The sequence below is a fragment of the Nyctereutes procyonoides genome, unplaced genomic scaffold (assembly GCF_905146905.1).
Source record: "Nyctereutes procyonoides isolate TBG_1078 unplaced genomic scaffold, NYPRO_anot_genome, whole genome shotgun sequence".
Taxonomy (NCBI): domain Eukaryota; kingdom Metazoa; phylum Chordata; class Mammalia; order Carnivora; family Canidae; genus Nyctereutes; species Nyctereutes procyonoides.
Genome location: NW_026575133.1, coordinates 390,403 through 462,491, shown reverse-complemented (window position 1 = coordinate 462,491; position 72,089 = coordinate 390,403). Strand labels below are relative to the sequence as shown.

Sequence of the window (72,089 nt, the reverse complement as noted above, 5' to 3'; positions counted from 1 at the left end):
ACCCCTCCCTTTGGCTCCTTGGCTCTCTAGGAAGCTCGCCCCCAGACGCTGGAACTGCCTGCCAGTGTTGATGGCCATTCCTGCTGAGACGTGGGACAAAGATGGGAGGTTGTGCCAGGAATACTTTCAGAGGAAATGAAGCCTTTTCCTTTTCCTTTGTGTGTGTGTGTGTGTGTGTGTGTGTGTGTGTGAGGTATAATTTACCTACAGTGATATGCACCAATCTTAATGGTTACTATTCAATGGGTTTTGACAGATAAGGTGAAATTTTGGTGACTCAAAACTTCCAAATTTTGAGTCTTAGAAGAATGAACAGCAGGCTAAAGGTCAGGAGTGCCTAGGCACAAAAGCATAGAGAGCTAAAAAGAGCATTAAGGCCCTTGTGGCAGTTGTTTGCCCCAAGAACAACATGCCCTTTGCGTGTGACCAGTAGATAAGTGTGAAGGATAGTCCACACATTTGCATCTCAGAGATAGAAAACTAGTTTATAATGTGGAGTTTGGTTGCGGTTTGCATATAAAACCTAAATTCCTTTTTTTTTTTTTTTAAACCTAAATCCCTGATAGCAATACCTCTCTGTCTTTTGCTGTCTCTTTGGAATTCTTTAATTACTTCCGTTTCATCTTTACTTATGCATAGTACTATTCCACATCCAAACAGCCTCAGGCTTGCTGCTTACCTGTCACTAGTCCAAGCTACCCTGTTAACCCTTACATATCCAGTCAGCTGGCTTTTCAGCCAATTTCGGAGAATGTAGAGACGTTTATTCTTGAGGATGTGGATATGTACATCAGCTGCATTTGGGATTGCTGTTTATAGGCTATGGATAAGGACACTATTCAAGAGTTATGAGAAGGGACAAACCATCTATAGTGTAAACACATCAGTGCCCAAAAGGAGAAGACATCCCAAATACAGTGAGAGCTGAGCAATCAATTGACTGTGGTTCAATGACTCAATACCTGAGTGCTCTCTATCTACCTAACATGCTCCCCTTCCTTCCCATCTTTACTTAAACGACATCTTTTCTCCTTGAGACCTTTTCTGGCTATGCTGACTCCACTGTAGCCCTCACCCATACACAGATTTCCGATGGACATTTTTCTGGTTAGCTTTCTTCTTAGCATCCATCACATTCTACCAGAGTACTTAAAAAAAAAAAAAAAGATTTGTTTATTTGTTCATAAGAGACAGAGAGAGAGAGAGAGGCAGAGACTTAGGTAGAGGGAGAATCAGGGTCTCCGTAGGGAACCCAATGCAGGACTCTATCCAGGATTCCAGGATCACGCCCTGAGCCAAAGGCAGACACTCAACCACTGAGCCACCCAGGCGGCCCTCTACCAGAGTACATATTTATTTTATTTATTGTTTGTCTTTGTCACTAAAATGCAAGCTCCAAGAAGGCAGATGTCTTTGTTTACTGTTGTTTCTGCAGTTTCTAGATCATAGCAGGCACTTACAAACACTTGAATGAATGAATTATGCTAGGTTTTGCTCTGAACTAGAGGCACATTATCTATGATGGACATAGACCCATAACTCAGCATTAGAAGGAAGTGAATGGAAAATGAATTAATGAAGCCAGAAGGTTCAAAATCAAAATAGAAGCCCAAATAGCCTGTTTTAAGCTAATCAACCATCTTATAAATTTGACAACCTTAACCAAATTCCCGAACATCTCTTTAAAAGGCACAGATAATGTACCTGCCTCCTTTTTAAAAGCAAGGCATAATTATAAATACTTAGACTTCAGCAGGGTAAAGGATTTACAGGCTCTATTTGTCTATTTTTAGAAAAACTGTGCTCTTTGCAGATCTGAATAAATGAACTTTTGTGACATTTAAAATATAAGAAAATTACACCCAGAGCTGCAGATAACACAAATTTTGACTATTATAATCTTACATATTGGGAAGTGGTGTGCAGACTTCATTAATATGTGAGAGCTTTTAATATTCTTCTGCCTGTTTTTCTATCCTTGATTGAACTCTGAGTTCTTGGTGATTAATTGAATTTGATTCTTCTCCACCTACATTTTGACAAATACTCCATTGCCTATGCAGCTTGTGGCAAGTTTTATTTAGTGTTAAAATAAGTTTTTATTCATTAAAAAGAGTCAGTTAAGTCTGTTTTTTCTTTTCTGAGATAAAATAAAAATTAAGTCAAACACACCCATCTGCCTAAAGTTTTTTTCATGCTAAAGGTTTTTAAATGTAATGTTCATGAGTAATTATTACCTTTCAATGCTTGGATTTATGTCGGATATAGACTGATTTGCTGATTTTCCCTTAAATGTCAAATCAGAAAACCCTGTGTTACAACTTGAGAAAGATTCTGCAAGTTCTCAACTTCTGTCTTTTTCTTCATTGACATTGTCAGTGACTTTTCAAATGTAGTTCAGAATCTGCAAAGTAGTCCACATGGATTCTGAGGAACAGTGCAAGTTATGGGGCCCTGTGGCATTGATGCGTCTATCATTATAGCATTTATACTTATGTTTCTGGTATGGATTAACAAATATTCATGATGTTTAATGAAAAAAATGTCAATTCACTTGTTCATTCAATACCTATTTTATTGAGTACTTACTAAATGCTAGGAATAATGTTAGGCAGGGGATTGTAGCTGTGAACTAAACAGAGATAGACTCAGTCCCCATGGAATTTACACTCTAGTGAGGGCAAAGATAACAAACAAGAATATAAGTAGAGGAGTAACATAATTTTAAATATGAGTAGTACTCCAAATAAAATAAAGTGGAGTGACATGATGGGGTAGCAGGGAGGGAGTGATTTTTAGAATGGGTGCTTAGGGATGACCTCTCTGAGGAGGTGACATGTTAGCTAAGACTTGAATGACAAGAACAAAATGAGTCTAGAAAGATATGCTGAGAAGATAAACTATAGCTCTTAGCATCCCATGGCTGGCAAACTACTGTCAGTTATCTAATCTGATTTTTATTCTTCCCCAGCATGCATCTGCTGCTCTAGCCAAGTGTGTACAGAGAATGACAACCCTCACCTCACCCCTCCAAGAGGTGACATATTCTTCATCAGCCTCAAATCACTTTTCACAAACCCCAAATATATAGATGCCTCTTACCCATGAATCCCATTGTTCTTCACATGATAAAATAGATATGGGGAGAGGCAAGTTTTGTGGCATTGTTTGATATCTGAGGAAAACCACTCCTTCATCCCACCCACCATCCTGTGGGGAAGAGAGTACAGTTTTGTGTGAGGAGGACTTTGCCAAAGATATAAAATGGGAGCTTTTGGACCTCAGTGCCCAGTCAATTGGGGCACCAGTCTGTGAACTCCTGGTGGATGATCATTTGATGCATTGTGTAGACCCATGTGAGATCTGATCAAACCCCATAGGAATATTCCTCTGCTTATTTCCAGGGGGCCTCTGGCAGCAGAAACTTGAAACCGTGTGTTATATCACCAAGTCTTCCAAAAAGAGAAAAAAAGAAAGAAATATGCTTAAAATAGTTAAAAGCTGCTTAAAACTGGGAGAGAAACACACACACACACAATTGGCTAATGGGGGATGCCTGGGTTGCTCAGTGGTTAAGCATCTGCCTTTGGCTCAGGTTGTGGTCCTGGGGCCCTGGGATTGAGTCCCACATCAGGCTTGCCCTAGACAGCCTACTTCTCCCTCTGCCTATGTCTCTGCCTCTCTCTATGTCTTTCATGAATAAATAAATAAAATCTTAAAAAAAAAGAAAAGAATTGGCTGATGGTATAATGTGGTATTTTCTGCCTTCTAGCATCTTCTTATTACAATGTAGGAATGGGACAGAATTCTCTGACACGGATGGTACACACCACGCTAGGGGACCTGGGGCTAGAGGAAAGAGGCCCTAGCAATAGTGAGAATAGTATTTTTCTGCTGCAAAATTTCAAGGGAGCCTCTTGGAAAGCTGGAGTTCCTCATCTTTGTCAGATGTTAGGAAAATGCATAATGTTTGGTACCATCTCTCTGATTTTATAGAGGAGGAATAGAGGCTCAGAGGAAAATGATACTTGGGAGATCACGGGCCAAGGAGAATAGAAAGGAGAAAGAGAGGATGGAGTGGCCATGAAAATGTACCATCTCCATCTTCTACTATGAAGAGCAAAATTCCCTAGCTGGCCACAACCTCTGCCCCTCTAGATCTACTGCCACATTGTGTGGAGATCTGCTGCCCAAGGCTGCTTCCTCCAATGACTGAGCATGGCAGAGGGACTAACTAAGGTGAGCCTGTTCTATCAAGAGGACCCTGATTTTGGCTTGAGGATACCACATCAGCTTGCCAGAGACTCCTCCTTCCCAATCTTCGTTCTTTTCCAGTTTTTAAAATGAAGTAATCTATCTTCTCATTATTGAGTTACAAGAGTTCTTTTTATATTCTGTATATAATTCATAGGTCATATATATAACCTAAGACATATATATATATATATATAATGTATATATATTTTATCCCATTATATGGCTTGTCTATTTCTTTTTCAGTGGTGTGTTTGAAAGAGCACAAGTTAAAATTGTGATGAAGCCCAATTTATCAGTTTCCTTTTATATGTTTTGCTTTTCATGCCCAATCTAAGAAATCTTTGCCTACCCCAGTGTCACAAGCATTTTCTACTATATTTTCTTCTACAAGGTTTATATTTTTAAATATTATGCTTAGGTTTATAATTCAACTTAAATGTTTATGCATGATGTAAAGTAATAGTTGAGGTTCATTTTTTAATATGGATTTTCAGTTGTTCTAGCACCATTTCTTGAAAAGTCAGTTCTTGGGCAGCCTGGGTGGCTCAGTGGTTTAGTGCTGCCTGCAGCCCAGGGTGTGATCCTGGAGACCTGGGATCGGGTCCCAGGTCAGGCTCCCTGCATGAAGCCTGCTTCTCCCTCTGCCTCTCTCTCTCTCTCTCTCTCTGTCTCTCATTAATAAATAAAACCTTAAAAAAAAAAAAAGAAAGAAAAGTCAGTTCTTTCCCCATTGAATTACCTTGATACCTTTATAAAAAATCAATTGACTATATAATATGTGGGTATATTTTAGGACCTTCTACTCTTTTCCACTAATCTATATGTCAAGCCTTGTGCCAGTACCACTGCACAAGGGCTTGCTTTCTTTCTTTCTTTCTTTCTTTCTTTCTTTCTTTCTTTCTTTCTTTCTTTTGTAGTTTCCTCCCCAGTTTTATTAGGAAATAATTGACATATATCACAGCATAAGGTTCAGGCATACAGTATGATGCTTTGATTTACATATATCATGAAATGGTTACCACAGTAGGTTAGTTAACATTCATCATCTCATATAGATACAATAAAAAGAAACAAAAAAATTTCTTCCTGTGACAAGAATTCTTAGGATCTACTCTCTCTTTTTTATTATTATTATTATTTTTTTTTATTTATGATAGTCACACACACAGAGAGAGAGAGAGGCAGAGACACAGGCAGAGGGATAAGCAGTCTCCATGCACCGGGAGCCCGATGTGGGATTCGATCCCGGCTCTCCAGGATGGCGCCCTGGGCCAAAGGCAGGCGCCAAACCACTGTGCCACCCAGGGATCCCAGGATCTACTCTCTTAACTACTTCCCTACACATCATCTAGTAGTGTTGACTATGGCCATTGTATTTTACATGACATCTCTAGTACTTATTTATCTTATGACTGGAAGTTTGTATCTTTTGACAAGATTCCTCCAAAGCTACCTTTCCCCACCCATACCTCTGGTAACCATGAATCTTATTTTTTTTCTATAAGTTTGGTGTTTTTTAATTTTTCAATTTTTTATTTTTTAAAGATTTATTTATTTATTTATTCAGAGAGAGAGAGAGAGAGAGAGAGAGAGAGAGAGGCAGAGACACAGGCAGAGGGACAAGCAGGCTCCATGCAGAAAGCCCGACGTGGGACTCGATCCTGGGTCTCCAGGATCACACCCCGGGCTGCAGGCGGCGCTAAACCGCTGTGCCACGGGGGCTGCCCAGTTTGGTGTTTTTTTAGATTCCACAAATAAATGAAAACATGCAGTATTTATCTCTGTCTGACTTGGGGTCATGTTAAGTCTGTCCATGTTGTCATAATGATTAAATTTCCTCTGGAAATTTACACATACATATGCACATAGGTACCACATACATACCACAACTTTATCCACTCATCTATCAGTAGACACTTATGTTTTTTTCATATCTTGGCTATTGTGAATAATGCTATTAACGTGGGGGTGCAGATATCTTTTCAAGTTAGTGCTTTTTGTTTCCTTTGGATATATTCCTAGAAGTAAAATTGCTGGATCATATCATATATATATATATTTGTTTCTAGGACCTCCATGCTGTTTTCCTATACTGGCTGCAGCAATGTATATTCCCACCAACAGTGCACAAGGGCTTCCTTTTCTTTACATCTATGCTAGCATGTATTATCTCCTTTCTTTTTGATGATGGCCAGGCATGAGGTGATATACATCATTGAATGACACTCTCTTTTGATTATAGCTCATTTTGTAGTAAGTCTTAAAATCAAATATTGTAAGTTCTCCAAATTTGTTCTTTTCTTTCAAAATTGTTTTGGCTCTTCTAGGTTTTTGCATTTCTGTATGAATTTTAGAAACAGCTTATCAATTCCTACAGTAAAGTTTATTGGGATTTTGATTGGGATTGAGTCTATAGTTCAATTTGGGGAGAACTGGTATCTTAGCAATACTGTGTCTTGTGAAATAATAGAAAAAATATATATTTCTGTCCCCGATTCCTGGCACAGAGGTCCTAAAACAGTTGTAATTTCCTGAATGTTAAGAGCACAAGTAGCATCTTCTGTTCTAATATTTAGTCTTTGATCTTGGTTCCTAACAAAGAGCCCCTAAATCCCTTGGAATTCCCTGGATGATACGATTTTTTTTTTTTTGTGAGGTGACTCTTGGTGGGTTCCTAGATGGCTTCAGGATGCATGATGGTCACCAGAAGGATGTAGCCACAATTAGAAGCTTTGAACTTTCAGCCCCACCTCCTATTCTTTGAGAAAGCGAGAGGATCTACAGATTGAGTTAATGATCAATCATGCGTACACAATACAACCTCCATAAAAATCCCAGGAGTATAGGGTTTGGAGAGCTTCTGAGTTGGCGAACACATGCACGTACTGGGAGGGTGGTATACTCCAACTCCACAGAGACAGAACCTCCTACATTTGGACACTTCCAGACTTTGCCCCATGTATCTCTTTGCCTGGATGTTCATCTATGTCTTTTATCATATCTTTTATTATATAATAAATCTAGTAAGTGTTTCCTTTACTTTTGTGACCTGTTCCAGCAAGTTACCAGACCTGAGGAGGGAGTCACAGGAACCCTGATATATAGCAGGTTGTTTGTTGGTCAGAGGTATAAGAGACAACCTAGGACTTAAAATAGGCACCTGAAGTGGGGACAGCCTTATGGTACTGAGCCCTTTATTTGTGGGATCTAATGCTAACTCCAGGTAGACAGTGCAGAATTGAGTTGAACTGTAGGATACCTAGCTGTATTGGAGAGTTTGGTGAGTGTAGGAACAGATCCACACTTCTATTCAACACTGTCAGAAGAGTTGTGTGAGAAGAAAGGAGAAACAAGGAGTTTTTCCTAGCCAGTCTATAGTTCAGTCTGGGGAGAACTGATGTCTTAATATTCAGTCTTCCAATACATGAACATGGTATATCTCTCCATTTTGGATTGTAGATTTAAATACAAGTTTTATTCCAGTGTTTCATGTGTCTTCTTTCATGGGTATCCTTAATTTTCTCTGTCTTCCATTTCAACCACTTTCTCTCTGAATCTTTTTATTTCTTTATTTCATTTTCATTTTCTTTTATATTTTCCTGCCATTCCTCAGTACTCTTTATTAAAACTTCATTTGAGTATATTCTCCACTGGGGACTCATAATGTAGCTTTCATTCCTAAGATGATTTTGCCTTTTCTTTCCTGACTTCGATATATCTACCTATCTATCCATCTACCTACCTACCTACCTACCTACCTACCTACCATTTTGTCCATTTCTGATCTTGGATTTGAATTTCTGATTTAAGGAGATTTTTCATATTTTCAAATGCTTGTTTGAGGATATCCCACTTGGAATTTTGTGTTTTGCGATTGCTCTTGTTTTTCAGTAAAAACTGTCTTCAACTGAGATGTTTTTATCCTAATTTCTTCTCTTTTGAGTAGCTTCATGTGGATTTATGATACTTCATTTCATACTTCATTCAGAGCAATTTGCCCTGAATGATCAGGGCAAGATCACCCTCTTCTGTCAATGTAGTGAAGTACAGTTCCTTTAAGAGCTGGCTGGTTTTGTTTTTAAGTTTGAGGTGGATAATTCTTTTGTGTTCCTTTCATTATTTACCTATTCCAGTTTGATAATATCCTATTATGATTCTATTGATATTACCTTATTGTATTTCTTTGAAGATTTCAGACAGATTCATTTCAAACTTCTTTTCATCTGTCATCTCAGGATATAAATTTCTCTTTTATAACTACTTTTCATTGTGCTAAATGTATTTCTAAACTTTTCATTGAAATCTCATACTGTGTGGGAATTTTCTCCTCTACTTCCCTTGTCTGTGTGGTAATTTCTTAACTGCCTTAGCCTTGGTCTCCATGGATTGACCAAACACAATCCATGTCATATATTTACAGTTTAGCTCAGAACTCCCCATTTCTGTAGCAACAATTCTCCAGAATTCACATGGTACAGACCGGGAGGGGACTCTGCTATGGACACTGGCCCTGAGCAAGTAGTGTGTTTCTGCCATAATTCTAGATGTGTGGGTGGAGCTATGTCACCCACTGTTCTTGGGTGGGAAGCCCAGCACAGGTTCTTCTTACAGAAGGTGCATTCTGGTTTACCTAGGAGGTATTTAACTCCACTTTTGCTTGCCTGGCTCCAGTCCTACCTTTGGTTCCCGTGACTTAACATTTTGCTTATTGTTTAAGTTTGTCTCTCTGTTTTGAGCCACTGAGATTTTGCTCTTGTGTTTTGAGAGTAGTGTTTAAATATATATCTTAATATATTATCTCTCATTCTTATAGATTTGAGGTGCAAGAAATAGGATTGAGTATATTTATTTTGAGAACCTTTTCTAGAGGTTTTTATGCCTCTTAAAAAGTGAGAATGAGGGGCACGTGGGTGGCTCAGCAGTTGGGCATTTGGCTCAGGTCATGATCCTGGGGTCCTGGGATTGAGCCTCATGGGCTCTCTGTTCAGCAAGGAACCTGCTTCTCCCTCTCCTTCTGCTATCCCTCCCCCTGCTTGTTCTTGCTCCTTCTCAATCTCTCTCTCTGTCAAATAAATAAATAAAATCTTAAAAAAAAAAAAAAAGAATGCCTTGGCCACATAACATGATGTTTTGATTACAAAAGATGGTTCTGATGGCTACAAACCAGAGGAAACTTTGTGGTGTGGGATTGTTGGTTGTGATCAGATCACTTTTCAGTAGCACCAGTTGAAGATAAAGAGCAAGAAGGCAGGACTAGGAAGGGATGGCAGATGGCAAGAATCTCCAGTTTGCAGGCAACTGGCCAGGATCCAGGCTCTGATGAACATCTAGGAGATTGCGGTAGGGGCCAGTTGGCAGGAGGCATAATGGGGAGCTAACATTTATTGAAGGGTTGCTGAGTTTGGGCCAGGCAGTGTTTAGACCCTGAAAATTGAGATGAGCAAGACATAGTTCTTACCTTCATGAAACTTAAGAGTCTAGGGCAGTGTTGTGCCCAAGATCGCGAATCCGAGAAAGCACCAAGGAGCCGACACCGATGCAAACACACGAGGGTTTATTTACAAGCTCGAGCTTGGGTCCAAGTATACACAACACAGCAGAGCAGGGACTTGGACCCCGAGGTGGGTTTCAGCTTAGTTTTAAGGGCTGGTCTATATGGGGGTTTCAAGCGCATTGAGCTCTGTTCTTATTCTAATAGGGGCTTCCTGCCCTTAGCTTGGGCTGTTTTTATTCTAATGTGAGGCTTTCTAGGATGTTAAGCTGTAAGCTGTTTTCTTCCTGTAACTGAAGTAAGGTAAAGTTCAGCTCTTATTCACTGGGGCCTGGGATGGCTGTACTTGTGCTAACGCTGAACTTAAAGTGGAATCGCCTTAATTTTCTCAGCCTCCACATTTCCCCCTCTCAGAGGAACCTAAGGAAGGACCCAATCATGGGTTCAGGTTCCTCTCAGAGTGAGCCAGGGGGAATGATTAAACCAGGATTCGAACCAACCTTGTTGCTGTTCTCGCTCCCATTTACATTCCAGTGAAGAAGCAACATCCTAGTTTAAGGCAGCACATACCTCCCCCCTTTGTTGTAAGAAGACTAAGTCTGATCCCCTTTTATTTTGAAGGACAACCTCAGACGAGGGAGTCTTGGAGGTGGGAAATAAGTGAGAACGGTGCACTCTTAGCTTTAGGGGATTGTCCTTGTCTGGTTGGCTTTTCCATTCTGGAACAAAGTCCTTGAAAACGGCGTGTGGGTCAGCTGGCCGGAGGGGGTGTAGTGGACCAGGGAGTAATCCCATTGACCTTGAGAGTGGCAGGAGTGGCAGGATCACGATGTAAGGTCCCTTCCAGCGAGGTTCAAGTGTCTGGTGTTGGTATCTCCGCATGTACACTCAGTCACCTGGCCGATATCGATGGGGATCCGGGGGTGGCCCAGTCTCATAGAGGGCCCTCAGCTAAGGTCACACCTGCTCATGGGTTCGTTGTAACATTTGGAGGGAGAAATGAAGTTAGTGATCATCAAACTCAGCAAGCACCTCAGTTTTTTTAAAAATTTTTTTATTTATTTATGATAGTCACACAGAGAGAGAGAGAGAGAGGCAGAGACATAGGCAGAGGGAGAAGCAGGCTCCATGCACCGGAGCCTGAAGTGGGATTCGATCCCGGGTCTCCAGGATTGTGCCCTGGGCCAAAGGCAGGTGCCAAACCGCTGTACCACCCAGGGATCCCTCAGGTTTTAAATTGGAGATAACAGGTGGAGGAAGACCGAACATGATCTCATAGGGAGTCAGTCCCATCTTATATGGGGAGTTCCTCACCCTATATAGGGCGAAGGGGAGGAGAGTCACCCAGTCCCCTCCAGTCTCCAGGGCTAATTTAGTTTAGGTCTCCTTTAATGTTCTGTTCGTCCTCTCTACCTGTCCTGAGCTCTGGGGCCTATATGCACAATGTAATTTCCAGTCTGCCCCAAGTGCTAGCGCCACTCCCCGTGTTACCTTAGAGACGAATCCTGGGCCGTTGTCTGATCCAATTTCACCAGGAAAACCATACCTCGGTAAGATGTCTTCCAGCAGTTTCTTGGTCACGGTCTGTGCTGTTTCATGTTTGGTGGGAAATGCCTCTGTCCATCCTGAAAAAGTATCTACAAACACTAGTCAATACCTGTATCCGTATTTTCCAGGTTTTACCTTGGTGAAGTCCACTTCCCAGTAGGCTCCTGGGCGGTCCCCTCGGAGCCGGGTGCCCGGGTTAGATCCATGGGCGGAGGCATTAGTTAACTGGCACGTGTGGCAGCTCGCCACCATCTGCTCAATCTTTGCTCGAGAGTCTTTAATAGTGATCTTTGCATGTCTATGAGGTCTCCCATCTTCCTTGTGCCCACGTGAGTACTCCGCTGCATTCTGGATAGGCCTCGCCGTCCTAGTTCCTCTGGCAGGCTGATGCTGGAGTCCGCGGCCCTCCACCAGCCACGCAAGCGCTGGGTCACAGACAAGCGTTTGATCCAGTGTAAGTCAGCATCAGTATAGTTGGGGGTGTCGGGCAGGGTCGGTGCCCCCGGATCGGGTCTCTGTTTCCATGGTTACAGCTGCCCCTCTCCCCCGCGTATCCGATTCCTTTTCAGAGGAAACTGCTGCAGTCCGTGTACCAGGTGGTGTCCGCATTCTGCAGTGGCTGGTCCTGGAGATCTCTGATTCCGTGCCCCTGTGCCAAAATTTCTTCACAGTCATGCAGAGGGGGGTCCCAGTCTGGGTTAGGGAGATGAGAGGCATGGGGTATTGACAGACCCTGGCAGGGTCTTCCCCCGACTTTAGTTCTATGTATATGGCTGGTCGGTGCCGGGCCAGCCCGATTCCCCCAGTTTCTGCCCACACTTGGGGAAATTCCCGCAGCCGACAGTCAATGTCAGTCATTGGGGCTGAGGGCATTTGGTGGAGACAATATTCATCTTCTAAACTCAGGACAAGCACCTGAATCAGGTGCCCCTCTTTGTTTAGGATTTTTGCCCCTTCGGGGTGTAAGCGAATTTGTGCCCCACCTTGGTGAGCAAATCCCTACCTAACAACAGGTATTCTAATAGGGGCACTCAGGGATGACCATGCAGGAGTGGGATACCCGGCCCATGCCGAGATCCACAGTTCTTCGGGTAGTCCAGGAGTACTGTTTGGTGCCCGTGGCCCCTTGCATAATGTCTTGCTTGCCAATTTCCCTTGGGGTTGTAATAAAACTGAATGTTGTGCCCCAGTGTCCACTAGGAATTCAACAGTTTGCCCCTCCACTTTAAGAGTTACCCTGGGCTCGGGGAGGGGTGCCGAACCCCGACTCCCCTAATCGTCCAGGTCCTCCATTTTCAAGATCTTGGCAGGGGCCTTAGATCTTTTGTTAGGGCAGCTTTTCGCCCAGTGGCCCTCCTCTTTGCAATAAGCACATTGGTTTTTGTTCAGCTTAGGGTGCTCCCGACGGGGACCAGGGTCATCCTACTTACCTGTCCCTGAAGCCAGCTTCTTGAGGTGCCTCCGTCTTTCCTGTGGGTCATCCATGGTGTGGCCAGCAGGATCTTGGCCAGGTTTTGGGTCTGCCGGTCACTTAGTTTGGTTTGTTGTTCTTCCGGACTTTCTCTATTATTATAGACTCGTTCTGCTACTATCACTAAGTCCTGCAAACTCTTCTCTCCCAGTCTCTCTACTCTTTGCAATTTTTTTTTTTTAATGTCTGGAGAGGCCTGGTTAACAAAAGCCATGATAATTGTGGCCTTTGTTTCTGGGACTTCTGGGTTCACAGGGGTGTACTGCCTAAAAGCCTCTATGACTCTCTCTAAGAAGGCTGCCGGACTCTTGTCCTTACCCTGCCTCACATCATAGACCTTGGCCGGATTGGGAGGCTTGCGCGCGGCAGCCTGGAGACCTGCCCCTAGAGTCCGGCAGTGGACCCGGGGTCTCTCCTTACCTTCAGCTGAGATGTGCGCTTTGAGGGGTAAAAAGGGTTTTAGCCAAGGAGGGGAATTCTCAATCATGTCCTGCCAGGCCAGGATGTAGGGCACCTGGTCAGGGTGACCATCCGGTTCATTCCTGAAGATCACGGCTTTAACCTGTAAGATAATAGGTAGGTGGAAATTTCCTTCTCGGGGCCATCCCACGTCAAAGGTTGGCCATTCTGATACGCAATAAATTTGAAATTTCCGTCTCCTTATGTAAACAGTTATGGAGTTAACAAAGACACAGTAACACAGACAAATGCACAGTTAACAAGGACATAGTAGCACAAACGTTCCAATGCGACTGCAGAGACAAAACAGAAAGTAGCCCGCAGGGCTGGCAGTCGGCCCTCCTTACAGACGAGGACCCCGTCCTCCTTACAGACCAGGACCCTGTCCTCCTTACAGACCAGGACCCCGCCCTCCTTATAGGTGAGGACCCCGCCCTCCTTACAGACGAGGACCCCGCCCTCCTTACAGACCAGGACCCCGCCCTCCTTATAGGTGAGGACCCCGCCCTCCTTACAGACGAGGACCCTGTCCTCCTTACAGACCAGGACCCCGCCCTCCTTACAGACCAGGACCCCGTCCTCCTTACAGACGAGGACCCCGCCCTCCTTACAGACGAGGACCCCGTCCTCCTTATAGGTGAGGACCCCGCCCTCCTTACAGACCAGGACCCCGTCCTCCTTACAGACCAGGACCCCGCCCTCCTTACAGACGAGGACCCCGTCCTCCTTACAGACCAGGACCCTGTCCTCCTTACAGACCAGGACCCCGCCCTCCTTATAGGTGAGGACCCCGCCCTCCTTACAGACGAGGACCCTGTCCTCCTTACAGACGAGGACCCCGTCCTCCAGGCGGGGGCAAGGGACGTCTCCTCAAGACCCCCGGTCGACGGCCGCGGGCGCATCCGCCTAAGCCAATGCCGACCCAATACAGATTGGAATTCCTACAGGTACAGGACAGTTTAGAGCTCTCAGAAAATATGTGCGCAAAAGGTGGAAGAAGTTGAGTGCACTCACCAAGCGTGAAACCCTCCGGTTGGGGTCCTGGGGTTTCTCGGATCCCGGATGAGCCCCCAAATGTTGTGCCCAAGATCGCGAATCCGAGAAACCACCAAGGAGCCGACCCCGATGCAAACACACGAGGGTTTAATCAGAAGCTCGAGCTTGGGTCCAAGTACACCCGACACAGCGGAGCAGGGACTTGGACCCCAGGTGGGTTTCAGCTTAGTTTTAAGGGCTGGTCTAGGGGAGCCCCAGAAGGGGTGGAGGAATTTCTCAAGTTCTGTTTACATTCTGATATGGGGGTTTCAAGCGCATTGAGCTCTGTTCTCATTCTAATAGGGGCTTCCTGCCCTTGGCCTGGGCTGTTTTTATTCTAATGTGAGGCTTTCTAGGATGTTAAGCTGTAAGCTGTTTTCTTCCTGTAACTGAAGTAAAGTTCTGCTCTTATTCACAGGGGCCTGGGATGGCTGTACTTGTGCTAACGCTGAACTTAAAGTGGAATGGCCCTAATTTTCTCGGGCTCCACACTTGAAACAGGCAGAATGACATTCCTTGAGGGACTCAGCTGTCTCAGTGTTAATACTTTGCTAAGAGCAACAGGTAATCTTAGCCAGACCTCCAGGATCCTATAAGTCTACTTCAACATATAAAAAAAATTCCTTTAGGGGCACCTGGGTGGCTCAGCAGGTTAAGCGTCTGCCTTCGGCTTGGGTCATGATCCCACGATCCTGGGATCAAACCGTGCATGGGGCTCCCTGTTAAGTGGAGAGCCTGCTTCTCCTTCTTCCTCTGCCCCATCTTCTGCTTGTGTACACTCTCTCTTGCTGAAGTAAATATAAAGTAAAAATATAAAGTAAAAATAAAGTAAAAATAAAAATTCCTTTAAAAATTTCCCTTATCTCTAAACCTTCCAAGATACGTGTTGGCAATCATTCCCTAAGCATATGGCCCAACAATATACATTTGAAGGGTCTCATATCTAAGGTTTTATTAAACCCAACAATAGCTAGCCCCCTCAAGGCCCTGGAAACCTTGCTTCCAAAATTTCTTAGAGACTTACCCTATCCCTAAACCCCTCCCAACTTGAAAGTATATAATTGGCCACTCCTCATGACCCCAGTGCAGCTCTTTCTGCCCAGGGGTCCTGTCCCCATGCTTAATAAAATCACCTTTTTTGCACCAAAGATGTCTCAAGAATTCTTTCATGGCCTTTGGCTTTGAATCCTAACATCTTTCCTATATCAGCTGCAAGAAAGATTAGTGAGGTCAGTGTGAAGGCTCTAGATGAGGCTGAAGGTGTCGTCACACACAGGTAGCACCCAGGAAAAGACAGTCTGAACCAGACAGGTTTGGTTTGATTGTGTGTGACTTTGTTCTGATTTGTTTGTTTGAAGACATTGGCTAGAGAATAGTTAGAGAATGTTCTATGATGGTGAGGAGAGAGAGGAGCAAGCAGGAATGGAAGGTCGGTCAGTAATTAGAAAGAAACTAGCATTTGGTGTTCAGATCTTCCCTCCCTCCCTCCCTTCCTTCTTTTTCTCCTTCCTTGCCTCTATCCTTTATTTTTTATTTTTTAAAAAAGATTTTATGTATTTATTTGAGAGAGAGGAACAGAGATAGTGAGAGAGAGAGACAGCACAAGTGGGGAAAAGAGGGAGAAGCAGACTCCCTGCTGAGTAAGGAACCTGATGCCAGGCTAGATCTGAGGACCCTGAGATCATGACCTGAGCTGAAGGCAGATGCTTAACCGAATGAGCTACCCAGTTGCCCTATCATTTCTTTTTTTAAATATAGAGGGGATGAGAGAACAAGAAGATATTTAGTGAGTGCCACCTCATGAGAGTTGCCATGAAACACAAACCTACTAAAATATTATTTGCTGTTTATCTGATAGTCACAATTAACCTGCATCCTGTATTTGTATTTGCTAAATGTAGGCATCCTGTACTTACCCAGCCTTGGCTTTTCCACTTCAGCCTCAGTTGGGGAATCTCTGGGAAGACAGCTGCCACCAGAGGCAGCCGGGTGCTAAACTGACTCTAGATGACAGCAGTCTTAGGGCTTCTGGGTAACTCTGAGGGTGCCTTCCTTTCTCCTCCAACACACCCCATCCCCACCCCCAACTCAACTGCAACTTTCCACTGCTCTCTCCTAATCTTGCTTTGTTAAAATAGCTAAACTCTGGAAACATTTAAAACCCTTTCTAAATGTAAAAAGAATCTGTAATGTGATCTATATCCTGCCTTCCTAGTTCATTGCAGCCACAAATTCTTTCTTCCTTTAGAAACCTGAATTTGGGCAGCCCCGGTGGTGCAGAGGTTTAGCACCGCTCTCAGCTGGGGGTGTGATCCTGGAGACCCGGGACCACGTCGGGCTCCCTGCATGGAGCCTGCTTCTCCCTCTGCCTGTGTCTCTGCCTCTCTCTCTCTCTCTCTCTCTGTCATGAATAAATGAAATCTTTAAAAAAAAAAATAAAAACCTGAATTTGGCTTTAAAGCTCTTGTCACTCACCCTGTTGACCTGGGTGTCCCCTCCTCTCCCTGCCTTCTCTCCTGCCCTCTAACTACACAGGCTCTTTGCTCCCTCATCTCCCCACCTCCTCCTGATGCTGCTCGTCACCATGGTTACGTGGGAACCTGTTTCTGTGGTGCCCTCTTCCATAGCTTGCTTCTGAGGTAATTTCCCCAGTGAATTCCAGCTCCTCTCAGCTATCTCTGCCCTCATCTTCCTCCAATGAAGAAAAAAAAAATTGGGGAGAGAGAGAGAGAGGGAGGAAAGAGAGAGAGAGAAGAGAGAAAATCCCAGCTGCTCAGATATAAAAATTCTATCTGCAGCTGAGAGATTTTCTCTAGGTAATGTTACCCCTTCTTTTTGTTTTCCCTGTTTAAGGAGGAAAAGCCACTTTTGTCCTGTCGTACTGTGGTGTCACCTAAATCCATATGTAATGTAACATTTAATTAATTGCTTTTTGGTCTTGGGGCTATAACAACACCCAGCAACTGTTTTCTTCTATAACTGCCTTCAATTCTGGAAGTTAAAAGTGTCCTTTCAGGACAGAAAAAGGAACTGCACTGAACCAAGATCACTGGCTCTGTCACGTGGGGGAGGCATCAATGTAAAAGCATCATCTGGGTCGGGCTGGGTCATGCCAGAGGTTCTGGAGGACAGTCTTCAGCTGGGTAATGAGATGGCAAAGCTAAAGGTCCCTAGAAAAAGGAACTTTCCAAGAGGGATGGAGTGGAAATATCTCCAACAGTTTTCAAGCCACAGAAATGATTCTGAAAAGCTTTAGGTGCAGCAACATGGAAGCAAATATCAGAAAGTGTTTTGATAAGTCTTTGGCTTTTAATTTGCTTGGCTTTTGGTATGCTGAGATTCTGTGAGTTGGGTATTTTTCCATGTTCCTCATGCACTGCAGGATAACCTACTCAAATTATGCAAATGATCATTCAAAGGAAGAGGCAGAATTATGTTAGTGTCTATAATTCTATTGTAACTATGATTCATAGGGTCCACTCTCAGAGAAGACTTGCACCAAATGAACAGTTGAGCAACTTTTTTTTTTTTAATGTCATTAAAGGCTGTAACTCACAGAAACACTTAGAATTCCTGTGTCTTCGGTCACCCACTCCCCTTCCACAGCTGCTGCTGGCCCTCTTGCTTCTAAAACACAGATTTGGACATCCTCTTTCAGCCTGATCTGTGAGTTTCTTTGTGTTATTCTCCTCCCAATTTTGCTTCATGAGAGTCTCTAAAACAGGACCCTGCTGGGAGGACCATGGGAAAGGAAGAAACCAAACAGAAAAAGGCAGAACCCTCTTTAGCTTATAGGGCCAGGGGAAGGACTGGAAATATGTTAACATCAACGTTTTTGTCTGGTTAGACTTTAGACTTACATTTTTGATAACAAAGCTAGCCATAATTTCTTTAAAGCATCTGAGCATCTGCCCAGACAGCTGTCTTAATAGCTATGATTCTTATTGGTACATCTTACTTGATCCTACTTCTACACATGAGGTCGAAGGAGTCTTGCTAGTTTTCAAAAGCGTTAAAATTCAGCTATACTCCGTCATCTCTGGCTTAACCAAAGAAGAATGAGAGGCAATGAAGTAGGCCCTCGCTTTGTGTGTATTGCCCATACTTACCATCCTCTGAATGAGAACATTGACTTTCTAGAAAAGAAGATGGAGGGCAGGACATCTATAGGGAAAATGAGAGTTAAGTGTTTATATTATCTCTCTGGTGTGTGTGTGTGTGTGTGTGTGTGTTTAATATTTTATTTATTTATTCATAAGAGACACAGAAAATGAGGCAGAGACATAGACAGAGGGAGAAGCAGGCTCATGCAGGGAGCTGATGAGATCGGACCCCGGGATCAAACGCCCTGAGCCAAAGGCAGATGCTCAACTGCTGAGCCAGCCAGGTGCCCCAGTATCCCTCTGTGTTGTGGAGGCAGTGGATATTGGTGGCACAAGCAATGTAATGGTAAATCTGTTGGGGCACACAGGGAAGGATGCACTGATTCAGGCTGAATTTAATGAATCGTTTATATCTTGATTGAGTTATTAGGAGTTTATGTCCTAGTATTCAGCTTTGCATGATCCAAATTGCTATTCTGACTGTTCCTCTTGGGATGACTAGGCTTTGGAAGATTAATCTCCCAGGAGGCAGGACAGTGGATAGATTTCATGGAAGAATGTTATCACTGGGAAGGAAATCTCTTTCCCCAAAACCCCTCCCCACTTTAGCTGTACCTTTTCTGGCACTACCCTTTGTGGTCCTGGTCTCCTGCAGCACAGATGTCCACAGCAAGTTGCCACAGGGTCACTGGAGTCACTTGCAGGAGTAGTCTGGCTCTGCTGCCCTCTGCTGGCCACAGGGGGCATATTCCGCCTGTTAACCATTGGGTCATTGTCTCTCCCCCAAAAGGCTGCGATTATTACCCTCTAATTCTTCTTCCTTTGCAATCCCTCTTATTATTAAGGAGGGTGGCATGGAGCCAGGTTTCAGCTTCCATGTAGAGTTTATCTATCTAACATCCCCGGGTGAATGATTCTGGCACCCATCAAAATGGATAATGGGTTATTTCTGGGAAGGGCCCTGAAATATGTCCAGGAAATATCTGAGCTCATCAACTATGCCCTGACTCATTTAATATGTTATCAAATGATATCTCTTGACCTTGTCCCCATATATTATGATAGTTTCTAGTTGGGAGCCTCTAAAGAGAAAGCCACTTTCTATAGCATAATAATAATTGCTATTGTTATACTTCCTCTACTATAGTATCCTTGAAGCAGTAGCTAAGTGTTGCAGATATCTCAAATCTTAGCATCAGGTTGACCCTTTAAAATGAAAGTAAAGGGGAGAAGTTTTGGAAAGATGCTAATGGGGGTGAAATTGGGTATCCTGAAGATAAGGGACACTAAGTTTAGATAGCCCAATGTGCCGGGTTATCAGGGACCAATAACACATGCCAAATTTTATTGTATGCTGTAGACCGCCTTAGAATCTTGGGCTAGCCCCTCTGGCCCTTCCTGGCACACCAATGCAGTCTGGCAGTGCTATGCTTGGGCTATATTTCTGGGAGAATATACCCACCATGTAACCTTTCTTCTTTGTCATGGAAGAGCCTTTTAGCAGATGTGTGTGTATAAAAGTGGTCAGCACTTTGCCCCTACACTAGTGTAAATATTGTAAATATGACCATCTGGCTCATGTCATTGATAACTATAGGGCATATTGGCCTCATATTAGGAGGGCAAGACAGGACGGGATGAGAACTGGCTGATATACTATATGTTGGCAAATTGAACTCCAATAAAAAAAAAAAAAGGAGGGCAAGACAGTAAACTCTTCATCAAACAGAGACATCTCCAAGGACTGAGGCCCTTTTAATCTTTCCATTTTGAGAGAAACTTCCCTTTAAAAAAGTTATCCAAGTATTAAATGAAAATAGGTTTTAAGGGTTGGGAGTGCAGAGCAGATGGAATTGATTCAATCCAATTCCAAGCTGGGCTATGGAGCAGGTAAATGAGCTAGCTAAAAGAAAAGGCAATAAGGCCCTGAGTGCAGGCAACATCGATGATGCGTTATAGAGCTCCTCTGAGGCCATTAGGTCAGATCCCCAGAACCACTTGCTTTATGGTAATCGCTCAGCAGCCTATGCCAAGAGAAGTGACCAGAAGGCTTATGAGGATGGTTGTAACACCATTAACTTAAAGCCTGACTGGGGCAAGTTCTATTCCCTAAAAGCAACAGCTTTTGAGTCTTTTTTTTTTTTTAATAATGAGGTTTTTTTTTTTTAAGATTTTTATTTATTCATGAAAGACACACAGAGAGAGAGACAGACAGAGAGGCAGAGACACAGGCAGAGGGAGAAGCAGGCTCCATGCACCGGGAGCCCGACGTGAGATTCGATCCCGGGTCTCCAGGATCACACCCTGGGTTGCAGGCGGCGCTAAACCACTGTGCCACTGGGGCTGCCCCAGCTCTTGAGTTCTTAACCCAATCTGAAGAAGCCAAGTGAACCTATGAAGAGGGTTTAAAACATGCAGCAAATAATCCTTAGATCAAAGAAGGCTTACAGAAAATGGAGGCCCTGGTTGTGCAGAGAGGAAACCCATGGATTATTTCAACATGCTCAATCTGTACCAGAAGTTGGAGAGTGATCCCAGAACAAGGATGCTGTTCACTAATCCTACCTACCAGCAGCTGATAGAGCAACTATGAAGCAAGCCATCTGACCTGGGTACAAAACTAAGATCCAGGGATTGTGACTATTCTCAGTGCCCTCCTGGGAGTGGATCTGGGCAGTATGGATGAGGAAGAGGGAGTTGCAACAGCTCTACTGCTACTTCCTCCCAAAAAGGATACCAAGCCAGAGCCAGTGGAAGAAGATCTTCCATAGGATAAGAAGCAGGCACTGAAAGAGAAAGAACTGGGGAATGAGGCCTACAAGACAAAAGACTTTGATATAGCCTTGAAGCACTATGACAGAGCCAAGGACCTGGATCCTACCAACACGACCTACGTGACCAGTAAGGCAGCTGTGTACTTTGAGGAGGTTGACTGCAGTAAATGCTGGGAGCTTTGTAAGGCCATCGAGGTGGGGTCAGAAAATTGAGAAGACTATTTCCAAAGCTTATGCTTGAATTGGCAACTCCTATTTCAAAGAAGAAAAGTACAAGGATGCCATCCATTTCTATAACAAGTCTTTGGCAGAGCACAGAACCCAAGATGTGCTCAAGAAATACCAACAGGTGGAAAAAATCATCAAGGACAGGGAGCAGCTGACTTACATATAAACCCTGACCTGGCATTGGACTAGAAGAACAAAGGCAATGAATGTTTTCAGAAAGGGGACTCTCCCTAGGCCATGAAGCATTAATACAGAAGCCATCAAACAGAACTCAAGAGATGCCAACATGTACAGCAATGGAGCTGCCTGCTATACCAAACTCCAGCACCAGCGGAAACTGTGAGGACTGTGAGGAATGTATCCAGCTGGCGCCAACCTTCATCAAGGGTTACACACAGCAAGCAGCTGCACTAGAGGAGATGAAGCACTACATTAAAGCCATGGATGTCTACCTGAAGGCATTAGATCTGGACTCCAATTGTAAGGTGGCAGCAGATGGTTACCAATGCTATATGATGGCCTAATACAACCAATGTAACAGCCTGGGGGGGGCAGCAGATAATGAGTGACATGGTCATACAGCTTATCCTGAAACAGATGCAGAAGGACCCCTATGCACTCAGTGAGCACCTGAAGAATCCTGTAAGAACACAGAAGATCCCGAAGCTGATGGATGTGTGGGTCTGATCACAATTTGGTGATGACTGGCTCATCATCCTCTTTCCTTCACCCTCATGTAGAAAGAGCAGGGACTGCAGCAGCGAGTAGCACGGAGCAGAGAGGAGAGCAAGGGAAAGCAAATAATTTCTCTCTCTCTGTTTACATAGACCTATGTGGAAGATACAGAGTCTTACTGACTTTACTCGTACTGCCACTGCCTCTGGGCCCTCCCAGCACATGCGTGGTCTCTTCTGCTGCCCTGGGGTTCCATGTTTGCTTCTCCATTCCCAGTCACTGTGTCACCTGCTCTCCCATAGTTGGTTATTTTTTATTTGAGGCAATGAGCATGTGTGGGGAGGGGAGGATAGTCTTCCCGACCTCAGGTCCCAACTATATTCACATTGTTTTTAAAAACTCAGATAAAGAATTCTAATAAAAGCAGTAGTAGCAGTCATGCATACTTTGCCATGGCTCTTTTTCCCTCTGATACTGTTACTTAGTAATGTCCCATATAGTGGCTATTCCATCAATTCATGTGTTGATGGAATAGATTATGATGACTTGGAACAGTGCTCTCAGTAACATGTACAAGAAATAAGTCTTTATTATTTTAAGCCAGTAATATTTGAGTGCTACCCAAGTATTAATAATCCAGCTTATCCTGACTGATAACGATCAGCGTAAGTACATCAGTGTAGGTCAGTCATTAGGGCCCTGATTGCAGACACCTGGTTTGAATCCTAGTTCAGCTGTTAGCTACATGCCTTACATAGACTTCCTTACCTCTCTGAACTTCTGTTTTTTCTTTAGAAAAAACTAATAATAATAGCATTGTTACAGGGGTTGAATGACTAAATACACATAAAATATTCAGCACGTTCTACATATATTAAGTGCTCAATAAATGGTAGCTATTATTATTGCTTTCAATCATTAACAATATTTTAACCTATTAACCATAAGTATGCAGGCCATGCGAAGACAGGAGGCATGTGTGTGAACCAGTAGAGTTATTAAAGTAGATGAAATGCTGCCTTTTAGGAGCTATAAAAAGGGGTAAGTTCTTCCAGCTTTGTGGTGAAAATATGTACATGTATGACTATTCTGTGATGGGGAGGGGGATTATATTTGGTCTTTTAAAATAGTATCTCTGCTTGTTCACACTCCATTCACAGAACAAGCCCTCTTTACTAAAACTTAGAGAATTCTGTGCTAAAAATATTCCATTCCCATTTGGTGTAGTGAAATGTCATATCCATTAAACACCAACATACCAAATGCTGCTTGCAGATTCTCAACCCAGCAAACCCAAGTCAACAGGAAATCATGATCAACCTCAGCTTGTTCATACTGTACATCTTGACAATTATTTTAGAGAATATTCTAAGGCTTAAGTGTTATCTTACAGCTATCTTAGAATTATAATTCATGTACTCCAGCCAACTAATTTTTAAAGAAAAGCAATTGTGAGCAAGGAAGTGCAAGTGACTTCTCAAGGTCACAAAAGTATAAAGGTGGTTGTATGAGCCAAGATCTCCAAACTTCCAAGCTATGTTTTTCTCCTATAACAGAGAGTTACAGATTTTTCAGAGCTCTAAGGACCTGTAGGTTGACCTGATCCAGTTCCAATATCTTATAAAGAAAACTAAGGCTAAAAGAAACTCAATGTCTTGCTTTAGGTAATCCTTAAAGCTAGCACATTGGAAAGCTTTGGCCAAGTATTGTAACCACAGGCTTGGTGTTCCTGACATGCTGCTGGTCAGTTCAACGTGATTGGCTAACAACATCACAATCACCTAAGGAATGTTTAAAAATAAAAAATTCCTGGGTCCTGTTCTTTGAAGATTCAGTTTCAGTGGCTCTAAGGTGGGGTCCCAGGAAGCTAGATAGTTTTTGCTTTCTAGGTGGTTCTGGGAGGGAAACCAGTTGGGGGAACCATTATTAATAGAAGTCAGTGTTTTGTGTTCTTCTCTTCTTTGCTAAGGTTGATCTATGATAATTTCCAGCTAATGCCTAGATACCTGTGGGAAAGCTAAGTAAGGAAAATCCTGGGCCAGTAAGGAGCCTTTAAGATTTTAATCTTGAAGCCAATCTCAAGGTGATCAGAGCAAAGAGACAGCTGCCCTTGCCAGGTGAAGATTGATCTGAAGTGGAAGCACATCCAGAACAAAAACTGAGCTAGGAATGCTTGATCTCATCTCCCAGGGTATGGGTGGCCACTAAATCAGAATTGGCAGCTTGATTTCACTTGGGAAAACATCATTTTGAAACAGAGGATATCAGTTTAAATATTTTAAAACAGAATGTTTGAGAGAACACCATTTACAAATGTATATAGCAATTGTAACAGTGAATCGTCATGAATAATAGACAAAGATGGGAGATTATATTTTGTCAAGTTTTGCAAAATAGGAGCCGGAAGGACTCTTTGAAACCTTTTAGTGAAGGGCTTCTAGACACATTTAAGGGTGTGGCCCCTTTCCTGGTAACTCTGGCTCTCTGAATCGAGATTCTCCACAGAGACCACACCTCCGGTTGATGACTGTTGTTGTTTTGCCTGTTCAGCATCCTTTTTTCTTTTTAACAACACTACAATTTTGCTTTAGGGAAATACTCTTACCTCACTCTCATTGCACATGATTCTCACCCATGGGTTCCAGGGGTGGGCATGTGACCCACACCCGGCCAATCAGAGCCTTCTCTCCTTAGCCAGAACAATAGCTTCAGGGATGAGCCCTGGGCCAATGAGCATCAGCTTCAAACTTTTGCTAGAACTACTGGAAAAGGAGCACTGTGTTTTTATTAAGCACAGCTAAATTGGCAGGATGTCCTGTTGGAGGAGCTGGGTATTTCTCTACCACAAAAGGAGAGACTGATTAGATAGAAGTCAACAATAGAGTCAGAGACAAACAGATTCATGAAAATAGCATCTGAATATCTGGCCCAGGTATTTCTAAAGTTATATGTATTTTTATATTTAAACTATTGTAGTTGGATTTCAGCAACTTATAACAAAAAGAATCCAAACCACTATGTCTCCTCAGGGATCAGATCCTGGGTGGAGAAATGATTAATGATTAATTAATTTGTCTAAGTTTATAGTTTGTGAGCAGCCACAATGAAATGCAAACCCAGGTCTGTCTGCATCTAAACACATGTTGTTAATTACTATGTCCACTGCTCTAAAGAGAGAAATATTGTGGCCAACAGCAGGTTAGATCTACAGGCAAAAAGCAAGAAAACACAGGTCATGTTTCACTTTTCCTTTAGATCCCTATAGAACTTACTTTTGCCCCTTTTATTGTTTTTGCATGCTGCCTTTTAGAAATAAACCCCAGAGGTACATAAATCCTTTAAGGGTAGGGACAATTTCTCGCTCATTTTTGTTTTCTTCCTACCATCTTCCATAGTACTTTGCCTATAATAGATGTTCAAGAAATGTTTTTGATAAAATTGAGCTTTTTGTGTCCATTGGTGTAAGTACTAGTCCAATAGTCCTAGGATACTTGGAATGTTCTGGGTTCTTGACTGGGGTGTTTATCTGGCAGCTTACAAGAGTCCTGACATTTAAAAAAAGATTTATTTATTTACTTGAGAGAGAGAGAGAGAGAGCACCAGCAGAAGCAGGAGGAGCAGAGGGAGAGGGAGGGAAAATCTTAAGCGAACTCTGTACTGAGTGAAGAGCCCTTCTCCGGGCTGAATCCCACGACCGAGAGATCAGACCTGAGCCAAAACCAAGGGTTGGACACTCAACTAACTGTGCCACTCAGACACCCCAAGAGTCCCAGGACCCTGAGATCCTGACCTGAGCTGAAGGCAGACGCTTAACCCACTGAGCCACTCAGGCACCCTGAGTTCTGAATTTTTTTTTATTTTTATTTTTTTATTTATTTACGATAGTCACAGAGAGAGAGAGGCGAGGCACAGGCAGAGGGAGAAGCAGGCTCCATGCCGGGAGCCCGACGTCGGACTCGATCCCGGGTCTCCAGGATCGCGCCCTGGGCCAAAGGCAGGCGCCAAACCGCTGCGCCACCCAGGGATCCCGAGTTCTGAATTTTTAATATATATTTTGTCTTTAAGAACTTTATAGCATGGTGTGTCACTGATGGATACTACCCAAAATGAATCTTGACTTTGCGTCTTAACTGGCTATGTGGCTGGGAAAGTTACTTAGCTGTTCTAAGACTAAGCTTTCTAATTTGTAAAACAATGCCCTATTGCAGAATCACAGAAGATGGAATAATAATACAGATAAAGCACATAGTATAGTGCCCCGCTCATAGTAGGTGCTTAATAAATGCCACTTATTATTATAATGAAATTAAAATGTTAAAATATAAATTATAATATTAAATTAAAATATTAACATTTCTAAAGTTTTGTGGTATTTATTTATTTATTTATTTATTTATTTATTTATTTATTTTAGAATTGTTAAATATGTGTGGGTAGACAAGGTTAAGGGAATAAAGGACAAAGAACAGTTGTCCTGGGATCTGGCACTGTTGGGAGGACTGATTTCTGGGACACAGTTTTGCAGAGAATTATTGTTAAAAGCTTCAGCTAGGGAAGATGCTTCTTTCGGGACATCTCTGAGTAGTGCTGACCACGGATGTGGATCCTTCTCGGGTCTAAAACTTTCAAAGGGCATAGACTTTCTGAAAGTGTTAGTATCAAGCTTCTTGTTCTTGGGTCTCCATGGATTAATTAAATTAGTTCCCATCCTTCATTTTTGTGGATCAGTTTTTAGGTAGATTTGCTTCTTATGCTTTAATGGAGATTTACTTAGAAAATAAATTATGTCTCTTTATCTTCTAGAATACCCCAGTTATCCCGGGGAAGCAGGTGGGCTTGTGCAGTTCTATTCTTTTGGGGTAATCCATGACCAGGATTCTTTATGGGGCTGGAAATTTGCTGTAGAGGAGGAAGCTGCTTCTGAGATATGCAAACAAGAAGGCTAAAGCTGGTGGGCTTAAAGCTATTTCATTTCCACCAGCTTTTTTTCTACAACATAAGACTATTCTAGGGGATAAAGGGGGGGATGGGATGTAAAAATCACAGACCCCCTAAGACACAGTCCTGACCTGCAGAGATGTGTAACCTGGTAGGAGAGATGGATAGAACAACAACCAACCATAATACAAGGCAGAATGAACTATGAACCTTGCTTATGGTAAAAACCATGGGTTGAGAAAGCTGGAGAAAGGAGAAACCATATCTAGGTGGTTAGGTGAGGACTAAGATGTCCAAAGGTAGAAGAGTTGGGAAAGGGCATTATTGGTGGTAGGGTAGCCTGGGCACAGAAGCAAGTACATGCTCAGATGAACAGGGGTTGGCAAATTGTGAGTGTAAAGAAAGTGTGGGTAAAACAGAGGATGCTGGAGTGGAAGGAGAAGCTGGCTAGATTTTGAACTCAACCTTTAGGACTTTATAGGGCCACTTGTAGGTCTTCGTAGGCTGGTGGTGGTCCTAGATGTTCTATGCAATGGACATCCATTCAATCATGTTAAAATGCATCTACATCCCACACTAAGATCAACATGTAAGAACTGCGTTGAGGGAGTGGAGCCCTCACTGACTAGTCAGTGTACCTACAGATGTGATCCCAGGACCAATGTCAGGCCAGATGGAGTCTGGAATCAGTTTGGGATGAAATGAGTACAAGACTTGAGAGGAAATGTTGAGGAGCTTTTACAGCAATTTGTCATTGCCGCAATAATGAAGCGTGTGATTAATTTTCTGGTAATTCATTTTTATTTTAATTTCCAAAAATATTGGTCCACAACATAATGGAAAGACATTGGCCAAAAATACATTGGAGTTTTTTTTTTTAATTTCCACAGTTTAATTTTTTTAAACATTGGAACAATTTTTTAAAGTGAGCAGCTCTGATCTAGTCAAAGTAATATTACTTTTTAAAGAAATGAGCTAAGAGATGACAGTGAAGAGAGTCTGTGAACTTGAAGATAAGATCAATAGAAATCAAACAGTTTGAATAGCAGAGGAAAAGGAGATGGAAATATCCAGTACTCAGCATCGTATCCACACTGAGGTAACTATGCCTATACATTCTGACTTAGGTAAAGATAATTGTGTGGCAAGTACAGAAATCCATTCAAACTAACATAGAACAAAGCCAAATGTGTATGTGTGGTGATGGTGGGGCAGGGTTGTTAGTAGAAGGCTCCAGAAGTACATCAAGGAATTCAGGGGCAGGCAATGCCATTGCATGTAATGAGGGATGAGTGGGAAATGGACAGTCACTAGGAATCTCTTCCACTCTTCTCTCTCTCCCTCTTTCCCCCTGCAGTGCATGCTGTGTTGCATTGCCCAGATCCTCCTTCAGGAATAAAAGACTTACTTTCCTAGCTGCTGGGAGGACTCAGAAACAGCCTCTGTTACCTCTGCTAGCCTCTGGGGATTGCTGTGGTTAAAACACAGCCTCACTTGGGGCCATGCTTTCTTCCAGCCTACATCCAGTGACTAATCACCATGGAGGTGGAAAGATCTGGTGGGTCTCCTTGCTCCAACTTGGGATACCTGAGAAGGAGAATCTCAGTTCCCTACAGGGCTGCTTTTATTGGAACTGCATCATGACTCAGCTGCTCTCTGCCAAATTCTCCTTTCTTCTCATCCTTTCTAGGTGGCATCTCAAGGGTACCACCTAATAAATGTGTGTATGTTAGCTTCACAGAGTCTGGTTCTCAGGCGAATTTACCAGGGTCACCAGACCTCCCTCCCTCTTCCTTTTCCTCCCTTTTCTCTCTCTCCTTTTCTCTCTCTCTTTGCTCTTCCTCCTCCTCCCCCTCAGACTATAGCTTCTCACCTTCACTTCTCTCTGACCTTCTACATCATTCTCTTCTTACCTTTCAGACCAGCTTCCTCTGCTCTTACAGCTGCTCCAAAATGGTGTCTTCAGCATCTCTGTCACGGTGCCTGTAGCCTATGCCCTTGTTTCCTTTATTGGGTTGAAGTACCCATCCTGCAGCTGCCATGGGTGTCAGTTCATAACAGCCTAGATTTGCATACTTATCCGGAGGATTGTCCTTAGCCAACGGGAACCTTCATTGCTGGAGATGTCCGAGAGGTCATCTCTTTCATGTCCCCATACTCTTTGGTCAAAGACTATCAGATGGGAGGTATAAACATCCATTCTCCTTGCCTCAAGGCAGGACACACTGTGTGGTATGATTCACACTCTGGATTTCTGGATTGGGGTCAGTCTGAAGCTAACTTCTCCTGAAAGGACGTCTCTGTGTAGAACCTTCACCTGCCCTGGTCTTATTCCCTTATAAGTATAGCAGGAGAGCACTCCCTCAGTAAATCCCTTTGCTTTGAGGGAACCTGATTTAAGATAGTCACTTTACAAATCTGATGCCTGTAGCCAATTGACCCAGCCGCTGTGGTCCTAATTCCAGATATCCAGGAGAGAGAACTAGATCAGTTCAGGTTAAGCCCAGTCCAGTTTCCAGGCTGAACCCTGGATCAGGAGTTCCTCCAGGTTCAATCATCTGTGGCTGGAGAGGAGCCAGGGTTATATAGTATAGGATAGAAGATGGGTACAGAGAGAGAGAGAGGGCAACTCTTAGGAAGGATTGGCCAATTCCTGTGAACATGGGCCCTACCATCTTGTCCTTCTCAGTTTTTCTTAAATTCTTGTCAGTCTTCTCACTCCTCACCTCTTCCCCATCTACAATCCTATGTTTGGATTGGAGGGTGAGGTGTTGAAAGGTAGTACCATGTGATGAAGAAAGATCTGGATTGAGTGTCTGTAGGCTTAGGTTGTAGCTGCCTCCCTCTGCTTGCTTTGCTTTGTATCTCTAGCTCTGAGGTTTCAGGTAAATTAGAGAGTCGGTTTGCCAATTTAAATAGTCATGCTTCTGTGAAAACAAAGAATCTGGGCCTTTCTTTCTTTCTTTCTTTCTTTCTTTCTTTCTTTCTTTCTTTCTTTCTTTCTTTCTTTTAAAGATTTATTTATTTATTTATGAGAGAGAGAGAGAGGCAGAGACACAGGAGGAGGGAGAAGCAGGCTCCATGCCGGGAGCCCGATGCGGGACTCGATCCCGGGACCCCAGGACCGCACCCTGGGCCAAAGGCAGGCAATAAACCGCTGAGCCACCCAGGGATCCCCTAGGCCTTTCATCTCTGCATCTCTGAACTCGGCAGATGGGCTGGCACAGAGTTAGAACACTGGCAACATATTGAAAACAAGAGATATCCTTTCAAAAGGAAATGACCATGAATTACATTAAGGTAATAATGTAGAGCTTGACCCAGAAGCATGCAATATTCTGAGTGTGGAGCCAGCACACTTAGTAAGTGCTAATTTGTGTCAGGTCTCTGTTAAGTACTTTGTGTGCTGTTCTGATCACTGCTGCAATGTAACAAATCACCACAAAACTTAGATGCTTAAATTGACCATTTTATTATGCTCATAAATTCTGTGGGTCAGGAATTTGGACCAGATGCTTTGGGAATGGCTTGTCTCTGCTTCATAATGTCCAGGTCCTCGGTTGGGAAGATTTGACATCAAGGAGCTGGAATCACCCAGAGGCATCTTCACTCATATGACCAGTGCTTCATGTAATGTTAAATGGGACATCAGCTGGGGCTGTTGACCAAAGCCTGGACTTCCTCGGAATGGTGGCTTCAGCCTAGTGGGATCTTGTAGGTGGCAGCTCTGAGTTCCAAAAGCAATTGGCCCAGTTCACAAGATAGAAGCTTTGTTGTTTTTATGATCTAGGCTCAAAAGTCAAACTGTATCATTTCCACCACATTCTACACATTCTATTGATTACAAGCCTGCCCAGATTTAAGAATAATGGAATTAGGCACTACCTCTTGACGAGGTGAGGGGCAAAGTTCTCATAGAACATGTAGATTAGAAAATATTGTGGCCATATTTAGAAAATTCAATCCACCAAATGCATATTATCTCATTTAATCCTTCCACTGTACTTGGAGTAGGCATTATTGTCCCTTTACAGATAAAGAAACTGATATTCAGAGGACTTCAGTAACTTGCCTGTAGACAAAGCCAGGACATGGCAAGACTGGACTTAAATCCAGTCTGTACAAAGCAGGTGTTCTTCAACAGCATATATGCCACTTATAGAAAAAGGGAACTGAAAAAAATAAAGAAATCCAAAAGCCAGTTCTCCCTGGGCTCAAGATCAGGAATAGGTAAGACTTCTTATCACCCATAACTCTAGTGTCAGTTAATATCTTCCTCACGTGGTAAAGGAATTTGTTTCCTATGTATAACTTCCTGAGGTATTGCTTCTTGGAAAATGTGTAACCATTGTGCGTACCTTTGGTGCTTCAACTTTGCCCAGTATATGCTGGCAGTGGGGTTGATGTCTGCCTTCCTCCCCCACCCATTCATTTGGCAAAGGATTGTGGGGAATAAAAAGCTGGAGGAAGCTCTGATTCACACAGAACCAATTCATGCCATGAGTATCTTCTCCGCCGTGATCCCCTTTTGAAGCCATATGTCCCCTTTAAGTTCAAACAAGGACCACTTCCTCCAGGAACTCATCTTTGATACTCCCAGGATTTTTATAATCAGAATGTTCAGATGATGGTTGGCACTTACAGCTTACTCTGTAGGTTTCTGTGTCCTAACCCTCCAATTAATCTAAGGCCCCAGAGGGTAAGGGCCATGTCCTATTCTCCTCAATTCTTCTCCCCAACACCACAAGAACAATACCCCATTCTGAACAGGTACTCAATAAATGGGACTGATTAGATCAGAGGGACTTAGAAGTTTATTATTATATTGTATCAGGAGGACACACATGCATCTTCAAAAGCAGTTTTGAGAGCCTACCCTATCATAGGCATTGTGCTAGGTGCTAACAATCCATGTGATCCAGGAGCAGGAGTTTAGAAATCAATTATGAGCCTCCTGGGTACTCTGCAACATGTCAATAAGATCCGAACTGATGTCTAGAAGTGAAGCATCCTTAATCAGGTTAGGAGGCCTCCATATAGGGTGAATTTGAGGCAAGTAGTATAAGGTTACAATCTCAATCAGCTCTTAGATGATTCTAGGTTCAGACACTTAGAAAGTCCCTAAATACGGTTTTTAAAATTCAAAATCTTGACTTTCACTTCTTTAATAAGTTTTTTGAATATATTTTTTTTAGCTAGAGCTATCAGATAGGAAAAGGATGCTGGCCTTACTAGTCTTTATTTCCAATTAGTCTTCCCTTCCAATTTGTAATAAGCAAATTTCTCTATCCTACTTTAAATTTGTCACTATTTCACCACAAAATGTTCTTAAAAGCTATGACCTTTGGAAACACCCTTACATGTTCCAAATCAGCCAAAAAACCTGTTCATAAATCTTGGTGTTTATTAGTGTTTCATTTTCACTCCTTATTCATACCATGAGCTCTTGATCTAAACATAACCCTGTTGTATAATACTATTTCCTCAACATACCATCACCAAGAATAAAACAACCATAAATAATTACCTTTGGGATATGAAAGAAAATGTAAACATTTTATTTGGCAGTTGTTTCTGAACACATGAATAAATAAATGGAAAAGTACATATTAATATTTCTTTTTGGAGTAACAGATACCATTAAACACTTATTTACACATCTTCACTGCAAAGAACAGTCACACAATTCAATTTTGTCTTATAAAAGGTCACTTCCCACACCACTGGACTGGACAGTTAGGGATGGAGATACTGGTAGTGCTTGGTTCTAGTAGTCTCAATGTTTGAAAGGCATTCATTTGCAAGTGTGATAAGAAGAGTCATCATGCATTGAGTTCATCCGGATCATGTACTGTAGAAAGTTTCTGATGGCAGCCACAGAATTTGGTGTGTCATGCGCTTAAGTCAACTATGACATGTTTGTAAATCTGTGTATTTCCCTTAAAACTGGAAGCAAAAAGAAAATTACGCTTATTAATGGACACATGCGTGAATGATCTCGGCGCCTGAACATTTAATTCCTGAAATTTCACAAATTTGGCTTTCTCTGCATCCCAGTTATACACTTGAGTAAAGGAATAATCACTTCCAAGAATTGCATATTGGTAGTTATTTATCTGAAGAGGCTGGAACACCATGGATCCTCGTGATGGCATCCTCTGAATATCCTGAAATGAGGAACCTCCCCATTTCATTACTTTGGAATCACCAATGAATCTTGTCAAGCAAATGTACACGTCACCTTTCACGGAGAAGTGCTTAACAGCATATACATCCTCCATGTTAGGGATGTCAGTTTGGTTAGTGAATAATTGTGTTGCTTTGTTCCACTGATAAATTACAGGACGCTGGGAACTACTAGACAGGATTAAATGAGGCGTTCTGAGTGTCTGAGGTGTTCTGGCTATTTCTAGATATTCCACATCAGTGTCCCTGTACCACGCATGTAAGGATTGATGGGAGTAGAATCCATTTCCATTCCATTTATAAATGGTAGTAAAACCAGCTTTTGAACTGTCAGCAACAACAAAGTACCAGTTGTTTTCAATCTTGAATGTTTCAATGTCATTGGGTTTTCGGATTTTGAGAATTTCAATATCCTGGATTTTTATAAATTTATTTGCAAAACTGTCTCGCTTATAGATGTGAGAGCCGCCAAACAGCTGGGCCACAATAACATAGAGCTGAGTTTCAATGACTATAGGCTTGCACACTACAGTGGACGTGCCTGGGAAAAGACAAATGAGAGATTAGTTGGATGGCCATCCTCTTTTGCAGCATGTAAATGTGCAGGCTGAGGCCATACAACTTCCACCAAGATCAGCCTGGAATAAGACATTTCCTTGGTTGAATAGGCAAGGCCAATCTCCAAGGCCCAATGGCAGCAGGATTATGAAGTTCTGTGCCTTTGTGCCTCATGAGGCCTTGTTACCGAAAACTGAGTTGTCAAGTCACATCCAACCTGCACTAGACGTTCAGGACACACAGCTACAGCCTGAGTTTTCTCCTCTCACTTCTTGCAGAAAGAAAGCATTGCTTTCCCTGACACATCATGAGTTAATTACCATAATTCTAATGAAAGTTGCCATTTCTTGAGCACTATGTGCTTTGCCAAATCATCGCATTAAAAATTCCCAATAATCTTAAGACATAAATATCATTATCCTCCCTTTTGCAAGTGAGCAGACTGAAGCTCAAAGAGTTTCAGTGCTGCTAGGAGAAGGCAAAGTTGGGAATCAAATCCAGGTCTACCAGACTCTTTATGTTTTTAACCCAACCTTTGGGGAGGTGAGCTATTCCAGGGCTTCCAACTTGGACTAGAATCCCACAAGTTTCTAGAAACCTTGAAACAAAGTTTTTTGTTTTTTTAAAAAAATATTTTATTTAATTATTCATGAAAGACACACACAGAGAGAGGCAGAGACACAGGCAGAGGGAGAAGCAGGCTCCACGCAGGGAGCCCGATGTGGACCCTGGGATCACGACTTGAGCCAAAGGCAAACGCTTAAGCACTGAGCCACCCAGGCGTCCCCCAACTTACAAAGTTTTGAACAGTGATCTGGGTAGCCCATGGTTCTACCTGTAATTAGTTTGTTCCTAGTGTGAATGGCTTCTTGCTCTAAAAATAACCTGATTTTCCCCTAAGGAAGGAAAGAGATGCCACTTGTCATTTTTCTGATGCTTTAGGTCACTGGTGGCAAGAGAGAAGACAAGGAAGAGGAATCCTTGAGAAAAACGAAAAGAGGGTTACAGTCACAGGTAAAACTCCTGAAAGTTATTTTGGGATATTGCAGAAAACAATATGGATCAGTATCCTTGCTCAGTATCCTTTTGGTAGGAGTTTGACATATATCAGTAAATTCTGATCAACTAGAGGGAGCTTGGCTCTAGGAAATCTAAACAGAGCAGTGAAAATCTGGGCCTCAAGCCTTTTCTAATTTTGAGAGCTCCAAAGCAGTAAGATCTGCATCAACTCTTTCTACTAAGGTGAAACTATTCTATTTGTGACACTTTTCAGGATTCCAGTGATTGTGTGATTTTGGGAAAATCACTTAACTTCTCTGTAATTCAGTTTTCACTCTGTACAATAAGGGTTTGGAGTAGATCACGGATGGCCACTAGATCTCAACTATGTATCAATACTGATCAACTGATTGATTGGAAAACTGTGTTGAGAAGGATTCTGTAGCTCTGTCTGTACTCTGTAAGAACACCATGAATGATTAGCAATATCTTTCTGGAGTAAGGGAGGTCATAGTGGATGCATCATTTGAAATATATTTATCTTTGATGAGATAATGTCCTCTGTATATATGTGATTCATTTCTCTTTCAAGTGTTCATCTGAAGAATCATCTAGAATAATTGATAGACTATACACAGGTAAGAACCTAATTTAAACTGCACAAAGCTGTTGCAGTTCATTGGAAAACTGAGGGGTTTGGGAGAAAGGGAAGCATGATCTTCCTCCTTGAGAAAGAAGGAAGCTTCTGGGAGGACTTCAGTTTGGAGAAAATCTCTTCATCTGGGCACCTCAGTCTCAAGCAAACTCCAGACCTGTCTTGATCCTGTAAGTAATGGGGCTGAAGGCCACCAACACAATCTAATTGTGACCCTTCCCACCCCAAAAGGGTACTCTTATACAGGGAGGTTTGAACGTTCTTAGGAGCAGATTTCTTTTTTTAAATTTTTAAAAAGGATTTTATTTATTTATTTGAGAGAGAGAGAAAGAGTGAGAGAGAGCATAAGCAGGAAGAGGGAGAGGGAGAAGCAGACTCTCTCTGAGCAGGGAACCCAAAGCGGGGCTTGATCCCAGGACCCTGGGATCATGACCTGAACTGAAGGCAGATGTTTAACCAACTATACCATCCAGGTCCCCCTTAGGAGCAGATTTAAAGGTGTTAGAAGCTAAAGCTGATGGAAACGTTTCAGAGGAAGCTCCATATTCTAACTTGTTTAAAAACTATAAACTTGTGGAAATGAGAACAAAATTTAAGAGGTCACCTAAGTAAAAGTTTTCATGGAAAAAAAGTGGTTCCCAAGCTCAAATTAAATGCACAAAACACTGGAAAGAGGCTTCCTCACTGCTAGACTTCTCAGAGCCTCATATGTGTATTATTATGAATCTCTAAGAGGGCGATATGGCTCACAGATTTATTGAACCAAAAACCATTTTTGTCACAAGGCGTACATTAACATTTTTTAGGAGTCACATTTGTGCAACAGAGCTTGCAGAGTCATTGATCTAAAATAACATCTTTATTTTATAGTTAAGAAAAAAGGAAGGCTCAGTGAGGGTGAGTAGCTCACCCAGCTAGTTTGTGGCAGAACCTGGATTAAAACTCATGATTCCTAGTCCAATACTTTTCTTTTGAAGAAAAATAATCCATCTTTTATTGCATATTTACTTTGCTAAATTCTATGCTAAGTTTCTTGAATATGTGATCACATTATCTTATGATTACATCATCTTACAACAATCCTGTGAGTTAGGTACTATTATTCTCATTTACAAGTCAGGAAATTGAGGTTTAGGAGAGTCCTCAGTCACTTAGTAAATGATACAGTTGGGAATTAAAGGAGTCTAAGCCTGCCCACGCATCCCCTATATCAGTTGTCTTTCTCTGTTGCCCTTGGTCCAACTTGCTTAACTTTCTATTCAAAATATGATTAGGCTTTTCATACCTGTAATGTTGTCATAATTTCGGAAGGTCTTTTCTACGTGGTCCCATTCAAGGAAAATGCACTTTCCAGTAAAAGGCTGAGCAATGACTACATACTCATCATTCATATAAGAAAAAGTATCTATGGACAGTGATTGATAAGGCAGGTCTTGAGACTTTGCAAATTCTGCAAAAATAGGAAATGATGATGAATAACCATGTGCTAATGCGTCACTCCTTGGCTAGATCTCAAATGTTCTTAAGAGATACATTTATTTAAGAGTAAGAGTAAAATGATAACTTTACTTTGCTTTTAAACACACGAAGTTTTAATGCTTTATCAAATTTTAAAAAGTAAAATTGGATGGTTGGCTTTTAAAGATATAAAAAATATCAATTCCTGCACACACAAAAATGTAGCCCTATTTTTAGCTTTATGAGGTGGAATGATTTGGAATAATTACCTGTAATAATGCAATCAAAATCCTTGGGAGAGAGACTATTGATTTTGCGTTTTTTGTATTCTGGGGGGCCTTCACAGTAGATGTCTTCAACAGTTGCATTGGTGTGGCCCAGCCATTCTACCAGCCACTTCAGTTTACAATCACAATTAAATGAATTCCCTCTCAGGTCCCTGAAAGACAAACTTCAGTTGCTTTGCTGTAGGATTATTCTACCTAAACAGGTATGACTTCTACTTCAGCAATTAACATATGGAGAATGCCTTTACCCAGTTTTACATCATGCCCCATAATCTACCTTGAACTTGACTGACAATTCATTTTAGAGAGTTCCCACAGTTCATCCTTGAATGCCACCCATTCAATAGAACTTCATAACTTAGTCCCTCTTGGATCAAAGGTAGCTCTGTCTAAAGCTGTGCTGTCCATAGAACTACAGTGTGAACTATATATGTAAATTAAATTTTTCTGTATTTCTGAAAAAAGTAACAAGAAGTAGGTGAAACTAATTTTAAAAATATATTTTATTTAAAATAACTTATTTTATTAATTTTAAAATAATATAATTTATTTAATATTTCACACAAAATATTATCATTTAGATGTGTAGCCAATACAAACATTATCAATGAGATATTTTACAGTTTTAAAAAATATCTCAATTTGGATGCTAAGTTTTCATCAGAAGTATGTGATCTATATTTAGATTTCATAAAACTTATAGTTGGAAAAAATAGTTTCACACGTCCAAGTTGTTCCAAACATAATTCTTTCAATAGTTGAACTGAGAATCTGTTTTTCAATTTAAATTTAGTTTTTTAATTTTTTAAGAATTAAGTGAAATCTTTTTTTTTTTTTTTTTAAGAATTAAGTGAAATCTAAAGCTTTGCTCCTTAGATGCACCTGGAACGCTGCTTGGTAACCACATGTGTGGCTACCATGTTGGCCAGTGCAGGTCTAGAGGGTAGAATATAGTCCTTATTGTATCATATTCAATTAAATCAAGGGAGCTATTTGTTTTTGTTCTTTCTCAAAGATGTAATTCATCCTGATGCTATTCCATGGTCTACAAATTCAATTTTAATAGGAAATGGCTTTGACACAGCAGAGTTAACTCAGACGTACAGCAGCTCATGTCTGTGATAAACTATACAGCATGGATAATTTCAGTTTCCACATATGATCCCAACTCACCAAGCTTTCTGTTTATTTGCATTGCTTCTGTTCAGAAATTCCAGCTCCTTCCTAGACCCTTCTCAGTCACACAGAATTCCTACGATAGATACTGCCTCATCTTCACACAGCACGTGAATAATTTTTAAATGTTGAAGCATTTAAAAAAGTTTTTTTGGGGATACATTCAAGAAAACCAAGAAATCCGCTAAAAGACAAGTTGGCAAGGATTCTTGTACTTCTTAGATAATTCTTAATTTGGGCATATCAGAGTAGGCCCAAGAGGCCAAACCCATTATGGGATTTCCATAGAGATTGAGTCAATTTCAAGTGTGTTTTTGTTGTTGTTGTTGTTGTTGGTTTTTTTTGCTTTTTTTTTTTTTTTTCTCAAGGATGGGCCAGAGGATGACGCCCAAATAAGCTGCATCCTCAAGTCTGCCATGGCGTATCATCTAACTTCCAAGACATTCCCAAGACTGACTTCATCTCCCAAGAATATTCTGACCCTAAATAATGAGTGTGAACTTCTCTGGGTGATTGTAAACCAGAACGGATAACTGTGGTCTGTCCGAGACCCTCTTGGATGTGTCTTGCTTCTGGCACTCTCTTGGAAATAAATCATCATTCAGGAATTGGGGCACTAGGCATTGAGGCGGGGCTGGGGAAATACCAGAAGGAACAAAGAAAGTTTTTCATTAGCTTACTGATTTGAAGTTAAATACTAGGTTTAGGAGAAAATACTTGATTCAGATCTCAGATTGGAGAAAAGTTGTTTTGAGTATATATTCTGTAGCAAAATACCTTAATTGATAAGAAACCTTTTTTTTTTTTTCATATATCCTTTCATTTGTCCCTGTATCTACCTTATGACCATTTAAATACCCTTCTAATGTCTGGAAGGAACTTAATGAAGCTTAATTGCTTTTGAGAGAGTTAGGCATATATTACTTGTTTTGCTTACAACAAAATATACAAATTCCTTACAAAGATCTTTCACTCTGAGGCTTAAAAGTCAAAGTTTGAAAGCTCTTTTGTTTGAAAAAGGGTCAAAAATAATTAAGTTCATTCCCTTTCCTGGGGCTTAAGCCAAATTCCTGGGGATTAAGCCTAGAGTTGTTGTTCAGTCTAAGGAGAGAAAAGGCAAACTTGCCTCCCTTCCCCCACTTCCTGCTCCATTTCTCTGTTGACTGACCAACCCATGGGTGTAACCTTTCTTCTACACTCGGTCAGTTTCCCAGACTCCTTTATGTTTTTCCTTTCGTAGCCCTATTTCCTGGACCTCATGAGAAAAAAGGCATCTTGAAATTTTACTCTGGGCCTCCTCTTCCCACCCCCTCAAAGTCGTTTATCAGCACCTCCTCCCATAGGACACACACTTTGCCCCAAGGAATGCCTGGGCACTTTATGTTCAGAATTTCCAGTGGGAAATACCATAGAAGACTCAAACATTAGTTCAAGTAAATTTAAAATTTAAACCAATTTAAAATTTAAATTGTAAGGCCCTAATTAAAATTTAAAGCCAATTACAAATTCTAAACATCAATACTAGGCTTCTTTGTTAACTACTACAAATTAATTAATCAATGATTTCTTAGGTCCTCTTACACATTTGTTAAAGAATCCAGGCCTTTGAAAATATCTTTTGGGAGTGTCTGGAGATTGTTGTTTGCAAGGCTCCTGGAAAAAGAAAAAAAAAAAAAAAGAAAGAAAGAAAGAAAGACTGATGTAAACTATAATGATAAACTAAATAAAATGCATTTTATGATAAAACTTAATTATGAATTCCTTTTATTCTTTCCTGACTTCACTAAATTACTTGCAGTACCTTTTTTATTTCTTCTTCTAAAATACTACTAACATTCCCACTATCATATTTTTAATTCTTGGTTTCTTTGCTTTAATGCTCACTCAGTCTTTATGGCACTTTATGTATCATGGCAAAAAAAGAAACTGACAAACCCCAAATCACCAGCAACAAAATGACATTGGGCGTTGATCTTTCTATGTAGAATGGAATATGAGATTCATACTCTTAGACATTCAGTCTAGGGGATGTGTCCCAAATGATGACTAACTAAATGGGTCACAGTGCCCATTTCCCTTCACACTCAGGCTGCCCCTGCTCCTCCCTCTCTTCTCATTTGTTTCAGACCATGGCCAAACCCCAACTGACAGTGCCAATAGCTCTGGAGTTTGGGGATCTACCTAATCTATTCCCCTGCCAGCACATCGTTTCTTCTTTCCAAAGTATATACTCCTTTTTTATATTTTTCTTTTAGTTCCAGTCATTTGACCTCAGAAAACAACTTTCTCACAAATATCCATCCATCCGTCCGTCCATCCATCCATCCATCCATCCTTTTTAATCATCTCCTTTCCTTTTCTTCCAGTTGTCTTATTGTCACAGGAATTGTTTTCTCTTCCTCCTTCTATGTGTTCTTTCATGAATCACTATAATTATTCTAATCAAAGCTAATGAGTAAGGAGTGATGGTATCAAGAAAAGAGAAATGTGTCCATATTGCAGAAGTGTAAACATAACAAGGAGTGGCCCCTGCATGATAGGAAGGGATATAGGTGCTGATAATTTTCTCTTAACCAGACTTGTGTGTGTATATACCTGTTATATACTTTTCTTATGAATGTTTTTCTTCCACAAAAAAATTAAAAACTAAACTGAAGCAAAGAGCTTATGTTGTTGGCCTTCAAAGTCCTTGAAAATTCTCTCAAATTCCATTTAAAAGACTCTTAAAACTCTTCTGTCTTTTACCTGCTCTAATTAATATGAGATTTCTCAAGTGCAAACATTCAAGACTTTTAAAACCTATTTTAAAGTTAATTATGTTGTTTTCCTGAGTTTTAGAAATTGTGAGTAGGTTGGAAAACTCTTTTCAATGGACCTTGGAACATAAGAATGGGAACTGAATCTGAATGTTCCAGTCTCAATGACGGTTCATTATGTAAAGAAGGGCAGTTTTGGAGCTATTCAGAGTTTGGTTTGAATCCTCTCACTCCACTATTTCCTGGCAGTGTGACTTTAGCTTTTTCGTTTTTTTAGGGGAAGGTAATAATACCTCGTGTCACAAGATAGAGAAAGTAAATGAGATAACTCCCGATGGTACCTGGCATCTGGTCTGCTTTTTAACAAAGAACAGCAGGGAAGGGGGTGAGAGGAAAAGCAAGAGAACGGCTTGCCAAATAAACAACATTTAGAAAATTGGCCATATGAAAGAACCACTATGACTGTAGTGGTATTAGGATTAATAAAATGTTGCTAAAGAAGACTTTTCAGAAGAATGTCTCTATAATTCACCTTTCTGCCTAGTTGAATGGAGAGACTTTCTGGTGTCTTGGACTAGTCCTGAGTCACTCCCAAGTTATGTGTCTTAAAGTTCTCATGTGAACTTCTAAGTGGATGAAACAAACTGCAACTGGTTGCAAGGTGCAAATTTAGAGGAGGCTGGGTCACAGGACAGTGGGCGTGAAGTGAAGAAACAGTTAAGTCCTGAAATACTACTGCCATCAGAGTTGCCCAGGGAGAGGCACACCATGTTTGCGTTGCTGCCCAAGGCAGTTCTTTTAAACAATGAGCAAATCTGGGAGTTCCACTTGCTGCCCAAAGGTTAGAAGCTCTAGGCCTCACATACCCAAGGTGAAGGCCAACTACAGAAACAGCTGTTAAGACATAGACTTGGGGCTACAATGCTTCTGGGGTAGAGAGAGATCATTTTTCCATGACAAGATGGAGGTCTTTTAATTCAACAGCCTTGGGGGATGGGGCTGATGAGGGCAGGCTGGCATTCTTGGGCTGTAAAATGAGGCTTTATGCCCTTTGAGGACTTCTTGTCACAGGCAGGCTCTCACTCTGGGGACCAGTGGGTGGGGGAGGCAGGGAGGCATGAGCGGTGCCAGAGACAGAAATGGTGGATGGATTTATTGCATTTAATGTGACTCTCTTCCTGTTCCACTGCCAAAATTCAGTGAAATACTGACTCACAGTGGATTGTTTCTGAAAAAGATAGGACGGAGCTTCATGCCTAGGTTTGCTGAGGAGTAGGCATAAGAAGTCTGCCTGGCCTCATAAAAGAGGCAGAAACAAGAGGAAGTAAGACCCAGAAAGGACGGGAAGGCTTCTGGATGGATGCCTGAGGTCCAAGAAGGATTTATTTTTTTTAAAGATTTTTATTTATTTATGAGAAACATGAGAGAGAGAGAGAGAACGGCAGAGACATAGGCAGAAGGAGAAGCAGGCTCCATGCAAGGAGCCTGACATGGGACTTGATCCTGGTACTCCAGGATCACACCCTGGACCAAAGGCAAGTGCTCAACCACTGATCCACCCAGGCTTCCCCAAAGAAGGATTTAGATAGTTTCCCTAAAGTCTTTGGGAGGCCTCAGTGACTGGGTTTACATTTAAGAAGGGACTGGAGCAGAGAATGTCCTAGGAAAGCAATTCTGAGAAATCCCAGGAATTATTCTGCAAAACAAATGCAACAGCCCTAATATAAAGTAGCTTTCCAGTGCGGATTGATGGGTAAATGGTGAAGGATGCATAGGGCACATAGGAGACCAGCAGAATATGCAAAGTTAAGAAGAGAGATACGAAATGCCTCCACACATTAATTAGCTGGCCAATTAAGAGTATTTACCAATTTACCAAGTGAAGAGGAGTTGAATTATTTTGAGCACAATTGGGGAAAGATATTTATTCTAGCATTATGTCTAATAGAAAAGAATTGGAAACAACCTACATGTCCATTAATAAGGGATTGTGTAAATAAGTGATGGTTTATACTTAGCATGGAATATGTTGCAGGAAATTTTATTTTATTTTATTTATTTTATTTTATTTTTTTGCAGGAAATTTTAAAACATGAGGTAGAGCTCAATGATTTAACACAAAATGATGCTTAAGGGGAAAAAAAGGAAATTGGAGAATAGTAAGTAGAAAGTAATTCCACTTGGGGAGGGAGGACACATATCTAACAATGCATAAAGAAAGGTCTAGAAGGAGACATAATCTTTTACATTTGGAATCTTTTACTTTTGCTATATAGACGTTTAGATTGTGAGATTTTTTTTAATCATCAAGCACGTATTGTTATTTTAAATTCAGAAGAAACAAAGAATAAATTTGAGGTTTTAAAAACACCCCATTGGGCAGCCCTGGTGTCTCAGCGGTTTAGCGCCTGCCTTCAGCCCAGGGCGTGATCCTGGAGACCCCGGATAGAGTCCCACGTCAGGCTCTCTGCATGGAGCCTGCTTCTCCCTCTACCTGTATCTCTGCCTCTGTCTCTCTATCTCTATCTCTCTGTCTCTCATGAATAAAGTCTTTTAAAAAATAAAAATAAAAATAAATAAAAACACCCCATTGCTTAGTATGTGTGTATGGAATGGTTCTGTCCAGTGAGGATTTAGTGATTCTAAAACAGCTATTTTATTTCATTCATAAAGCCCCAAAGTTACTGGAGTGTGAATAAATGTCAGGGTCAGTATGTGGGTGCCTGAATGGTCAGATGATATCAACTCTTTCATGAGATGGGTTTCAGGATGGAGCTCCCATTTTTCTCACAAGATTCCCACAGGGTTTCAGGCCCTCATCCTCTGGAGAATTTTAAGACTGCAGTTAGTCTAGATGGGAGCCATCCCTCTGATTCCTTGCACCAGCTGAAATTCAGCTTTGAGGAGCACCTGGAGCTTCAAAAACCATCTCAGGCATCTGGGGGCCTAAGGGAAATTCTCTGTGGGGGGTGGGGTGGGATAGGGTCTCCTGAGGACTCTGCACCAGGGTGGCCAGGAAGAAAAAGTAGCAACTTCCCAATGCTCCCTGAAACCTGCTCAGCATTTGGTCCTTAGGTGAAAAGGGTGAAGATCTGGTGCCTATTAGGTTATTTAAACAGCTAGAGAGATTGAGATAGCATTTCATGGGTTAGGGTTAGAGTTTTTAGGCTTGATGTTAGGATCATTTGATTCTTCAGATTCCATCCCTGCATTGAGTCTTGCTACTGGAGAACAAAATGGAAAAATCGAATGCATTAAATTTTCTCAGTTTCTCCTTTCCCTCCATCATCTCCCCAGCTTCACAGAGTAACAGCTTCATATTATTATTCCCTTTTCCCTAATAGAAGCTCTAGTTGAAATATGTTCTGTGTCTTTTGTAAAACTGGCTGTCATTCTCATCCCTGGCATCACTGAGTTGAAGCCCTCTCAAGCAGACAAGGGCTTCAGTTTGAGTATCCTCATTTTCAGGAGTATGCCTTTCACCTACTTGATTTAACCTCTTTTGGTTTCTGCCTCTCCGTCTGCAAAATGGAGTAAAGAATACCAATTTCATTTATTGTGAAAAAAATTTTTTTTAAGTTTTTATTTATTTATTCATGAAAGAGAGAGAGGGGGGCAGAGACACAGGCAGAGGGAGAAGCAGGCTCCATGCAGGGAGCTCGATGTGGGACTCGATCCTGGGACTCCAGGATCACACCCTGAGCCAAAGGCAGATGCTCAACTGCTGAGCCACCCAGGCATCCCCATTTGTTGTGAAAATTAACACACACAACTAATTTTTTTTTTTACACACATGCTTTTGAAGTGGATTCCAGGTAAAAATTCTGCATCTGTAGGTGAATATTTAAACCTTATGTCAGATAATCAAGGCCACAAAACTAATTTGTTTGTTGTTGTCAAAACCAGTGATATTTAATACCTAAGAACTTTTGAATGCTCAGCTCAGGAGGGTGAAATCACCTATTTTCTTTGCCTCTCTGAATAGACAGGACTCCATGCCTTGGTATTTTTAAGTGTTTCATCTTTTATGATATACATAAAACATATACATATATTTTTTATGTGATATATATATTATATATGTGATATATGTGATATATGTCACTGGCATATATATTTTTTCTTATATATATACATGCATACATATATATGTAATATTATCTCTTCAAGAAAATTTGGTAAGTGTAAAAGTTATTTTTTTAAAGGATAAAATAATCATCTGGCAGAGGTAATCACCCTTAAGATTTTTGTCATATTTTCTTTCAATCATTAATACAGATTTCATCTCATGGGGGATATTTATTTGGAAAGCAAGTGATTGCAGAGAGACATGCTACTGGTCCTCAAGGTCTAGAGAACTTCTTCTCTCCCCTTCTGGTCCAGAGTGAGATGGCATGAAAGAGTGTGAGTGTGAATTGGGGGGGGGGGCTCCTTCCTCTTTGAAAGTCTGTTAGGTGAGCAAGGACCAAATCAGTGCTGGATTTTAAAACTAAATACAAGTATCATTGGGAATAAGAGAAAGACAAATTAGAAGGCTGATGGAGAGAGAGGCAAGGAGACAGAGGTGGCCACCAGAGTTGTCAGGAAAAGATGTTCAGTGTGGTATGACTGAAGGAAATCCTGGTGACTGTCCATGCTGACCCTTTGCCTGTCTGCCCTCTTCATGGCTCCTTGGATTGGGCAGGGGAGTGGGGTGGAAATGACGTAGTCCAGGAATGGCATATCTGGGTTTGAGACCTGGCTGTCTTCTTTTGTATAAAGTAAATGGTCACTTGGGTCAGAATTATTTGCAAGTTCTGTTCTAGTTCTGAAATTACATCTTTATGCTTTTCACCATGAAAATCTATGGCTTCATCTTTAAAAATCATGAAATTATATGAGGAGAGGCAACACTTTAAGCCACGTAGTTTTGAGTCAGTGAGTTTTTATACAGAATAGGATGGCACTGGAATGTCTGAGTAGGGCAGGGCGGGGTGGGGGAGGGTGGGAGGGGCACAGATAGAACTGATCAGGAGGTTAGTGAAGACAAGGTGATGAAAGGTTTGAGGACATATTTCATCGATGTTAATTTTTTCTAGGTTGATTCTGCTGTGAGTCCTGGAAGGATGCTCTTCTTACCACTGTATTCTTAGTGATTGGCACAAAGTAAGCCCTCAGTAGATACTTTGAAAGTAATGAATGAATGGGGCAAGCTGGAGTGGAGGAGAGGAAGGACACCAATCTAGACAAAGAAAAGAGTAGAGGATGCTTCTCTTAGACCCCTTGTACCAAGACACTGAGTTGGGAAGAAAGTGCAAACCCTGGGAACTGCCCTTGCCACCCACCCCCACATCACATGGACCTGCTGCTCACAATGTGCCCTCCTCCTCCTTTTCACCTCCCTGTGGCAATCATTCCAAAGCAGTGTGGAGGCTCTCTAAAGTGTGCCTTCAACTAAGCACCATTTCCTGGTGATTCAAAGCCTGCCTAAGAAACGTTCCTTAAGATACCAGAAACTGCCCAACTGAACATCTAGTTGCCTTGAAACTAGATGAGAAGTTTCAAGCATTCCCATTGGCAGGCAGTCTTTCCTTCCCAACAGAGGGGATGACCATTCCCTCCACTTTGGTGTCATCCTGGTTTACCTGAGAAAACCTCTGATTATGACTATGGAATCTACTGGAAAGCCTTCTCTTTAAGGCAGACCAGACTGGCTCAGATAGCACGTTTGTTTCAGTGCCACTGGGCTCCACTGCTAAGAAAGCAGCGCCCACAGCCATCTGGGGTGCTCCCAGCCTCCCTGCAGTGCAGATTCTCAGCTTGAGTCGGTGTCTCACTGATTTTGCGGTGTTTCAAGTGCAGTTATTTTAATTTCATACAAAATGCTTAAAGTGGATAAAAACTGCAGCATTTGGAATCCTGATCCAGGACCAACAGAGGTTAGGCAGCAAGTGTTAGTTTATTCCTGCATAATGGTATTTACTGCATACCAGGTTCTGTTCTAAGCATCTTGCATAGATTAACTCATTTGATCTTAGGACAACCTTAGGAGCCAGGTACTCCTAAGTACCTTATTATCTCCTGTCCCTGTTTTTACAGATTATTGTTATCACTCCCATTTTACACATGAGAAATCTGAGGCACAGTGAAGCTAAGTGACCTGATATCCCACAGATGTTTAGGCTTTGAACCTGGACAGTCCAGTGGCAGAGGTCACTGTCAGCCACTACACTGCACTGCCTCTTTATATGCATGTCATTGTGAAGGCTGAAATGAAGACATCCTACCTGACTGACTGGGGACACACAGGCATTCTGAGTTTGGGGACTACTGTATATATCTCTTGCACCCCCCACCCCCCAGTGCTGAGGAATCAGCAGGTGCTCCACAACACATATAGATTGATGACAATTTTCCCCAAATATTTTTATACATGCATGCCAACAGTCCTGCCTCTATTGGGCCTTAGTCACAGTGATACATATGTGATACCAAAGGAAATCACTACTAAAAAGGCTCATGGGTGTTAACAGAAACCAATACATCATGTTTAGAGATTTTGGTCATCATTGGCCATAAGCTATTTTTAATGCATTTTCACTCTGATTTCATCAGAAAAATTCAAACCTTGTTGAAAAATATGAACTATTCAAACATTAAAGTTAAACACGTATAACATTGGGACAGTAACTCAGAATAAAGTAATAAGATAGAGGGTCCCAGGATTTGACTGGCATTGTAAGGACTGAAATGTAAGGAATTTTCCCTTTTCTGAAAGCTAGCTTGAGAGGGAAGGGGTATATATAGTAACTTTCAAGTTGTCTATAAGTCTCTTTTTAGAAGTTAAGTCTCCTGAGATAGATGCATTTGAAAGTGAGATAAGTTTGTTGCTTCCTTAGGAACTAATGGAATTTGTAAAAATGCTCAGGTAGGTGCAATGTTAGGCCAGAGTGGGAACCAGTTGGATCTAAAAGTATATGTCTGAATACAACTATTTGCATTTGGAGTCTAAAAGCAAAGTTAGGGCCCCTGTCTTCAGGATCTTCTTCTTCTCTAGTCATATTTGCTCCTGAGACCATGTCTTGTGGAAGGATCCAGGCAGCTCAGTCAAAGCTTTCTGGTCCTGCTATGACTGACACAATGGAGAGGGCATGAGACATCCCATTAATGAACCCAAGAAACTTTTGCCTTTACTATTACTAGATGGGGAGCAGCTTAAGTGCAGGGTACACCTCCATGTTCTCATCTGTCAACCAGTGGTAGTATGCTAAGCACTATTTTGTAAGGTCACCAGGAAACTATCATGAGGTCAAGAATCTGAAAGAGCTTTGTAAACTTTTCCTCCAGTGTTTCCCTTTGATTGGGTAGAGTTGGTCTGAGGTGGAAGAAAGTGCATTTAAAGCCTAAAATCCTAAAAAGGAAACTAATGGCTCAAACAAATGTCAGATTTATTTATAGGTGGTAAATAATGGAAAATTAATTTGATGTAGTGAGCAGTCAGAGGGACATTTGAGTTTCAAATCCTCCCTACCCATCTCTCCTTGAAAGGAAGAAAGGAAAGGAAAAAAAAAAAAAGAAGGAAGGGAGGAAAGGAGGGAGGGAGGAAGGAGGAAATACATCTTGAATAGCATAATTAGAAAGGAGAACATAACTTGGGGACAAAGGCACTCAGTGAGAAAATATTTGTTTGTCTAATTCCTCTTGTCAGACTGAACTCCTCCAGGTTGGAACTGGATCTTATTCATCTTTGTGTGGCACTTCCTAGAGACTATTTAGGACGAACCATATGGCGTTGCATTTTTGTAGATCAAAAACAGTCTAATACTGGCAATGCCATATGAGTCAACCTAACTGTTAGATAAAGATGCAAGAGACCTAAGGGTCATATTCACTCAATTAACTTTAACCTGTTCCCTCCTAACACTTTCTTCCCACCTCTAGCACCTGGTCAGAGGGTTAGACTTCCCTTTCACTGTCTGACCTTTTAGATTCATGCTTCTCTCTTTGAAGACTGACTTTGGTGTTCCCTTGAGCTTGGAAATGTTTGGATACTAAGCACATGCTATACTAGTGTCTCCTTGTGATAAAAGGCCTCATTATGACCCAAATTTCAATTCCCATTTCATTTGATGGACCTAATAGGCTCCAGTTAAACAAAATAGATATTTTTCATTAGTGTGTTACGTAAATTTTTTTCATTCTCCCTTGTTCCCCATTGCTCCCCTCTTTCCTTCTGTTTTCTCTTCCCCTTCTTTCCTACCTTTCTCCCTCTCTCCTTTAACTCTTTTGTCTATCCTTTTTTCCTCTCTTCCATCCTTTCTTCCTTCCTTCCTTTCTCTTTTTCTTCTGTGTCAGGTAATCCTTTACACTGGAGAGAAGATATACCTGAATGGACCAATGGGAACAGCAAAGCCTATATCCCGAGTTCCCAGAGAGGATACCTGGATTTTACATCTTTCCTTCAGCACTTTATGATGCTGAGCATCACACAGAAGGTATGTTGAATGGGATTTATGTGAATTAAGCAGCTCTCAAGTTGAGGTGATGACTCCCATTTCCCCTTCCATATATTTGTTTCTGTTTTTTTTTAAATTATTTTCTAAACAATGGAGTTTGTCAGTGTTTGGCTCTCTGACAAAATGGCATAATGTTTATACCATACACAGCTATTTTTGCATTGTGTTACATCGTTGACATGTAGCATAGCATAGCAAATATTTTTTCTTATAATGACTTTTTATAGAAGACTTGAAGAACCTAATGATTTGAGCATAATACATCTGCCCATCAGTGCCCCATTACTGCAAATCCAAACAGCAGTTGAGACAAGTTTGGTGAGAGGAAGTGTAATGGCTATGTGGACATACTAGAATGTAGGTTCAAAAGGCAAGTATTTTTGTCTGCCTTGTTCCCTGCCACATTCTGAGGCTTAGAACAATTGTCAGTGAGGTATTATGAGGGACATGTAAAAGTTAACAGAATGACATCGGGATCTCCTGCATCTATGTCTTAATATTAATGAGACACATATTAGGCACTTGAAAAATAGTCTTGAATGAATGAGTAGCCCTTGCAGTTCAACTGTTGAATTGATGTTATAATCCCATAACTATTCAGCTCACTTGTCATATATCCCCTCCAGGTCTCTGTTTTCTCATTTCTAAAATGGGGATTATTGTGTCTATCTGGCAGGATTGTTGAGAGGATTAAATGAAAATCCAAGTAAAGCAAATTGACTGACCTAATAGTAGGCACTTAATAAATCTTAGTGCCTTTTCTTCCCATGCCCTCTAGCTTCCTTCAAAGTGTGTGTGTGTGTGTAGGAGGTGAGAGAGGCTAGGAGAAATAAGTTTTTTGGTTCATGTTTTTCAGGGCTTCCCAGCCTCAGCACTATGCCATTTCAGGGTGCAGATTCCATTTTTGTGGGGGCTGTCTTGTATATTGCAGGGTTTTTAGGAGAGCATCGCTGTCCTCTACCCACCAGATATCAGTTACAGCACTGAGTTCTGACAACTAAACTTGTCTCTAGATATTGATGAATGTTCCCTAAGAGGCACAATTGTCTCCTGTTAAGAACAACTATTGTAGCTCTAGTCATTCATTGAATAATTAAATATTTAATTTATAAACAAATTGTTCAGATATTGTGTAAACATAGCTGGTGTTTATAGTATATGTCTAAATGCATATAAAGTCAGGGCTTACACAGAAAAAGAAAAACAGCACATATCAAATTAAGGTATATAGTCAACCCATAATTACCCATGAAGGGAGTAATGATGTAGATGATAAAAAAGTTATTTCAGTCACAACTTTCCTGCATTAGGTTGTTTTCCTAATTGTGGTTGGATTAGGCTAATCATATCAATAGTAATCAATTTCCTGAACCCACACTGGCTGATGACAGGGAGATATATGGCACGTGTGCATGGGGATAAATCATTCTTAAATTTTCATGGGCTACTTATGAAGAGGGCATTTGAACCACAGATTATCAAACTGCATTGTCCCTTAGTACGCTTAAAAAGTAAGAGCAACATTCATACTTACAGGTGAATTAAAGACTTTAGTCCCCGGAAAGTATGTCTTGAAATGGACTTGATGTTGTTGTTTTCTATGAATCTGCAATGGGTTATAATATTTGTTGTCAGACAGCTGTAGGAAACTGAGAACACTTGTCCTGAATCATTATGTCAAAAAAAAAAAAAAAGTTTCTTTACTTACAAATACTCTAGATGTGGAAGACCAATAAAAGCATCATCACTGATCACATCAAAGGAGTTCGATGTGAATAATCTGCCCAGAAAAAGTACACAATGAAAATGGTTAACCTGACAGGGAAATGAGTGAGAGTTGTATATGAAAAAATGACTGGGTATCTGCCTTTTACAGTGTTATTTATTTAGGTAATCTTTGCAGCTTTTTTTTTTTAGCCCCAATTATCTCCTCATCAAATACACATTGGGAGAGGCTTTATGTCCCATTTCTCACAGTGATGGATGTCACATACCTTGGGTAACATTTTGAGATACAATTGGACAAGTATGACAGTCAAAGCAGCCAAAGCAACATTTTGCACATTTTCACAACAAAGACACTAACAGAATCTTTCCCTCTTGCTCTAGAAACTACTGGAACATTCTATCTTCAAACAATGGTGACTCGGGGTGTTAAGCCTGGAAACCCTGGAAAAGTATCTCCATCAAAGCCTAGTTGTGCTTTGATATCTCATAGTAGATAAGCCATTGACACTGGCTCAATGAACATCAACTAACCTTAGAAAATAGAACAGGCTGAAGATGGGAAACAATGCAGCTTAGGAAAGGTCTTAGACCCATTTTATTACTAACAAGTTGAAAAGAACAGTTTCACTTGGACACATTTATTTGCAATTTCAAAATCCACAAGAATTTGTTTTGAAATTATTGATGAAAAGGAACATCAACTAGCAGTCCCAACGTCATGATGAACAGTTTGGAAAAGTTGCCACTCTGAATGGGAGATTTAAAAGAGGTGATTGTAGGCCAAATAATACAGAGTTGGTTTTTTGTTTTGTTTTGTTTTGTTTTTTTTAGAGTATTAATTTATGAAATTCATTAGATAAAATGTTGATAGAAGCTAAAAATAAGATTGTAAATGTACTGATGACAAATTTATAGTGGATTCAAGTGATGTTCAGTCTACATATTAAGGTTCTTGTGTGGGGAGACTCTTATTCCACTTATAACTATTATCCAATATGTGACCATTAAAATACCATGGTCATGGATCAGACCAGATGTTTGACATAACTTGACAATTCATGTCTCATACATGCCGTTTAACTGCACTATGTAAAGTCCAATATTCTCTGTTAGTAACCTTTTTGACTTTTGAAGTCTAGGGATTAAAAATAATTGCTACTAACCACGTTGGTGACTTTGCCTCTCTGTGCTGATGAACTAAGGAGATTAAAACTAAGAGACCTCACTTTCTGAACATTTATGAATAACTTATTTGATATCTGGGATTTCTTCCAAATAATCAGGGGAGGAGAAAGCAGTGGGTTAGAGATGAACTGAGCATGATTGATAATCTTTGAAGGTAAAAGATGGATACATGGAAGTGAATTTTGCTATTATCTCCACTTTGATATATGCTTGACATTTTCCATAAAAATGAAGTAAAACACAAACCAAACAAATAAAATTAGATGATCTGTTCCATTTCTTCTTAAGCTATCAATTCTGGAGTGATGTTGGATTCTCTATCCCTCCTCCTCCGTCATAGCTTTATACTCAAATCATTCACTAGGCTCTGAAATGTCAACATTAATGAGTAATGATACATATTAGATACTTGTAGCTATTAAAACAAATTCAAAGATTTATGATTTCAGTCCAACTTTGGCCACTGTTTCTTCTTACTACAGGGTTCGGGAAAGCAACAAGATTTCCCAGCTTTACTCCAAGGTAAGCTAACATCCAAAGCCTTCCTTAAGTTTCAGATTTTTGTTTCATTCTGTACAGGCAGTATCAGGGATAGAGAGAATAGAATAAGGCAAAATAGATACAGAGAAATACCTCCCATGCTCACTGGTTCACAAGCTGCCTCATGGTTGGACCAGCGATTTCAAAACTGTATATACCCAAGTCGCCAGAAGAAATAGCTTTCAGTACTAGTCCCCCTTATGTTGAAAGCAGATGCACAACAGAGAAGGAAATGGATATTAGTGGGCAGAACTTGCCCACACATGTCAGGGAAATAAAACGGAGAAATTCCACTAGAATTTGTATCTGCTTGTTCATTGCTTATCCCTAGCACCTGTGATACTGCCTGTCCCATAGTGGACACTGAACAAATATTTGTTAAACCAAAAGGAATTCACTTTGCATTAAATTCTTGTCATTACTACATTACTAGATTGAATGTTCTTTATAGCAAGGGCTTACCCTTGTTTGCCTTTGTGTCCCCAGCCCTGAGCATAGTTCCTGGTTAAATAATGCTTGTTGAACCAGATTTCAAGGATCAAAATCTCTGGCTAAAGCTGAAACTACATGCAAAAATATGAATGAATCTCACAAACCTAAGTTGAGAGAAAGAAGCCAGAACACAATAAGGTATATCTTATGTGATTTCATTTATATAAAGTAAAACAAAACAAAACAAAACAAAACAAAACAGTAAAACTCATCTATACTTGTTACCCTCAATGGGTAGTGACTGGAAGGGAGCACAAAGGGAGGCTTTGGGGTAATGATTGTGCTCAGTTTCTTGACCTGGATGCTGGTTACAAAGGTGTTCACTTTTTAAAAAATCATGGTGGTGGGGAGGAAGGAATGACTAGACAGAGCCCAGAGGAATTTTAGGGCAGTGAAAATACTCTGTATGATACCATAATGATGGGTACATGTCATTAGACATTTGTCTAAACCTGTAGAATGCACAATGCCAAGAGTTAACTGTAGTGTAAACTAGGGACCCTGGGCAATAATGTAAGTCATCGACTGTAACAGATGTCCCCACTCTGGTGGGGGATGTTGGTAACGGTGGAGGCTATGTGCGTGGGAGGGTAGGGGGTATATGGGCCATCTCTGTGCCTTCTCCTCAATTTTGCTCTAAACCTAAAAATTGCTCTAAAAAAGTCGTCTTAAAAAATCATCGAGATAAACCCTTAGGATATGTGCACTTTTCATTATGTATATTATATTTCAATAAAAAGTTTCTTAATAAGAACTTTTAAAAAATCCCTCTGGTTAAGGTAATAATGAATATCTTATTCTTTTGATTCTAAATTCAATTTTAGTTTCCTATGGACAAGGATTCTGTGGACAAAGATGTATAAAATTATACATACACGATAAAAATAGTTGAGCAAGGTATTTTATTGTTCTATGTGTACTTAAAAAGACTAAAAATCATATTGTATAGAGGGCAAAACAATGATCTTTGATTTTTATGAGCTTTTTGGAAATATGTTTGATTTCAATACTACAATTTGTTATTGAGCCAAGAATCCCACGGCTCCTGTTAAAAGGAAACTGTGCCACCCCCATACCATCTTTGCATACGACAGACCTGGAGAGGACCAAGGTTGGCCATGTTTCATAGCACATGACCTCTGTCCCTTTCCACAGGTTATTAGGGCAAGAAGGGCTCAGGTCTTCATCCAGAGGTGAATCCAGATCCTGAGGTGGGCAGTGAAAATACTCTGTATGATACCATAATGTAAAATACTCTGTATGATACCATAAAGTTTCCCAAGGCCCAAATACCCTAGTTCAGAAAGGTGAGTCGGGCTATCTCTTCCTGGGGATTTGGGATCAGCAGAAATGGAACCAGCCAGCAGAAGAGCCAGAGGAGAAAGGATGCCTCAGGGTTGAGTTAGGTCCATGGCAGGCAAAGCATGTGCAAGGCACACTCAAGAGAGAGCAGAATGTGGAAGAGGACTTGAAAAGGGAAGGGTATGTGAATGTTGGAGCAAGGGAGATGCCTAAGCCACTGCTTCTCAATCTTGGTTGCACTTGGAATGACCTGAGAAGCTTTAAAAATACTGATACCCAGTTCTAACCCTGAGGAGTTAAATTCTACATGTGGAGTGTGGCTTAGGCATCGGGATATTCAAAAGTTCCCCAGGTGACTCTTACATGCAGCCTGACTTTCCTTCCATGTCAGTTGCGCTACCCTCCCTCCCCTTTACCTGTGGCAGCTGAGAAAGCAGTCTGCTTTTTGCAGCAAGTCTGGTTGAAGCAGTGGCTCTGGGATATAGAGGTGCTGTGGACTGTCCCGTCCCCAAAGCTATATGCAGTAAGAGTCTGCAATAATGTGACTCAGATTTGACAACCATCTTCACAATAGCAGCATCATGGAAGGGTTGGTGGAGACCAATGTACTATATGAATGAACTTGTTATTCTGAGCCACAAATCAGAGATCTGAATCCCATAGCCTTGCCAAGCAATCATCCGGTGGATTTGTGCAGACAGTGTAGAGTTTGCCCTTTACCTTTGGTCCTGTGGGAACCTGTGAGGTCTCTGCCATTTCCACCAGGCATTTACCCCTAGCATTTTGGTGGAGGTGAACACAGGGATGTGCAATGACCTATCTGTACTTCAGCCCCAAAGGTGATGCACTGATATCTTTTAATTAGTACCCTCACAAATTCAGTAAGAAAAGGGACAATAGGAGGAATGAACTTTTTTTTCCCCTCTGCAACCAAGAGAGTATATGTTTCCTTACAAGAAGGAGATTTAGGAAGACTGTACATACCAACTGTTAATTCCAGGCAGGCAATAGTTCATTCTTTAAAGGATGGTTGTTGCCTTCATAATAGCCTATATTTCATGGGCTCCTGCTGGATTATTTTATTTGGTCTTTGGAAAAACTCTGTGAAAGTGGTAGAGGAGGTGTTAATATCTGCTTGATAGGAGGAAACTGAGGCTCAGAGGGCTGTTAACAGCTTTGCTTAAGGTCACGAGGCCCAAGAATCCTTGTCCAGTGCCCTATTGGCACACCCAAGACACCTTGTCCAATGCCCTATTGGCAAATCTCAGTATAGAATCACATTATAACTTAAGATCTACATTCTGGTAGACAATCTTAACAACACTGATCAGCTCATAAGGATTTAAGAAATCTAATTAGATAATAATCCCCCTTTTAAAGGAGCTAGATCAATTTAAGTAGTCTCAAAGTGACATTAAGATCACTGAAACCTTATGGACTGCAAAAAAAAAAAAAGATCATTGAAACCTGTATTTTTTTTTTCAAGTAAAGACTTTAAAAATTTTTAATGCACTTTGGTGTGTTTTGCACATGAATATGCTTATTATAGAAATTCTGCAAAAACACAGAAAGGCTTAAAGGAAAAAATAAAGATTGCATAATCATACTACACAAAGATATTGATATGCATACACGATACATATATGAGATATACACATATATATTTATAAAATTGGGATAAAAATGTTATGTTTTTCTGTCCTTTTCATGTACTTATTTTTTCATGAAAAATTTCTTATGACAATTAATTTTCAATAATATAATTTTATTTTTTAAGGATTTTATTTATTTATTGATGAGAGATGCAGAGAGATGCAGAGAGGGGCAGAGACATAGACAGAGGGAGAAGCAGGCTCCCTGTGGGGAGCCTGATGTGGGACTTGAGCCCAGGACCCTGGGATCATGCCATGGGCCGAAGGCAGATGCTCAACCACTGAGCCACCCAGGTGCCCCTCGATAATATTATTATTTTTTTAAAGTATTTTTTTTTTAATTTTATGATAGTCATACAGAGAGAGAGAGAGGCAGAGACACAGTCAGAGGGAGAAGCAGGCTCCATGCACCAGGAGCCTGATGTGGGACTCGATCCCGGGTCTCCAGGATCGCGCCCTGGGCCAAAGGCAGGCGCCAAACCACTGCACCACCCAGGGATCCCCGATAATATTATTTTAACAGATGATTAAGTTTTGTATAATTTTTTTATTGTTAATTCCAATTTTTATTTTTATTTATTTTTTATTCCAATTTTTATTATTATAAACACTACTATAACCATTCTCATATACAAATACTTTTACCTATTTTATTACCACATCCTCATCAACATTTAGAATCACAAATTTTTTAGAATTATAATTTTTGTTTCTTTTTCTACGAAATCATCCTTTGACCATTTTTGTTGCTTTCTGAGCATTTTCTATATATTAAGAACATTACTGGTGCACCTTGGTGGCTCAGTGGTTGAGTGTCTGCCTTCAGCCCAGGACCCTGGGGTCCTGGGATCAAGTCCCACATCAGGCTGCCTGTGGGGAGCCTGCTTCTCCCTTTGCCTGTGTCTCTGCCTTTCTCTCTGTGTCTCTCATGAATAAATAAATGAAATCTTTAAAAAAACAAAACAAAACAGAACAGTACTTATTCCTTTCTTATCTTTATTTGATAGGGTTTTTCCTTATAAATTATGATTTGTCTTTTCATTCATGATTTTTAACATATAGAAATTTTACATTTTTAACAAAATATTGTATTGTATATTCTTCCTTTGCTTTTATTCTTAAAAATGCTCTTTCCTGTATAAAGATCAATGAAATAGTACCTACAACTACCCCCTTAAAACTTTTTTTTAAAACAACTGACTCCTTGATCCATTTGGGACTTACTTTGATGTTTAATGTGAGGTGAGATACTGCCTCGATTCTTTCCTAAATACTCAAATTTACTTAAAATCTTTTGTTGAATAATTGATGCTTTCCCCACTTATGAGTAATGCTTTCTTCAAATGTCTGCTATTTTATTGGGTTTTTCCAAGAATCAAATCTTGGATTTATTTATTATTCCTACTGCTTCCTAATTTATTATTTTATCTGATACTTATTTTCTTAGGATATTGAGTTTAGTGCTCAATTCATATATTTTTATTCTTTCTGATTTAAAATGAAAGTATTTAAAAATATGACTCTACTCTCAAATAAGGCATCCAGTGAGTTTTGAAAGGTAATAATCTTTTTAAATTGTATATTTGATTTCCACAAGCATTTAGAATAATAGTCTTATAATTCCTGTCAATGATAGGTTGTTTTCTATTTTTGTTTTTGTTTTTAATTTTATTTATTTATTTAACATACAGAGAGGGGGAGAGAGAGAGAAAAAAAAAACACAAGCAGGGGGAGGGGCAGTGGGAGAGGGAGAAGCAGGCTTGCTGCTGAGCAGGGAGCCCAACATGGGGCTCGATCCCACAATCCTGAGATCATGACCTGAGTTGAAGGCAGATGCTTAACCAACTGAGCCACCCAGGTGCTCCAATGATAGTTTTTTTTTTTTAAGCTTTCATTATTTTATTGTTAATATTGCATTGGGAACAGAGGATGATATTTGAAAAATATCTGCTCACCTCGAGCTCTACTCTCTCTTTCTGGTGCCTACATCTAACTACCTAGATGGGTGGGTCACAGGTCTTCACAGGCAATAAATTAACACCAAGGCCATGAAGTTGTTAGGAGGTTCCCAGTTGAACTGAAAAGCTAGGACCAGAGCATTTAGTTCAAAAGGAGCAAAGAAGTGGGCAACAACGTTAGTGTGGAGCTCAGAGTCCTGAGGGAAACTGAGGTGGCAACAGAGAAGTAAAGAAATGAGCAGATCAGAAAATGCAAATCTAGCTACAGTGGAAGGTCAAATTTCAGGTTGCCCAATGCCCAGCCAAGAAGCCGGAAATGGGAGTCCAAGAGCAAAAGGACTGGGCAGGCCCATGTGTCAATGAGCCTGAGGCTGATGGGCTGCTGAAGTAGTTTCCTGCCCTGGTTCCTCACTTTTCCAGCACAGTGAAAGGGGAATCAGGAAACTTGGGTCTTAATTCCCATGAATTGGTTGTAGATCCTCTGTATGGCCTTAAGACATTTATCAAATGAGGCGGCTAAACAAGATGATTTTTTCTTTTAGGTCGTTTCTAGCTTGAAATATGTATGAGTCTATTCTTGTAGCATTGTGGGCTTCATTCACGAAAGACTAAGCATGGGCTCTGCATGGGGAACAGGTAGTGGTGTGAAGGCAGGTCTGCAGAGAGCTGAATGGCAGGAGTAAACCTACTGAGAAAATCTCCCCTTGTCTCAAACCAGACTGCTCATCTGGTCATGTGCCAGGGATCTCTAGCTCTAATGACACTTCTACATACTTCCTCTAGTCACTTGTGACATCTCAATCACCATCAGAATTGTCATTGACCCATGAGTGGTCTGCATGGTGTCTTCTAGCCCAGAGCAGATTCTCTTGGCTATGGAGGGGAGATGATTTAGGGGAATCTCCCATACACTCTCCTCTCAGTGAGGACTACTCTGGATGAAGAAGAAAAGAGTGGGCAGCCCATACTTGTTTGCTTGTTTGGCACTTGGAGATGGCATTGATCAGATATAGAATGGAGAATCTGGTTTCTAAGTTTGTAACTGGCACTTACTATGTACATGGTACATAAAGTAGGTGAATCTGTTTCATCATCTGTCAAGATAGGAATTATGATAGCAACAAGACTTCCTGGGAGATTCTAAGAATTACATGAGATAATGTATATGAACATATCCCCAATGCTTCTGCCAAAGACTATCTAAGTAAAGAGCATAGACATAAAACATCAGAGCTGGAATAGCCATTAGATACAGTGAAGAACCTTAGTTTTACTGCTAGGGAAATTGAGATCTAGTGAGACTGTCATCTGTCCCAGAGAATTGTTATGGGCTTTGTACAGGGAATTAGGCAGCCATGGGTAGTGTGTATAAACACAAAACTGCACAAATGCAGGCAAATATGTGATGTATATATGCATATACAGGTAAATAAGAGATCAAGCCATATAGGCCATGGGCTGCTAGGTGAGCTAGTTAGGGGAACAGTGGGAGGGGTTTGACAACTTGTTTAGAGCTTACTGTGCTGAAATGAGTCAGCCCCTTTAGATATTAATATTCTCCTTTATCTAAAAGACTAGGGCTGGTTGAATGATAATTAATAATAGGCTGATGATTCACCTTAGTTAAATGCACAATTCTAAGGGTATGTGCCATGTGAATAATTTACATTTGCATATTTAAAAATATGCTTTTAAGGTAGGAAAGCATTAAAATGGGAAGCATCACACGTGAGCACATTATGTCAGTTTTTTGTTTTGTGGAGTCTTTTTGGCCTCTCATCTTTGAAAAACATTTTCAATGAAATTCAGCTGATCCTTAAGCACACTACCACCTAAATAGGAAAGTAGGAAATAACCCTACTTTAGCTTCACATAAATCTGGTGGGGGGTGAGGGGCAATCCAGAGAGATACATAGTTCAATTCCTCTTTTTACAGGTGAGGAAACTGAGGTCTGCAGAAGTTAAGTGATTTACCCAAGGTCACATACATCTTTTATCAACAGCAGGCCAGGATTAGAATGTAGGTTTTAAATTTGCAGGGATCCCCTTGGGAGTATTCTTGGCATGCATACTAGTAAAGATTGGAGCATGGATCTATCTCTTTGCTTTTATAGTCTATTAACTCTTACACCAGGACAGTCAAACTTTCTAGGAGTTGGCATAACTAGTCTAGGAATTGGTATAACTAGTCAACAGCCCACCCTTCTGATGTTGTTTATAAATTCAGTCTGTATCGCTCTGGTCCTGAAGCACCAAGGAGAAGGGACTTAAATTTTATGGAATGCCTACACTGTGCCCAGTCTCATCTTCAGCAGTTTGCCATCTATGAACTCATTTTAATCTTAAAATAAACACTGTAATTTAGGTTTTATATTCTCTTAAAATATTAAGAAAATCAAGGTGAGAGAGGCAAAGTAATTTGAAACTTGAAATTGGCAAAGCTAGGATTCTGTGCTTTGACTGGTAATGGTCATGGGCAAGGCCATGCTGCTTCTTTTTTGTCCCATCAGATTTGCCCAGTGTTTGCCACAAATCTAGAACAGCCTTGCCCAGATAGTTCCCAAAGTATATTCCCTGGAATTCAAGGCTTTCATAGGGTTGAGAGGTTTTACATGAACAAAAAACAGATAAATCTGGGGAAAGTACATAAGTAAAGATAAGTAAGGTTTTAAATTACATTAATCTTTTTATCCTTAAATAAATGGAGACTCTTAAAAAGGGTATGAAATACGCAGTTTCCCAATCTTATTGATCATGGGACCCTTTTTCATTGAGCTTTATGTAAACTGAATATACCATGGAACATAACCAGGTAAATGCTGGATTAGGCATTTGGGAAACGGCTGTGAAGGAACATGCTCCAAACAAAAATAGTGACACTGTAAATGTAAGCTCAGGGGCATTTTTCCTGTTGAATATGCTGCAAGTGGTAATCTACTTCCTTAGAAAGAAGGAGCATCCACTGGGAGGTCCTCAAAGAAGCTATGTGTGCCAAGCTGCTTGACTAGGTAGACAGTGTGAGAGGGAGGCATGCTCTCAGATATCACACTCACACTAACAAAACTGAATTAACTCCTTATATGGAGATAGATATTTTAGTGTATCCTTTAAGATGGAATTCTTTGTACCTGCCTAAGCACTGCTAGCAAGCTTTTCTAGAAGAGGTGAGGTATAAATAATTAAGCTAATAAATAATATGAGTACCAAAGGCATAGATTCCCAATATCCTATGAGATGTTAAGAAAAGTGAAATGACATAAAATAATTCCAGAGGCTTTTTTAAGCCAAAGTGCTTTGTGAGTAGCCAAGGTAGGGATAAAATGTGCAGTTTCTCAAATTTTTTTGGAGCACAGACCCGTTTCTTTCAGGATAACTGTTCCACAGGACACAAATTTAGAAAACATTGGTCTGAGGCATAATGTTTAAGTATATAAGTCCTTTTTTGCTTGCTATTTTCCTCTCTCTCTCTTTTTTTTTTTTTTTTCAAGCAAGGAGACCAGAGCTTACACATACAAATTAGAGTTGAATCCTAGGGAAACGAGATGTTCTTGCCAGTAATGCTACCACTCTTTCAAAGGGCTTTTGAAACTCCTTCTCATTAATTGTCTCCAGGAATCAGGACACATTACGCTGAATGCCCTCATTAATGGCAAAGGCTGTCCCTTTGAGAGGGGGTTGGATTTTGGGAACGGAACTATGCAAAGTCAAGCCCTGTGATTCATGTTCAAGAGGAAGTAGATAGAAGTAGTTAGAAGTGAGGATGTGGGGTTAAGCCCCAGATGTGCCACTTAGGAGGAGTGTGTCATTGAGGAGATTACCTAAAACCCTTCTATGACTCTGTGTTTCATCTGTGGGATGGAAGTAATTATACACCCTCATAGGGTTACTGTGATGATGAAGTAAAAAATGAGATCTATAAAGTGCTTAGTATCAGGCAATACAAAAATGACAAACGCCTCCTAACAAAACTGCCTGGTTTTATTGCATGGCTTGTAAACTGGCAGTGAACACAGTTCTCAGAGAAGGATCTAGAAATGTTTAGCTATGGAATCATAGTTAGGAGGAATCCATGACCTACCACAGGAATTCTATATTGACTCCAGAGTTATTTGTACATATAAACTCTAGTCTGTTTACTTTTTTTTAAGGACTCATTGCTCTTTAACCACATTTTACATAGGCAAACACCTGCCATCTTGCCATGTAAATGGGCACAACAATTTCTTTCCAGTCCCTGCCCTTGGAAGGGATAATGAAATACTGTTTTATCATCATCCAACACGAGGAGGTCTTGGTAAATCCCAAGGTTTCTACTTGGAAAATTGAGAATCGCATTATTATTTTAATAATGACTTTATGATAGCCAATTCCATATTATGAGGCTCTTTCATCTAATAATCCTATTTACTGGTTTGTTAGAATTGATCTAATAAATTCTGTCTATTTCTTTAACAAGACCACTTTCTATATTATATTAATTTAAAGTAACTCTATCTGTAGAATATAATAGAATAGAATAGAATAGAATAGAACCTTTTTAAGCCAGGAAGACACCTTAGTTAATTAAATATATCCATCTCAAAATGTCAACTTATGTTTTGTTTGGTTTTTATCCTTTTTAAGATCTGCTTCCAGATTTTTGCCTTTTCCTAAAAATTAGGAAAATATGGCTCCATATTCATGTACCATATTCTTATCAGCAATAACCAGCTGGAGCTGAGGATGTCATTTTTAGGCAAAGTATGTCTTCTCTGATTTACCGCAGTCACTACCACTGCCTATTGTCTTATATCCCACTGCTTCTTTTATTTACCCTGTTACCCAACCCCTATTGGCATTTGAGTTTGAGAACCATAAATTAACTATCTCTGGTATTTTATACATATACAGTCTGAGGCCCAGGGATATTTTGTGACCAACCCAAGTTCAGAAAGCCCATTAGTGGTTGAAATGGATTTGAAACTCATGTCTTCTAGTTCAGACCTCTTTTCATCCTACCACAGAACCACTCATCTGAAGACTGGTCAGTGTTAATAATTTTGAACAAAATCATGTTTTACAAAATGTGGTGCCAGTTGTTTTTTCATGAGGAAGAAGTGAGAGGATTCTGCTTCTTCTCAGTCTTCTACCCCAGAAAGGTAAACGGTTCATGTTTTCTGTGAGAAGTATTTCAAGGAAAGATTTCTTATCAGGTTCTGATGGAGACTTATGGGTAGAACCACAACATTTTGAATCTAGGATCATAAGCAAACCCAGCCCATACAATCAGATGCTAATCAGATATTGTGGTCGGTCAAATTAAACTGATTTTCAAAAACTGTAATAAAAACTAACGTTTATTATTGAGTTACAGGAACTGTGCCAAGCACTTTATATTTATTGCTTCATTTAATCCTTACTGTAATCCTGTGCAATAGGTACCATGGTTGTTCCCCATTTTTCAGATGCAGATAATGAGGCTTGATTCAACTTGCCTCAAATCATAGAACTACTAAGCAGCAGAGTGGTGATTGAGCCCATGTTTATTTGACCACAAAACCTGTGTCCTTTGCTATTTGCCACATTGCCAGCTCTCCAGGGTTAGCCATTTTCATATCACAGCTGTCAACATAAAGCCCCCGTAATCATTTCGTAGCCTATATCTCAAGAGTTAGCAAAAGTCCTATCATCAGCAATCAACTGAATATCATTTCAGACAAAATGAGAAAGTCTATCAAGACTACATTATGATAAAAAAAATTTAAAAAGAGACTACCTTATGATCCATTCAAATGCATGCAATTATAATTTACCTTTTGAGGGGTCACTGGCAGCTTGGAGCTGCCATATCAGGGCAGAGAGGGAGACAGAGATGATAGTCATCTTTGTGTCCCTCACAAAGCCCAATGCTATGCCCGTTGCACAGTAGAGTCCCAAAATGTTTTTACTGAAATGGGAGTCTTTTGCTCCTTTCATTTTGTTACTGCTTGCCACACTACGATGAATACCTACTTTTAGCTAAGCAAATATAAATAAGTCTAAAATGAAATTACCTTTCGGTTAGTGATTTTTTTTTTCATCTTAATACTGCTTACCCAACATTTCCCTTTGGATGTCTTGTCAGACTGGATAAAGGGGAATTTTACCCTTCACACACTTGATGCTCGTCAACCTCCAGAGTCAATAGAGAACCTGGGAGGCAAATATGATTTTTTTTTCAAATATGATTTTTTTATATGTCAAAGGCCAAAGGAAGTCCAAGTGGGATAGAAGGGTGTTAGGCAAAGGGTCTAAGTAATGCTTTGGATGCTTTGCCTTTTTTTTTTTTTTAAGATTTTATTTATTTATTTATGAGAGAGAGAGAGAGAGAGAGAGAGAGAGAGAGAGAGAGAGGCAGAGACACAGGCAGAGGGAGAAGCAGGCTCCATGCAGGAAGCCCGACGTGGGACTCCAGGATCAGGCCCTGGGCTGAAGGCGGTGCTAAACCGCTGAGCCACCCGCGCTGCCCTATGCTTTGCCTTTTTAATTCTGGTACACTAGAAATCTCTGTTGAAGAAGTTTGACATCATAGCATCATGATTTTTTCCTTTTTTTTTTTTTGAAAGTATAATTTATGTGTACAAGCAATACACATGATACAGAAGAGGGGATTGGGACAGCCCAGAAATGCGTGTGAAGAGGTGAGGGAAAAGGCAGCAAGAGCGTGAAGAGGCCCTGAAGAAGAGGGAGGTGTTTGCCATGCAAACTGCCATTTTTCCCTGGCCTCTCCTGGGGAAGAGGATGTGCCCGTGCCTCTCAGTCTGCCCTCTACTATTTTGTTCTGGTCCCAAAGGCAAGGTAGTTGCCTGACTAGACTCTGCCTGACCCATTCAAATTCAGTTTGAAATTCAGGTCTTCAGGAGGGAGGGTCTGAGTCCTCCAGGAACTGGAGCCTTAGACCTGGGGGCTCCCCTCATGATGCCCTGTTGTGTCCTGTCTCACACTTTCTAGGTTACCTGGGTCCCTAGGACAGATTGGGGAGCTTCTCTTTGGTTTGAGGGAGTACCACCCAACCACGACTCTCTTTGTTGGGTTAGTCCTTCGTTCCTAGGGAAGGAAGATGATTCCCAACATAAAATGCCAGTATGCAGGAGGTAGCTGAGTCGGTGAACAATATGTTTATTCTGAGACTGAACAGACTCTTTTCACATTTTTTTGGTTTAGTTCACTTTCTAGACCTCCACGCAGTTAGTTCATGTGAAATCTGATAGGGTACATCAAACGTTAAAAAGAATGTGATTATCTACTGATAGAAAAGCAAGACTCTTTAATATAAAATTTGTGAAACTATGGATTGAATTCAACAAATATGTGCTAGTCTAGGCTTGCAACATCCCAGCTCTTTTCTAGGACCTTGGCTATTGATAACCCTCCATGACGTTCAGAGACATGGGGCAGATAGAAACACAAATAGCTCTAGTGACAGGAAGAATTAGAGATATCTAAAAAGTCTATAGAGTTCGAAAGAACAGAGGTCAGGGAATAAGGTACTTCAGTTTGTTATGGCTAGGGTTTAGGGAGTGTTTGTGTGTACCTGGGTGTGTGTGTGTTTGTGCATGGTGTCAATATTATGAGAGATGACCCCGGTCAAATAACCAAATTCTATTAATACCAACTCAGGCATTCAGACTTTTTCTGTTTCTGGGGAATCACTAAAAATTTCCAAGCACAAGAGTGACATGATGAGATCTGTGTTTTAGGAAGGTAACACTAATGGAGATAGGTATGATAGGCACCCAATACAGAAGTTCCCACAGCAGCCCATGAATCACTGATTGCAGCTTCAATTAGGGCCATGGCCTTGGGGTGAAGACGAGGTGGCAGGTTCTCCTCCTGTTTGAGAGAGGATTTGTCTGGTTGCAAGTGGACAGTGAAGGAGAAGTGGCTGGTAACTCCTATTTCTTGCTTGAATAATTGAGAAGATGAAATACACTTTCAGAGAAAACATTGGTTGTATAGGGTTAATTTGCAGTCACAACAATTAAGTAATTAAAAAGTTTAAAAATCAGAGCTAGGGGTCATTAGGCAAATTTTAGACAAAACAGTCTAGTTGCTGACTGAAATCTTTACTCCTTGTTCTATTGTAGGGGGCATTAGCTGGCCACAAACCAAAACACGCTCACCCATAATCAGCTAATAATTCCTCTAGCAGCCCTCTTAGCTTTTAGGTCTGGCTTGAGTAGTCATTAAAGAGTGCTACATTTTTCTTATGCTTGTAATATGAGGAGGAATTTGAGAAAGGGGTTGATCACTGGAAAGGTGAGATAGGCCATGGATATTTTTTTCCTGGACAAATAATATTTTGAGGGACTACATGATAAAACCTTCATAAAGATGAACTCATTATTTATCTTGTTCATAGTATTTGCTTTTTCCTTTTTTAGTTTTTTACTTCTTATGAACTATGTACTTGTGTCTTGATTGTGGATTATTAAATAGTGATTTTTATCCCCCAGAAGGATCAATTCTATTGCTCCAAACAAAACCAAATATTACTGGATTAAAGAGAATTTTCTTCTGACCACACTGAGTTCTTATGTACATGGAATTTTTTTTTGAGCACTATACAAAAATCAACCCTGTAATTTATTCCCTGCAAATAGAACTCTTGCAAGAGTCAGAGGGATTTCGTTTATTAAAAATTTTATGAACAAATGGCAATGTGGCCACGTTTTATACTATTCAGTTAGAATTTTACTTCTGCAAAGAGCTTTTATCATTGGGGATTTCAGTCTGTAGTTGAGAAGAACAGGGTTTTAATGTGTGAAAACACATTTCTGTAAATTGCATTCACTACAAGCACAGTTCCCCACTGCTAAAAGCAAACCCAAATGAATAATCATTCTCATTGGTTATGTTTCACACCTGGCTCTATGGAAAACTTGAATGAAATTGCATTTGCTCGGGCAAAGTTTTGTTATTGTGGCTGCTTAAAACCAGAAATAAGATATTTTTAAAACATTTTGTACAGCTAGGGACACCTGGGTGGCTCAGTGGTTGAGCGTCTGCCTTCAGCTCAGGGCGGGATCCTGGAGTTCCAAGATCAAGTCCCACATCGGGCTCCCTACAGGGAGCCTACTCCTCCCTCTGCCTGTGTCTCTGCCTTCTCTCTGTGTGTCTCTCATGAATAAATAAATAAAATCTTTTAAAAAGTTTTTTTGTACAACTAATTTGATGAATTTTTACTAGATAATTCTTTTTCTTCCTCTCCTCTCTACAGAGTGTAGCCTTTTGTTCTTTTTGCTCTCTGACACACATCAGCCATGGCCTACCGGGATCTTTTCTCCCAAAACACAGAATGTAACTTCAGGAGGCACTGCGTCTGTTTTCCTCAGTACCCCAGGCTGACATTTCAAAAAGTACTTCTCATCATGCTTCTGCAGAAGGTCTGAAAAAGCATGTGGGGCCATAACAAAATCATCAGACTGTCAGCATGGATGGTGGGAATGGGTCATTTCTTTTCCCTTTCCAACAACAGAGCAAGAAACCAACTGCCTTTGCACATCAAACAAGCAGAATCAAGTCTGAAGTTTATCTCTTCACAGGATTTGACAGGTCAGTTTGGTAATCCATGGTCACAAATGCTATTAGAATTCATTGCAAACCACAAGAAATGGCTGGTGTGATCCAGGCTTCATCTCATGGCAAAAGTCAGGCAAAGGCAAATTCAGACCCCTTCGTCTTCATGTGCCAGGGGGTGGGGGTTGGCAGCCCATGTGGAGTTCAGGGCACTGGATGGCCCTGTCCCACAGAAGAACTCTTTTCGTCTGTGAACCATCTATTCCCATCAATGTTATGATTATGGCACAATTCATGTTTGGAGTCTTATGATTTATTTCCCTCTCAGTGAAAATGAGCTTATTAGACCCTCTCCTCAGTAGAAGGAGGAAGCAAAGACCATTGGGCAGGAAGAATGGGAAACAAAATCATTAGGAAACAAGGTGCTCAGATCGGAGACAAACTTTGACACCTGACACTTTTGCATAAGATCTGCCCCGGCACAAATCTGCATGTTGAGGTTAGCCAATGTGAGTTAAGCAAGGACAAACAGGGCAAGAATTACTCGCCCTTTTGTTATTTCTGAAACCTGAACTGCTTTAGAAATAAAAGGCTGGAATGTTCCATAGGAACTCAGAGCATGGGACACAGGGGCATGGCACACACTCCGTGTGGGCTATTTAAAACCAGTTCCTTGGCTTCCCTCTGTGATTCTAAATACGTGTAATCACATTACCCCGCAGCAGCCGGTAACTATTCCTATACCACTGTCCAGCATCTGCGCTTGTGAGGCTGGTCCATCACTGTAAAAAAAACAAACAAACCAAGTAGACGTGTTCTAACTGATTGGGTGTTGCTCAAGCCAGGTTTTCTGTCACAGCTAACGTCTACTTACTGTTGGAATATTAGTATGTATTGACTGATGCCTCTCCTTGAATTTTAAGGACTCATCTATTTAACTATCCTGGGGAGAAAGAAGTGCCTTAGCTCCTGAAAAGGATGCCTTTTAAATGAGCCATTTGTTTATTTAATAAGTGGACAACATAAGCACAGTTATCACTTTTCCAGATACAACCAATTTTTATGCTGCGGAAGGATCCCAGCATTGGAGACTTTGCCTCTTTATGTGCTAAAGACTCTTTTTTGGATTTGTTTGATGTGCTAACAATTCCCCTAATCATACCACTAGCCTTCAATAAGATCAATCCCTTAAGAATATTCTACTCAACTGTATATCACCCCCAGACATTAGCTAGTAGAAAGACATTAAGCCAACATTGTTACATAATGTCTGGACACCTGGTCAGGTTTGTGATTTCAATGAAATAGGCCAGTTTTGGAATTTCATACAGATAAAACAACAGATTAATAGACTTAATAGAATTTGTTTTTAGCTTTTCAGCTTTACGTACAAATTAAAAACCTATCTTTCATAAAATGTGTAACCATTTGTCATACCTGACACCAAGCAATTTATCTACTTAAATCTTATTTATCTCTGATAAATAAACAACCCTTCAATGTACTATCACCTCCATTTTACAGATGAGGAGACTGAGGCTCAGAGGGACTTAGTCATTTGCACAAGTTTCCATGTCTGGTTTCTAGTGAGTGGTGAGGATAGATTTACACAGGTCTCTCCAATTTCAAACCATGCTGTTTGTCTCTGTATATATAACCTCGAACAGCCAAAATGGCCAATTAGGGCAAAAAAACAAAAACAAAAACAAAACAAACTACAACTAACCAAAAAACCCCAAACAAAAAATAAGCAAGTAAAAAACTTGGGTCCTGAATCATGCAGTTCAGATAATGAAAGCTCAGTTGATCAACAATTGGCTAATTTCCTCCTGGAACCATGTCACTACAACTCTAATCTGTCGCCTGACACCTGAGTCCTGGAGGGGGGAACTTCTTGACCCTCACGTGGTCCAGCTCTAAGAACTAGCACTCCAATGGCCAAACATTACATATCAGAACAAATTATACATGTGATATTGTGCCTGTGGAGAAATCTGATTTCTTAGTTAAATATTGTTTTTTGACTATTTTGAGACATAGCTGGAATATGTGGTTCCCTCGTGGCTAACTCAAAACACACAGCAAAGACTAATCCTTTGCACTATCCTATATTAATATTTTCTTTCCCTCCTTGTAAGGGGACTAGTTATAAATTATGGGAGATCAGAAAACAGCCTCACGAGAGTTAATATATTAAGGAGTTACCTAGAAAGAACCCGGATTTGTTTTTCCCCACATGGTAAATCATACAGAGTAGCAGCCTGCCCCACATCCCCGGGAGACAACATCTTGAGCGCATATGTTATGCAGGGTTCTGTATCGACTAATTCAAAAACTCCAGGGCAAAATAAGCAAAGTTCCCAAGTCAAAAATGAAAGTAAAATAGTGGCATGGAATGGGGATCATTGTTGCAAACATTCCAACAACTTCATAAATAGCCATTAAAGTAGACAGCATTACAGGTTAGCAAATTTACCATTGCAAGAATCAACCTGCACTGCCCGTGTCAAGTCGCAAACAAACCCAGCTACCTCTGACTTTACTAATCATCTTTTTCTTTCCAGAAATACAATCACATTTGACAAAATTAATATTGAGATCGTTTTACTAGCCGAGGGCTTATCCAAATATATGCTATATTAAAAATAGTCATGATATAAATATTTCTCACAAGAGCTGCAGCGATGGTGTGAATAAAAAACTCCCTTCTGAGATTTCAGTAAAACCAGATCTCACAAAGGATCTGAAAGAAAACAAACAAAAAACAAACAGACGTACACAAAGAGACACACACACAGAACAAACCTTATGTTAATCTGGTTTAGCAAAACAGTCACTATTTCGACACTATTTTATGAAGTACGATACTGTTCCTTCCCAGATGAAGTAGGAGAGATGAATCTGCTACAGGTTTCTCATAATAATGGTCAGGGGTGGGGGGCATCTAAGCATGTTCCATAGCAGCTAATCAAAATCAAAATTTCCAAATGCAGCAAAATGTTAGCACTGTCAAATGGCCAAGCACGCAAGAGGAATCTCTCTCTCCATGCCCTCCTACTGCTACTGATACATACAAAGCCCCAAATACATCAGCTGGAATTTTTAAATCGTAAATTAGATATCAAAATGCTTACGGGCCTTACAATGAGATAACATCAGGAGGAACGGTGCGTGGAATGGATCTGGCATTCTCACATAAAGCATTATCTTTGGTACAAGTACACACGGCAGGGCATTTTGGCTTCGCTGGTTTCTTCCCCTCAGTCAGCAAAAGCGCAGATAAGAGACATAGGAAATAAGCAATTCTTTTCAGGGGGATGCAGGCATTTCCCATCCTTTGGCTTCTCTCTGATTCCATGCAGTCGAAAAAATATCCCCGAACATGAACAGGGCTTCTGGAATTCAGCTGGTGATTGTCTTGCTCTGAGACCAGGTCACACAGGAGTCCACCCTTTTCCTCTGCCTCTGTATCTCTGCTTTTCAAAACGGGGACCTGCAGCTGATTCGTGAGCTGCTCTTGGCTCCAGCAGCGCACTGCTCGGGAAGAGACCTGTGAGGTGCTGGCGATGGGAGGGACCCAAGGGCTGGAGGAGAGAGCCGACTTGCATCACCACGAGAACGCCACGCCGCGCGCAGACCAGCCTTCGAAGGCAAAGTGAAGTGATGTAACAGAAAATAAACAGCCCTTTGCCTTGCACCGGGAGGCCCTTTAATTGTTACCAAAAATAGGAGCGCTCCATGTCCTATTAGTGAGTGGGTGGGCGGGCGGGTGGGAGCAGGCATCTTGTGTCAGGTCTCGGCAGTCTCAGAAACCTCTGGGAATTTGCTGTGCATGTAGCCAAGGACCGAGTCAGAAAAACTCGCTTCTGAGCCAGCCCCGGCTGGAAAAATGAAGTTAAATGAAACTCTCCCTCTGCAGCATTTGGCTAGAACCTTGGGATTTCGTGCTGAATCCACCTGACCGGTGCCATCGTTGAAAGACAAATAGGAGCACATGGAGAAGGTGACTTGCAGGGAATGCATGTGAGTAAATACTTTTCTGACACTTACCAACTCTTACGAATTCTTGCTTTTCATCCCCCCTCCCCCCATGTGTAAGCCATCTCCTCCTTCCGTGATGAGGGAGGAAATGGGAATGTAGACCGC

At 40.9% G+C, this 72,089-nt stretch overlaps 1 protein-coding gene and 1 pseudogene across 2 annotated transcripts; one reads left to right on the top strand and one right to left on the bottom strand.

Annotated features, from left to right (window-relative positions):
* The first annotated feature begins 20,245 nt into the window (after positions 1–20,245).
* On the top strand, positions 20,246–22,053 carry LOC129493547 (stress-induced-phosphoprotein 1-like; annotated as a pseudogene).
* An 8,836-nt stretch (positions 22,054–30,889) lies between these two features.
* LGI1 (leucine rich glioma inactivated 1) lies at positions 30,890–71,510 on the bottom strand. 2 transcript variants are annotated; one of them, XM_055299949.1, is made up of 8 exons: positions 71,087–71,510; positions 70,615–70,686; positions 51,258–51,329; positions 51,084–51,155; positions 39,880–39,951; positions 37,105–37,274; positions 36,663–36,827; positions 30,890–33,706 (listed from the first exon to the last, which is right to left on the bottom strand). In XM_055299949.1, exons 1-8 carry the CDS (start codon positions 71,299–71,301, stop codon positions 32,871–32,873), a joined length of 1,674 nt encoding a protein of 557 aa, XP_055155924.1. In that variant the 5' UTR covers positions 71,302–71,510; the 3' UTR covers positions 30,890–32,870. The 2 variants fall into 2 exon arrangements, with proteins under 2 accessions (XP_055155924.1, XP_055155925.1); XM_055299950.1 differs by having other exon boundaries at positions 30,890–32,925.
* Positions 71,511–72,089: the final 579 nt, after the last annotated feature.

What these genes read in the sequence shown, in the direction of transcription:
- LGI1 (XM_055299949.1), bottom strand. Translation starts at nt 71,301, where the DNA reads ATGGAATCAGAGAGAAGCCAAAGGATGGGAAATGCCTGCATCCCCCTG. An exon ending in CTAAAGTCTTTAATTCACCT is followed by an intron (nt 39,952 to 51,083) that starts GTAAGTATGAAT and finishes TTCTTTTTCCAG; the next exon opens with GAGCCTTGCAAACAACAATC. An exon ending in TTTTGATTGCATTATTACAG is followed by an intron (nt 36,828 to 37,104) that starts GTAATTATTCCA and finishes CTATTTTTGCAG; the next exon opens with AATTTGCAAAGTCTCAAGAC.